The 72089-nt window shown below is 37.7% G+C and overlaps 2 protein-coding genes across 3 annotated transcripts; one reads left to right on the forward strand and one right to left on the reverse strand.

The window, feature by feature from the left end:
- Positions 1-6497: 6497 nt before the first annotated feature.
- On the forward strand, positions 6498-28567 carry LOC143855509 (Thioredoxin superfamily protein). Its single transcript, XM_077365651.1, has 3 exons — positions 6498-6707; positions 9799-9824; positions 28080-28567. Exons 1-3 carry the CDS (start codon positions 6540-6542, stop codon positions 28297-28299), a joined length of 414 nt encoding a protein of 137 aa, XP_077221766.1. The 5' UTR covers positions 6498-6539; the 3' UTR covers positions 28300-28567.
- A 2021-nt stretch (positions 28568-30588) lies between these two features.
- Positions 30589-46749, reverse strand: LOC143855525 (thioredoxin-like 3-2, chloroplastic). 2 transcript variants are annotated; one of them, XM_077365673.1, is made up of 5 exons: positions 46130-46745; positions 38738-38812; positions 38363-38429; positions 31238-31255; positions 30589-30834 (listed from the first exon to the last, which is right to left on the reverse strand). In XM_077365673.1, exons 1-5 carry the CDS (start codon positions 46441-46443, stop codon positions 30736-30738), a joined length of 573 nt encoding a protein of 190 aa, XP_077221788.1. In that variant the 5' UTR covers positions 46444-46745; the 3' UTR covers positions 30589-30735. The 2 variants fall into 2 exon arrangements, with proteins under 2 accessions (XP_077221788.1, XP_077221789.1); XM_077365674.1 differs by having other exon boundaries at positions 30783-30834; positions 31238-31326; positions 46130-46749.
- Between the last annotated feature and the right edge of the window lie 25340 nt (positions 46750-72089).

Raw genomic sequence — 72089 nt, forward strand, 5'->3', positions numbered from 1 at the left:
TTTATATGGTATGGCCGTATGGTCCATTATTTTTCAAAAAGTACTGTACAAGCTGAGCCCAAAAGTAATTCCATACGATGGTCCTATTTACGTACTGGCCTAACAAGTGAACGGTTTGGTTCATCCTATGAAGTGGGCCTTACAATTTGTTCCCTTTTTTTTCTTTTTTTTTGAAAAATACTAGACTATACGGCGCACACACCATATAAAATTTTCGATTGATAATGTTAGATATTTTCAAAATGTTTTTGGGTCAAATACAATATTTGAAAGGAATTTATCAAAGCATTTTTGAAAGAAAAAAGGAAATGAACAACATTCAAGCCCGGTCGACCGTCGATTGGTTCCTTGAAATTTATTTGATTTTCAAAAGGGTGGTTCCGGGTGACCACAATTCATTGGATCACAAAATAAATAAAAGTTTCAGCGTCTTTAGGTGGTCGACCGCCCCAACCCCGATCGACTGCGGCTAAGTGAAAATGTATCCGTTGGGGCAAGAAAATGACAGGTGTTTCACTTCCAAATTTAAATCTCTTCGTGTCTTTTTGCTTCCCAACAGTCATGGATGATTTCAAACTCAAAGGACACTTCATGGATGATCCAAACCGGTTATATTGCAAAGAATTGCGATCAAACAATCATTATTCAAACAAATCTAAAGGGTGCTTTGAAGGGATGCTTTTCATATTAAAAAGACATCAAAAGCTCTATAAAAAGAGCAGAAATCTATCTTTTCAAATAGAAGTGATTGTTGTAGTTTTCGTACTCTCTTTAAAATCCCCTACTCTATTGTCATTCTAGTTAGTTTTGAAAACTAACTAGAAAAACAATAGGGGATTTTAATACCGCTTGTGCAAAGCGTTGTCAAACATTTGTAGGACCTTCCTACAAAGTTTCATTTTATCTTGGAGGCAATTCGCAGATCCCCTTTGCACACAACTGGTGAGGGTGAAATTTGTTTTAAGGAACGATTATGCGCCTTGAAGCAACACTACCAATACAAGTATTCCCACTAACAGATACTGTACTTTCACAATTTTATTGTACTTGATTTATCAACTTCGACAATTTTATTTTTGGGTTTGCAGTAGTGGGTGTCTTATCTTTTAACTTATATTGTTGTTTTTCTTCATTACATTATGATTTTCTGCAAATGGATCCTCACATTTTTCTTCCTTAAATCCATGTTCCTGTTGGTTCTACGATGTGGGTTTTTGCAATCTGACTTCTGTCTACATGATTTTTGAGTTTATGGGTTGTGGGTTTTTGATATCTTCCACTTCCACTTATCACAGTTAGGAAGTACATAGGTGTGATTCTAAAAGGGGAAAGTGTGGTTTTTGTCATTTTAAGAGAAAATTACATTTACACCCCCTCTAGTTTCTGACACATCTACTTCAACCCCTATAGTTTAAAATGTGACAAAGACATCCCCTGAAGTTTCATTTTTACCCCTTCCGTCAATTGGCCGTTGCGTTAACCCGATGGAACCGCAGAAAGTAACCAGGGTTGATATTTTATAGACCAAAAGACCCCCGTATCTGTGTTCTCTTTGTATAAGGCATTTACAGGCTGTTTTTTTTTTTTTTTTTTTTTTTTTTTAAATCTGAAACAGAGCTTCGTTGTGGAAGAGGGAACTTCGAAGTTTTAGGGTTTTGGTCTGGACATACCTCCCACGTGGTTACAGGTATGTTTTGTGATTTTATACTACATCTATATATGGTTGCTGATTAGAGCATAGTATTTCATCATTTCCCCTCGTGCAAACGAAGTAATGTACTGTTAATCACGTCTGTGTGGTGAAATTTGTTACTATTTGAGGTAGAAAAGTTTGTCATTTCATCCAATGATTTTTGCTTGTTGTGAAAACCTAATGTTTCTTAAAAAACCCTAATGTTTGTTGTTTACTTGCCTGGGATTTTTTAGGGTTTTCTTGTGTTTGATTTGTGGGGTTTTTTTTGTATTTGAATTCAGGGGGTTTTCCTGTATTTGATTTATGGTTACTTACTTTTCTTGTCGTATAAGAAAAAAAGTGGCCTTGGTAGAGACCAACCCCAAATGGCCCACCTCTGCTGCCTCTTCTCCCACCTCTACTACCTCTCCCTCTTCCTCCAGTTCCTTCAATATCAACAATAGGCTGCATGTACCATTGAGACAAATAAATGAGAAAGAATAAATAACAACAATTGATTTAACCCAAGACAATAACAATGGCAGAAATAGGTTGAAATGCAAAACTCATTTACCAGGTGTGTGCAAGCCCCATGTACACTGCTATCAGCTCTCTCACTTCTTCCTCCAGGCACAACATGTCCCTACAAGTACCATTCTCAGTTGTTTAATAGAAGAAAATTACTAATATATGGTTATTATATGGAGATGGCTGCAACAACAGCATGCATGCATGGGATACCACTCAAGTCCCATGCTGGTAGAAGATGGCTGGAACAACATGCATGCATGGGATACCACTCAAGTCCCAACTCCTACATCCACAAGTCTTTTGCCCTAAGTTAACAACATATTGCTTCCCATACCTTTAGACCTCATACTCCTCCCCACCAGACCATTCAACATGGCAATCACAGGCTGCAACCTTTGCCTTCTCCAACTTCTCTTGTATTTTGGGGCAGATAGGTCCCCTATAACTCTCCATATCCTATCTCTGCTTCTGGAATCTTCCCATAAGAAGCCTTCTTATGGTTTCTAACATCGTTAGAATGGACTTGTCCCTAGCAGGTAGAATAAAGGCATTGAATATCTCCGACAGGTTGTTCACTAGAAGATTGCATTTTGGCCTAGGGCTAAATGCTGATCTTGACCACAATGTTGGATTAATTTTCTTAAGATATGCATGAGCTTGCTTATCAAGATTCTCCATCTCTGCCATGTGCCTCTGAAATTCAATCAGAGTGCTAGCATATGCTGCTGCCCACATAGTATCCTTCAAAATGTTACCCTTGAACTCCGCCTTAAAGTTGTTATACATATGCCTGACACAAAACCTGTGGTCCGCATGTGGCAAGATATCTTCAAAAGTTTCAACCAATCCCTGCAATAACAAGGTGATAGGTACAATTATAGAATTATAGAATTAAAAGACAACTACATTACCATATAAACACTTAAAACTATAAGTAAATGATGTATACCTTCTGTCTGTCAGAAATGAAGGTCTAACCATGAGTCTCAATTGGACTAATGTCATTGAGGAGTGTTGTCAGAAACCAAGTCCATGAGTCATTCAATTCAGCCTCCACTATTGCATAGGCGGGAACATCTGATCATTTGCATCCTTCCCAACTGTACTTAGAATTTGGCCTCCACATGGACCTTTTAAATGGCAGCCATCCAAGCCTCTAAAAGGCCTACAACCGGCCAAGAATCCTGACCTCATAGCATGGAGACTGATATATAGCCTCTGAAAGGTTGGCAACACATCCAAAGTAGGCCTCTCGACCTTCAACTTCAAACAACTACCTGGGTTTTTAACCCTCGTAAGATCACAATAGTCCCAAATTCTAGCATATTGCTCAACATACCCTCCCTCAGTGCATTCTAAAGCCTTCCTCTTGACCCTATAAATCTTTGACTTAGGTACATCAACCTTGAAATCTCTCTTAATACTCTTCCGTATTGCATGAACATTCCATTTGGGATCATCCTTGATCTTCTCAAGATATTTTGACAACAACCAAGTAGAAGAAACATGGTGGTTGTTATATGATCTAGGGCACTTATGAATGGAATTGAAATTTTTATTTGAAATCCTTCTCCTTGTTGCATATGAGATGCATGTATTCTCCAACCACATTTGCTCTTGCATTCTGCAGTAACTCTGGAAGGCTCATTCTTAACATACATGTAGTCAAACCCATGCTGAATTGCATACTCTTTTAATGCAGCTCTAAACACTTTGTGGGAGCTGAAAATCATCCCCACAGCCAACAGTAGCTTCTCCATATCCACATGCTCATTGAACTTTATCCTGGGTTCTCTTTCATCTAAAGAAGATATTGAACTTCTAAGGTAATACTCATCTTCCTCATCTTCACGTGCATTTGACCTCAGAGGATCATCAGGTATAACCTCCTCTGCACATGCCCCAACCACATCTTCCTCTTCATGTACATCATTTCCCACAAATTCACCTCCTCCAAAAAAATCAGCAGATTCATCGACATAATCGGACTCACTACCTAGTCCACAACTACTCCCACTGTAATTTGACATCCTATAGGCAACAAAATCTTCATCCTCTGAATCAGAGTCTTCAAAATCCTCACCATGTTCATCACTACCATCTGATGGAATGGGGGTGTGCTCTTCATCATCGACAGCTTCACCATGCCTCTCACTACCACCTGTTGGCATGGGGGTCACAACTTGCCCATGCAAACCTCCATCACCTCCGAGGACATGTCCTTCTGATGTCCCTCCCAAGACATCAACTACACCTGCTGGCAATGGGGGAGTGTCAAGATATATCTGAATTGTAGACTTCGCTTTATGAAGGTCTATCATTTCTAGGACATCTCTGTCGGAATCAATCCTTCGAAAACCACAATGCTTACCTCTCCTTGAGACCCTATGATACATAAACAAATGGATAGGAACACCAACTATCTCTCCCACCATGTCCTGCATTTCAAACAATGATAGCAAATCTGGGTCGATGTCATTGATGTGCTTCACAGTTCCCCCTTTATACCCCCTCTTTTTACTGTCAAATTTCCCACCATGATGCACCTCGAAAGTGAGAAACCCATGGGCCATCACTGCCATATGAAAGGTAAAGAACAAAGTTAAAATACACTGAAAGGGACAACATATACGCATTGCATTTGACTCAAAAGTGATAGAAGGGGACCATTTCAAAGCATCATATAATCATTTCAAATCAACATATAATCATTTCCAGTAGGGGGCCACTACATATACTAATTTGCATGGGGACAACCCTAATTTTAAAGCAAAAGCATTGACTTTGCAAAGGGGGAGCACAACATACACTCCCTTACAGTGGGAGAGCACAATATATACCCAATTGCACTGCTAGACCCCTAATAAGAAAGCAAAAAATATTGACTTTGCAAAGGGGAGACAACATTCACTCATTGCGTAGAGGGAGACCCTACTTTCAAAGCATAAATCATAGATTTTCCAGTGGGGGGACCACAACATTTGCACCTCTGCAGTGGCAGACTCTTATTTTATTTTCAATCTAAAATACATGGATTCTCCAGGGGGACCACAACATATGCACCATACTTTCAAACCAAAAAACACTGAATCTCCAGTGGGGGAACCCAACATGTTTAATGTGAACACAAATATGCAACACAGATACCACAACAATCTAAATGGGACCATAGTAACACCATATGCAAGATAGATAGCACAAAAAACCCTAAAAAAGGAGCAAAATGACATCTTTCTCACAAATTGGGACCACAACATAGTGTTTCTCCACAAAAAATTCAACATTTCACAAAAACCAATAAAATACTCATTAACCCTAACTAATATTACAGTTTACATTGAAAGAACACCTAACCCGACAATTTTTCATTAAAAAATCACAGAAACTTTGTTTTCAGTGGGAACTTTGGAATCAAGCCTTCAAAACTTCATAAAATATTTAGAGACAAAAGGGTTTGTAAACTATTTTAACACCTACCAATCATTTTCTACAATATACTAACAACATGACATTAAAAGACAGAAATCCATTTGGAGAAGACGAATGTTTTAGAAACCCTCGAATCGATGGTTCTAAGGTTGAAGATGATGGGAAATCATCGTTCGTCTTCCACACGGTGAAAACCCTAGCTCAGATGAGTAAAAACCCAAAGATAGAAAATCCAACCAGTGGTTTTCTTCTTTCAGTCGAGTTAAAACAGAGGGCAAATGGATCATTTCGCGCACGCTGTTTGCACCGTCCAGTTAAAAAAACTCAACAAAACTACAGTGGATGTCTTTGTCACGCTTTAAACTATAGGGGTTGAAGTGGATGTGTCAGAAACTAGAGGGGATGTAAATGTAATTTTCCCAAAAACATTTTTACTTGGGGGAAAAATCTTCTTTCCACCATTTTGAAGGAAATGATATGATTATAGTTAATTTAGAAGGAGATAATCACAAATTAATATCTAGAGAAAGAGTTCTTTTTGCTTCGTTCTAACGGCTGGATTTCATTTTTATGAAGGGAAATGATATCCCTGCACCCACGCTCGCGCGCACACACACACTAACGGTTTCTGTGAGTACAGTAAGGCACACTCCATGGATGATCCAATTCGTCCATTTGTTGGGCCACAACGCAAATAGGTTTTGCCCCAAATTCATTTTCATAGGATGATCCTAACCCTCCGATTTGAGGCACGGCCTACTTAAGATCCAATGAATGGTTGAGATCATCCAATTATGCGGGCCATCTTACTTTTTTTGTTTTGCTGGTGTAGCTAGGCGGTGACCCACGGTATAAAAACTCCTCATTTCTAGGGAAAAATATTTCTTTGTTTCTCACTCGGCAGAATATGAGCAAGGGAGAAGGAACTGGTTTTCTTAATGGCGACGAGAACGCAAAGGGTTTAGAAGGAACAGGAGTAACTCTGCCCGTCAATCGCCATGGGAATCTTCAGAAAGCTTCGAGTGACCAACAACTAAAGGAGGTTATGCACAACATTAAATCCTCCAAAAATCCTGTAAGTTGGTTCTATCTTCTTTCCTTGAAGCTCTTTTCTTTTCCTTTCTGATTTCTCCTCTCTTGCTTGTTCGGGTTCTCGTGGTAAGATGAGCTTTAGAATATGAAGAACTGGGTTCTTGTTAATTTCTCCTTTAATCCAGATTTAAGTCCATATATAGTGGGAAAACTTCAGAAAAAACGATAGTGGCGAAATGGGAGTTAGTTAGCTAACCAATACGCCAAAAGCTCCAGAGCTGATGGAACACGTTGGGCTAGGCCCTTTAAACCTGTCCCATACTATGTTGGGCCCCACTTGTCTCTTACTGGCCCCACTCAGGACCAATACAATCAAAAGCTACAGAGCTGATGGAATGCGTTAAGCTAGCGTCACGGGCCTTATGTTTTTAGCATTGGAACAACCGGTGTGGCGTCTCAACATATGCGTATGCTAAAGTCAGCCTTTAACTGTGCAAGGCTCTGAAGGCCCTACACACCAACACTCCTTGATGCTTCATGTGTGCACACAATCTCTGAGCTGTTCAACCGGCTACTAGGCCAAGATCTTGATATGCAATTCTAGATACTTTGCTCGCGGCCACCAAATCTTTCATCAAGCTATTGAGCTTGGACTTGCGAGACCAACTCTGAACCCACTCTTGTGATTAGCCAACATCACAAGTACATCGAACATCAAGCCTTGAAGCCCAATGCAAAGTCCATCCAGTACGAGGCATGATGATGCCATGCACCAATCCGCCAAGCACAAAGGCTTGATCATCCAAGAAGCAAGATGCCCCATGGATTAATCCGCAAGGTATGCGCATTGCGAGGGTGACCAAAGCCGCCCCGGCACGAACTCATGGGAAAGCCTAGAGATTGGCCTACTCACAAGATGTACCTCCATAGTTGTCAAACTCTTACGAGTCAACTCTCGAGTCGAGTTGAGTCGCTGGGCTTTCGAGTCGAGTCGCATGGGTGACTCGCCGCTGTTGAAGACTCTTACGAGTCGTCCGGTGACTCTTACGAATCGCTGCGAGTCGAGTTGAAAAAATAAGACTCTTACGAGTCAAAGTCGAGTCGGTGGGCCTGGGCTATCTTGTTTTGATGGTTGAAAACATAGAAGTTGGAACTTAGAACTTAATTATTATTTTTGAATGGTAGGCAATTGCATTTAATGTGAAAAAAAGACCGAGGAGGTCTATACAAATAACGAGAAAGAAAAAGAAAAAGAAAGACAAGAACAAACCTCACTCCAAGAGTCAAGGAAGAACGAAGTCAAATAGCTCAACTCATTCCTTCCCTTGGAGATTTGCCTCTTTCTTCGATGAGATCCAAGACAGGGTGGGGGATGCATCGATTTATTTTCATCATGTTAGGCGGTCAGCTAATGGTGTGGTAGACAGTTTTGCTTGAGATGATGTCACATTGAGCGAGTCTCCTTCTACCACTACCTTATCCAAATCTTCATTCTCAAGATACCTTATTCTTTGGTAGATAGCACACACTTTAGCTTCATTACCATCGACGACTCCAATGGGACCCGCAAAAGCCCATTTCATAGCTCCAAATTCATCCCTCAAAAATCCTCCAATTTCGGTTGGACTAGGGTTCCCCCATGCTAGACCCGTCAAAGTTTAGCTTCAAAAAACCATTTGCGGGAGGCTCCTAGTCTTGGGCAATCTTGGGTTCTTGTTCTAAACCACCACAAATCTCCTTCCAACCAAACCATAAATCATGAGCGGATACAAATCTAAAGCAAGGAAGGGGTTTCACCCATGATTAAGTTCCATCAGAAACTTAATTATTTTTTGTGCATGCAAGTTACAAGAAAATAGTTATTTATATTTTTGGCTTAGTGCTTTATTTATGTGCTATTGGGTTATTTTTTTTACATGCTTAATCTTTTGATATATAATTATATTTTTTCAACTACATTTATGTTCTTGTCAAAAACTCTTACGATTCGAGTTGAGCCGAGTCACGAGTCATAAAATTAAGAAATCGAGTCACGGGTTGACAACTATGCATATCGCGGTGCAGAAGGCAAGTAGTACAGCAAGCCCCTTGCACCGGTCCGTACGCGCAATGCATATGGGAACCCAACACAACATGCATTGTCTTTGGCCGCCGTCCTCGACCAAAGAAACTGGAGCATCCCTATAGAAAACTTGCAGTCCGCACCCAAAGCTCCCTTAGAGCACGTGCACGAGCTGTAGTATGATTTCTTGCCGTGTGCCTCACATGCACAAGCAAGTCCTCTTACAACATATAAGCAAACCACCAAGGTTCTGGACTACACCTGCTAGGCCAATAGGGGGAGGAGTCAGCATGTCATAGGGCCAACTCCTCCTAAGGAGTTTTGCCAACCAACCCCCTTAACCAGGAGTGCCCACCAAAAGTTCTCTTAGTGACTACCCCTGAGGAATTCACTAGATATTGAAGGCCCAAAATACCAACTGCGTCCCTATGACACAGAGCGCTCTGCGAAGACTGGGTTGCCCTCAACTGTTCCCCGTAACACTAGGCCCTTTAAACCTGTCCCATACTAGATTGAGTCCCACTCGTCTCATACTAGGTTGGGTCCCACTCGTCTCATACTAGGTTGGGTCCCACTCAGGACCATAATATTCCACCACGCTTCTACGTCCACCGTCCTACGGCCCACTCTGTGAAGGCTTTCACTCTAGCCTTTTATGTAGCCCTTCCCATAAGTCACCCCTTCCATGACTCGAACACGGGACATGGTGGCTGCTCTGATACCAAATGTTAGGTACCTAACCTATACGCGACAAGCTCCAGAGGTGATGGAATGCATTAGTCAAGGCCCTTTAAACCTGTCCCATAACAGGCTGGGTCCCCACACCCACACCCACATACACACACCCACGCCCCCCACCCCAACCCCAACCCCAACCCCAACTCACGACCGTAGCAATGGGTTCTTCTTCTTTTTTTTTGCTGATTTTGTGTACCAAATTCCTTTTTAGTTTTCTTGGAAAATCGGTTCTTTTTTTTTTTGCCGATGTGCTTTTTATTTTTTCAAGTTACTTGAAACTGTAATTTTCATTTACGATTCATCCTTATCCTGGCTTCTGATAATCTTTTTGCAGGCGGTTATCAACTACGGTGCATCGTGGTATGTCAGTCTGTCACCCAAATCTTGTTCTTATATTCGTATATGTTTGTTTCATGGAAAGGGTAACTCTTTTCTATGTATTTTCAATAATGCATCATATATCAAGCACGTGTATCTTTGTAATGGAGTACATACTTTTATGCTTAATGAATGATAAGGTGATTTTAAAATATTAATATGCCATTTTTGCAGTTGTATGAAATGAGGAAGACTAGTTCCAAAAAAAAAAATGAGATGAGGAAAACTACGTAATTTGCTCAAAGTGTAAGGGAACCTACTAAACAATAATAAGAATTCAGCCTCCAGAAGGAAATTACCAATTTAAGTATGATAGAGTGATGATATGGAGGATTATAAAGATCTGAGATACGTATAAGTGAGAGGGGGCTGCACTGATAAGAGATGGTGGCACTTTATTGTGATTAATTCTTTCAAAAAGACATCCACCTGGTCTGCCCGGATGATGCTCGGTAATTTCAATGAAAAATTAAAAGAATCAAAGCTGTTCTATTGATTCCATTTTATGCTTTTCTGATGATACCTTTGTCCCTGTGATACTTCAGAATCTCAAGATTTTAGGCCTCTCATCTAATACCTTTGAATATTTTCTTGACAATGGATCAACTATAATAAATTCCATTATGGGAATTGGAGTTGAGGGCAATATCCTTAAGGGTCTGTTTGGATGAGTATAATAGAAGTAGAAGGAAAGGAATAAAGATTCCCATTTCTTTACCTTCCTTTCTGTCTTGATTTGAGAGGAAAGTCAAAATGTGCAAGACAGGTTCCATTTCGAAAATGTATAGCTGACAAGGCCTGCCATGTGAATAGTAAATGGCAACAGGACTGCTAGGAAATAGAAAATGTGTCTTTTTGGTGTATCCAAATGGACCCTAAGGCTCTTGCGAGTTGAATTCATTTTAAGAGGTACCTCACTCTGGGTTCTAGTTAGAACCTGGAACTGGTAATCTAAAGAAATATTTATGGGAACTAGTGGTTGAAAGATAAGTTGGTTAGCAACTTGGAAGAAACAATTTTTGTACATCGAAAGCCTATTACTCTCATCGAAGTTGCATTTCATACCTCTTTCCCATTTGTCTTTGTTTTTTTTATCCAAAAGAAGCCATAGATAGGTTGGAAAAGTTTCAAAGGACATCCTTTGGAGGGGAAGGGTGAGGAAAAGAAGTTCATTGTGCGATGTGAGATTGAGTGGTAAATGGGATTTTCCTGGGAAATTGGCTTTGGAAATTTCAGGAAGATCGTGAAGGTCTTTGATGTACAACATCCACAGTTTTCCATGTTGAGTATTGGTGTATTATGTGATCTGTGTTTCCTTCAATAAGTCGGCATTAATTGTAGAAAAAGGACCATTTCTTATGTCACTACAGGTTGTTGAGGACCTTTTTTTTTGTGGGTAAGCTGGGGTTAGGCGGCCCCCTACCAGATATATTAAAAACAGAGAAAAGAAAAACAATGAAGCTCAGGACAAACCCCAAACAAGTGGATCAAAAGAAAGAAATAACCAGAAAAGCGAATACAATGGACTCTCAATGAAGCAAAAAACACACCTAAGGACGACCCCCTCAAAGAAGCAACCAAAACCAGCGATGATAGCTCCCTATTTTCTCCCCAAAGACAGCTTGGAGAGAGAGGGGAGCTTACAAGCTGGGGAAGCTAGGAAGAGGAGGGAGGGGACTTGAGGGAGAGTAAGGAGTAATTTTTCATTTGTTCATTGTCATTAGGCCACTGGCCATTCCAAAAAAAAAAATAAAAAAAAATTGGCATTAGGCCACTGGTGATGCATTTGGTGGATGTGGCTATTTTCCTCCTGTACGTCAAAGAAGTTGTATTTGTGCTTTTCTTTAGATTCGAGTGAGCAGTTTGGCGGTTTGGCCTATTGATTGTGCTCTTGATGGTTATTGAATGCCTTTGTTAGGAGCATCAATAATGGCAATGACAGCAACCGAATTAATTGTGGACTATCCACTTTTACATTTTGTTCATTAGGTTCTCCTGGACCAGGATGTGTTCCTGAATCACACCCCAAAAAAATGCGCCACTTTAGAGATGGGGATTGGGGCTGGGCCCAACGCAATAGAAACACCCCCACCCCCACCCCACAAATTCAAGTGAACGTGAACCTTTGTATCGATTACCTCCACAAAATAATTGGGAACTATGACGAGATTGAAATGAACTTTATTCCTTGTATTCCATAAGTATCGCATGACTGAATAATTGAAGGAGGGACACACACCATGGGGTTAGGCTGTGACTCCGTTGCTGATGCTGCGTATTACATGCTTGTTATATTGTTTTATATAGTTATACGACTAACTGAAATACTTCCTCATATTCCTTATATAATATTTGATTGATGGTGATACACATGACATTTCGCTATGTAATAGCTGGTAGTTGTCAATAGATAATTATTTGGCCTTAATTTGGGTAATTTGATCCTTTTGATATAGCTTTATTTCTTTATCCAATAGGTTTTTTTTGGTGATGTGATAATCAACTTCAATAAGCCTTCTTTGGCAAATCTGGGTTTTTACTTTTTGAACCAACAAAAAAAAAAATGGGCGGCCCATTGCACGAAGCTCCCGCCATTGCGGGGTCTGGGGAGGGCTAGATGTACGCAGCCAACAAAAGAAGAAGCTTTATAAACACAAAGAAAAAATTAAAAACATCCCCTTGGTGAGGCGGTTAGCCATATCATTTTCCAATTCGGAGGACGTGGGTAAAAGAAGGTGAAAGATAAACACATATATGTGTGATTTTGGCAATTACATCAGTCAATCTCTAAGGACTGGGAGATGACTTTCTCACCGTTAAATTACATTCAAGGAGTCCCCTTCAGCTAGTGGCTCACCACCAAGCTTCCTACCAAATAGATATTGACCAATCAGAAGTGCTCGTGTCTCAACTTCGTTCTAATCTGTTCGACTAATTGGACTAAGGAATGCAAGCACAATCTCGATCCTTGAAGATGACCTCCATTCCCTCCATCCCATTGTTACTAATGGCAGCACTATCAAAATTTAGCTTCATATAGCTAATGAGGGGAGGGATCCATCTTGATACCTTCTTGTTCCTTCCCGCTCTCATCACAATCATCTATTCCCATTTCTGATATAGATTTTCAATGGAATGTCCTTCAAACTTTTTTCTTCTTCTGAGAAGTAACAAATTTTATAAAACTATCATCCGAGAAACATAAGCAGGGACAAGATGTCCCACAGATACACATACAGCCACTGAAATCCATGGATGCTGCGGTGCACTATAGCAAAAAGAAAGCACACAGCCACTGAATCCTAGGCCTGCAAAGCCCTCTTACACCGAAAACAAATTGTACTATTCCACTATAGGTTCTGAAAAAATGATTGCCTCCTTTTCCACGTCCTCGTTCACTAGCTTATCTGCATGAGAATTTACCGATTACTTCATGTGACTAAAAACCGGATGATTGAGCGAGCATAAATCGCGAGTCTCCAATTTTACATTGGCTACGTGCCAAGGACCCGGGGCTTTGTTCATCACGCAAACTAAAGCATTCGAGTAATCTCCTTCTATGATAAGGGGGCCAGCCATGGACTTTGGGAACCATCTTAATCCCCACAACAACGTAAGAACTTCTGCTTCATTAGAGCCACATTGCCTAGCTGCTCCAGAAAAAGATTGGATGATTTGACCTTTAGAGCCTCTAAAAAGACCACCAATCCCCGCACGACCCAAATTCCCTTTGGAACACCCATCGAAATTAAACTTCATCCATCCTAATGGGGGAGGAATTTTAAGACTGTTTCATGTCGTTTCGTATTAGTGTATGTTGAATTTAAAACTATGTTTAAAATTATGCATGCATCAGTTAGAGGGGTTCAAAGAAAGTAGTATCATGTTTGCCAGTTGAAATGTTTTTAATGACCTAAAATTGTTCCTTGGGTAGTGGTATAAGAGATTTGATTGGTTTATGGTGGGATATCTCTATATTAGGACTATGATAATTATGTTGATTTTAGAAAGCTTGCTTATGGTACTTTTGTCAATTGGATTTTGTATGTTTGATGATATGCTTATTGTAACAAAAAGTATGTCTAAAATCAACAATTTAAAAGATTAGCATAGTAGAGAATTTGAAATGAATGATTTGGGTGGTGCACAAAAGATTTAGGGCATAGAAATAAAGAGATAGAAAGTTGGGCAGATTGTACTTGTCCTAGAGGAAGTACATTGAAGAGGAAGTACATTGAAAGTCCTTGAGCGATCTAAAATTTAAGATTCTCAAGTTCTGTATGTGAGTGCACTTGGGAACATCATGTATGTTATAGTTTGCACTCGACCGGATATTTCACATGCAATCGCGTGGTTATCAGGTATATCACGAATCCCGTAAAAGAACATTGGCAGATAATACAATGAATATGTTGGTCTGATGTTTGATAGGGATTGCAGCACTACAAGTTGGAAATCACTGAAATGTATGGAAACATATGCAAAAGATGAAATTTTAGGATGAAACTTTGGGAAATGCTAGAATAAGCACAAATACATACGTAGAAACCATCACATAAGCAAGAAATCCATCCATAATGGTTTAATCCCATTAAAAAAATGGTTTAATCACATCGAACACCTAGTGGCGTGCGTTGTCGAACATGTCTGAACAGTAAAGTCAATAAAGAAGTACACTGTAATAAAGAAAGTACAATGACTAGTCTCCCCTCTAAGGACCCCAATTCTATGTCAATACCACATTGAGTTACGAGATATTATTGGTCCCATATCAACCTGACATCACATGCATAAGATACAGTTACTTTGCTATGCAGTTCAATGATGTTGCGTACCAAATATCATTCTCTACATTAGTGAAATGAAATGCAAATGAAAACATCTTTCATTTTTTTTTGTTATTCTGACCATTTTGGTCGAACTTCGAGAATTTGGTTGAAATTTTTGGGAAATAATGACGTGAAAGGAATTCATGTAAATTTTGTTTCGGTGGGGAAGAAAATGGAAACATTTCAGTCATTCTAGGGAAATTTCGAGGATATTTTAAACCATGTATTTTTGTATTGGATATTAAAGTTTTTAAATGTTGGATGTTGGTCCGGACCGACACCAAAAGTAAATTAATTTGGTTTCGTTCCTGATTTCGTTCATTTTTGAAATCTTTTTTTACAAATTTTGGCCGGATTCCGAAAATTTATAAAAAAATGAATTTTGTTAGGTTTTTTTTTTTCATAATTTCGGCCTAAATTTCTGCTGTGTCCAAAACCGACTCCGAAACCAACATTTCAATCCTTGGATATTATCCCATGTATAATCCTATTGTTCTTCGTGATTGCATTTGGGCCCACTTCTTTGAGGGATGCTAAGGTTGTTTTCGTAAGATAAAAATTGCAGGTGTCCGTGTTGGGGGTGAAATTTTGAAAATTTGGTTTAGGGTTGGGGTATTGTTTAAGGTATTGGTTGTACACTTGTGATGTAGCTTTTTTCTTTAAGGTATTGTTTAAGGTCTTTAGAGCTCTTTGATCATTTTCATTTGTGGATGTAAACCATAGTTGTCAGAGTGGAAAGCGAGTGCGAGAAGCGATATGGGAAGCTAAAGCGTGAAGCGAGGGGTTTAGAAAAGAAAAAATGCGGGAAGCAAAAAGCTCTAAAGAAAGTAGAGAGAAAATGTTGGCGAAGTTAAGTGTCTTTGACATTCAACATAAAGCATGTAAGTAAAAAGCCTTATTCGAAGTGAATAAGTACGTAGAAAGAAGACTTCGCAACTAATTAAAATTACAAAATTTAAGAATTTACCATTTCACATATTTTATTCTTGTATATTTAATGTTAATATTGGAAAATAATCCACATAAATTTCATTTCAAACTTAAAATGAGTTTTCGAGTTTTTAGTGCACTCTTTTTTTAAAATGTGCTCCTTCATCATTATCAAAAGGAGAAAATATACATTTAGGAAGAAATAATGACCTAAATAGGAAGCATACTCTTAATTAAGAGGAAATGCATAGGAAGCGTTTGGCAAGCGAGAACTTAGCTTATGAAGCAAGAGAGCGTTGCTAGATGTAGGCAGTATTGTCGAGCCACATAAAATTTTATGTATTCTTTTGGTTGTTTGATTTCTTCGTTTTATTTTACATTCCCGTTGAACCCTAGATCGACGTTTCACAACATGAAACAAGAGGTTTCTTTCCACACAACTGCATCCATCGGAGTTGATACTCTTAAAATCATATCTAATAAGCTCAATCAATCTCCAACAGAACCGGGGTAGTTTTCGCCTTTCATCTGAGAACTCAGTGTCAAACCAAAGTCCCATTCACTATTTAGGTCTATTTCCTATTCAGAACCGCACTCATATTTTAGTTAAGATTATGGATTACATGTTAGGAATTAATCCTAACAGTGGATGTCGCCTGTGCAAGATCAATGGCCTAGATCATTTGTTAGTTAGATGCTTTTGTTAAAAGGCACTAAGTGGAGAGTTGTAAACGGAAAGGTGTAAACATTAAAGATACGTTTGGGGAGAGGGATTAGCGCGATGGGAGTTGCATCCCTTCCCACAAACATCTATAATTGGAACTCTTGGGTCCCTCCTTGTACACAACAATATTGTTTCTGGATCTCTGTAAATCTACGTCAAAGAGAGAAGAAACTGGTCCCCATCACCGTCGGTTGTGGAGTAAGGAGAAGCCCCTCGAGAGGAATCCTTTCCAGGAAGAAGAAGAACGACTTCCATGGCTTCCGGTATGTTGCCTTTACAATTTCAAGTCAATCCATAGAGTTAATTGCGTTTTCTCAATGTTGGACCGCCAAGATCCCTAGCCCGTGTTCTTATTCTATTGAACATTAACTTCGGTCAACTCTCCATCATCTTTCTTTGGTTGAGTGGTATGTACTTCATGGCGCCCGTTTTTCCAATTATAAAGTGCGGCTAAGCGATCCTACTCACATCGGACCCAGTGCCCATGTGGTTTGGCCATTCATCTTCGGCGCGAGAGCGCTCGATTAGTGAGCTATTACGCACTCTTTCAAGGGTGGCTGCTTCTAGATGGATTTATCAGATCCTAGTTCGGGATTGACGGGGCTCTAACCCGCAGCTTCCGCCTTGATAGGGCGGTGCTTTACCGATCGAACTACAATCCCAAGCGGACCAACCTATCCTTTCTGTAGAGGGACTTCTGCGGTGGTTGGAAGAGACACATTTGTTTATGAATTCCAATGTGACAGATAAAATTATATATCTGCGTGGCCCAATCAATAGGTTCATATATTAAATTAAATGGAAAAGGTTTTGTTTTAGTTCGATCCATTACCAATACCTGTCTTTGTTCTGTACTTGTTTTATATTCGGGTCAATCAGTGAAAATAAAATGGAAATATTCCATTTTCAATGAAAATATTATAATAAAATCAAAGAACTAGGTCTCGATTCTTCAGCTAATTCACTGGTTGAGTTCATGACTGTGAAGATGCGGACTATGTGCACCTGGACAGAAAGACCCTATGAAGCATCACTGTTCCCTGGGATTGGCTTTGGGCCTTTCCTGCACAACTTAAGTGGAGGGCGAAGAAGGCCTCCTTGCGGGGGGCTCGACAGTTAAACCAATTCTCATACGAGCTCCCGGCGGTTCATTCATCTGACCATGGACTAGAGCTACTTTTGATTCTGCAATATTTTCTTTCATTTCCATGTAAAGATCACTTCCTTCGGTTTTGAATTAGAGGTGTTAAAAATGATGAATCGACGTCGACTATCCGATTCAGTATCATCAGGATGTAATCTATCCCATTAAATTTACAGTATTTGTATGTGAATGAGTTGAATTACTTATCCCTCAGTCTATTAGTAAACTATCTCTCCAGAGATTGTGAAAGATGTTCCATTAGAAATATTCTTGTTATTGCTTCTCATTCAACGATCTGGGTTTGATGGAAACTATTTGTCTCTTCCTTCGATGGAAGGGAAAAGGAAATTCCATTGCGGAGTTGTATGCAATGCATAAAAGATGCCTGTATGATAACTAGTTTTCAACAGAATAGGAACACGGGCTATGGATCTTGACGGTCCAACATTGAGAAAACGCAATTAACTTTATGGATTGAATTGAAATTGTAAAGGCAACATACCGTAAGCCATGAAAGTTGTTCTTCTTGCTGGAAATGATTCCTCTCAAGGGGCTTGTCCTTGCTCCACAACCGACGGTAATGGGGACCGGTTTCTTCTCTCTTTGACGTGGATTTACAGAGATTCAGAAACAATATTGGTGTGTACAAGGAAGGACCCAAGAGTTCCAATTATAGATGTTTGTGGGAAGGGATGCAGCTCTTCATCGCGCTGATCCCTCTCCCTAAACGTCTCTTTAACCGGTCCCATCACCGTCGGTTGTGAAGCAAGGAGAAGTGTTTTGATAACCTTAAAGTATATTAACCAAAGTAGTAGTTTTGAGCACATTTTGAAAGGCTTTGGATTCAGTACCTTGGTTGTGCTCACTTTACACCTCTTGGTTCTTCTAAAGAGCAACAACATTAAGTAAAGTGGTCAAAAGGGTTTTGGCAAAGGCAACATTTAGTATCCTGCAGATGTATTTGCTCAGTGGTTCAGGCGAGAAACAAGGAGAAGCCCCTTGAGAGGAATCCTTTCCAGCAAGAAGAAGAACAACTTCCATGGCTTCCTGCATGTTGGCTTTACAATTTCAATTCAATCCATAGAGTTAATTGTGTTTTCTCAATGATGGACTGCCAAGATCTGTAGCCTGTGTTCCTATTCTGTTGAATACTAACATGTGATATCAGAGCCACTGTTCAGGCGAGAAAACTGCTAGAAAATCGCAAAATTTGTGAAAAATTGATTGGAATAAGATTTTAGCGGTGTAAAACCATCGTATTTTGATTGCCACCATCAATCCACAAATCCGATCGACGATTCAGTGCTACCTGAACGTTGTTCGTTTTCCCATGGATCCACGCAACAAACGGTTCGTCAATCCAATGTCTGGATTGCGTTTGGTGGGGATTTAAAGATCAAAAAATCACATTTTTGGGATTTTTTAACATCGCCGGAAAAAGGCATGCCTACGGCGACCGGGTGCTCCAACCGGTGGGATTCTAGTGTGGAAGCGTAGTTCGTCGAGAGATGAGTCCAACGGCGCAGACGACGCCTTAATCGGACGTCAAACGAAGCCACAATGATAAATCGAAATTTGGGTGTTTTTTCAGATTTTTCTGGAATTTTCACTATTTTAATGAAGAAGACGATGAATAGTGTCAGGCTTCGTGGGCCGAACCGGACCGCGCGGGCACGATAAGGATCTGTGACTTAAAAAAAAGGGCCCAGTAGACCAGCGCGGCTGACCAGACTTGACCAGAACTGGCCCAGACCGGCCAGTTACACTTTTTGGGCCGGTTCGGCCCATTTTTTGGGCTTTTGGGCTCGGGTAAGACTAGTTCCTAAGGTTTTGGACCGTTTTGGACCCATTTTTGGGGTCGGTTTGGACGTTTGAGCATTATTTAATGAACTTATAGTGTATTGTGAAGTCTTTTGACTTTATTAATTTGATTTTGATTCAATTTTTTGCGGGTTTTGGGCCGGGTTAGATCAATACCCAGGGGTTTTGGACCCTTCTGAACCTATTTTTGGAGTCATTTTTGGCATTTGAGAACTCTTATGATATGTTTTCAGTTTAATTTTCAAGTCTTTTAAATATGAAACTTTATGTTTGACTTGGTTTTTGGTTCCAAACTCCTATTCCACTTACCCAATACTATGGGACACTGAAAAATCACTGTTTTGGTTCTGATTTGGGGTCTGATTTGGCATTTGAGACTCGATTTTTCAAATTACAGTGTATTTTCTTCACTTTTGGGTTTCTAAGATGGCTTTTGAGTTTGCTTTTGCTTTCAAACTCTTGTGAAACTTGACTAAATGTGATGAGGCACTGATTTTAGCATGATTTTGTTTCTGATCAATGGTTCAAACCGTAGTTACCCGGGTGGGAAACGAATTCAGGAAATGAAACGTGAAACGGAAACGGGAAACGCATGAAAAAAAAAAAAAACAGGGGAAACGAGAAACAATAGAAAATCGTGTGAGAAACGTCTTAGGAAATGATGTGTTTTTTCAAAAATGATTTTCGTAAGTTCCACACATGTTTTCTACACATTTCATATGTGTTTTCTACGAGTGTTGCATACGTTTATCACGCGTTTACACATTATTTACATAAGTTTTCCATATGTTTCCCATGCGTTTCAGAAACATTTCTCCAATTTGTTATCATATATTAGAAACGTTTCCGAAACGTGTTTCCCTCATTTTAGGGGAAACGAGTTTCCCAACCGCGAGAAACGCGTTTTAGGGGAAACAGGTTTCCCACCCGCACAAGGAGTTTCCGGCAACTATGGTTTAAACTATATCTGTTGACCCTTTTGGTTTCTAATTTTGAAATTTAGAAACCCTAATGCTATATATATGCATTGTTCTTTGCATATAACTTAGGGGTTTTAACTTATTAGTTTACATCATATATGGAGCCAAACCACTTAACTTGAAAATACATTGATTTTGTCAAATAAACTTGAAACCCTAGGCTTATAGTTATTGTAAATAGTTTGTGTATATTTTCAAAACCCAAGGCATCGACTTATATTGTTTATCAATTCCAATTGGAACATGAAAACTAGTTTATATACACATGTTTATTTGCTTTGTTCATCAATTTAGTTGATATTGGATTTTATCTTCTCATGAGTAGTCACAGTATGAATGAACAAAGAACTCTGATTCTGTCTGGGAAACGGAATCGCTTAGGGTTAATGGTTAAATTAATCGTGTCACATATTGTGGCACCTTCTGAACTATGAAACCACATTCGGTTGCGTTTGTCTGTCCAAGAGCAACACTCAGCCCAACGGATGACTCTTGCTTTGCACAAATAGGCGGTGTGAAGAGGCTAGGACTAGGTAACTAGGTTTGGGGTTGTGCTTCTGCCCAACGGTGATGTGAGCCTCAAGTATAGGGTTATCTGGCCCTAGTTAGTCTCATGGTTGAGAGCCAATTGTGTGTCGTGGCACGGCCCAACGGATGGCCCATGACGACAAGCTGGTGTCTCGCCAGAATCATAATATTGTGATTTCCTGAATTGAAAATCATTTGTGTTGTGCCACGGCCCAACGGACGGCCCACAATGACACGTTTGATGTTTCGTCGGGGTCACATTTTGTGTTTCTGTGATTCTGGGCAATCCAACTAATTTTCCCTAAAGATAGACTAACTAGATTTTATATGGGAACTAATTGTGTATCGTGGCACGGCCCAATGGACGACCCACGGTGACACACCAGGTGTCTCTTTATAATCACGATATTGTGTTTTCTAAAGTAGAAACCAATTGTGTATCGTGGCACGGCCTTCGATGGCACGTCTAGTATGAAATTAGAAGCACACTTATGTATTACCGTGTATCTATACATTCTAATCATTCATTCAGTTGGGTTGATTGAAATCGTGGATTGAGTTAATTAAAGTCCAATGTGGACTAAATATGTGTTATAAGAAGTGAGCATGTTTGGAACTGCAAGTCTGTGTCTGTGATATTAAAGCTGTTGGTATCTTAGTGTCTTTTCTAGATACCGATTATGTTAAATACTTTAGTGGGTCAGAACCTTTGCAAATGACAGAATAGATCCGCAAAGTTCAAGACTACAAAAGGCTAGACTATGCATCATTTAATGACAGGCCCACTAAACCTAAATCCGAAAGATGCTTATGAACAGTGGGAATTCAATATCAGTATGAGTCTAATAGTAATGGAACAACTCCATTTCTGGATGCAATTCGAGATGTTTTTAATACTCGAATGTAGTTAGTAAATATTTTTTAAGATCATCCAAAACACTTGCAAATACCCTTATGAAGTGTTTTGATAACCTTAAAGTAGATTAACTAAAGTAGTAGTTTTGAGCTATGAAGCACGGGTACGGGTACGGGGTGCGGGTACGACACGACACGGGTACGTGGGTACGTGATTTGCCAAAAAAACTGGGTGCGGGTACGTTCGGGTACGCCGAATATAATAATATATTTTAATATTTTATAATATATTTATAAAAATTAAAAAAAATAATTGTAGAGCAATCAAATAACAATAACATCACCAAAATGGAAAATTCTAATATTACTCTTCATTTCATAAGTAATTAAGTTCCATATTTCAGAACATGAGGCATCAATACATCATTCATTAGAAAAAAAAGTCTGTCACCAGTGTGTTGACCAGTTCCTGACAAGATGAATAATTTTTAGAGACCAAATTATGAGATTTTTTTACCGGACTTTTGGGATTTAATAATGTTTGGACACGATAGATTTTATGAATTTTTAAAATTTGAAAAATACCCCACTGTTTGGAAGTTAAGAAAGTTAAAATTTTGACCCGACCATTTTTCTCTGAATTTGTACTAGAACTGGAGAGTTGACTTTTTTTCCTTTTAGATGTGGGTGTTGAAACTATTTTTAATAAATCCAAAAGGGGGGTATTCCGTTATTTACATGTAAATCTTAAGTAAATGGAAAGGAAAGAGAAGTACAGGAAAGTAGAGAGAAGGACATTTACTTAAATGGTTTACATGTACCGAGTACAGGATAGTAGAGAGAAGTACAGGAGAGGAAAGAGAAGCAACAGGAAGAAGCAGGACGTGTCGGGTACGCGTGGTGCGCACCCGACACGCACCCAACCACCAAAACTATATATATATATATATATATATATATATATATATATATATATATATATTTTTTTTTTAAATGGGGTACGTACCCCAGACGTACCCGGGGCGTACCTGGACGTACCCGCACCCCATACGTGTTGGGTGCGGGTGTGGGAGCCCCGGGAGAGTACCCGTGCTTCCTAGGTTTTGAGCACATTTTGAAAGGCTTTGGATTCAGAACCTCTAAAGAGCAACATTAAGTAAAGTGGTCAAAAGGGTTTTGGCAAAGGCAACATTTAGTATCCTGCTGATGTATTTGCTTAGTGGTTTAATTTAGAGAGATCGAACTTGGTATCAAGGGTCATCCGAGTGTGTGATAGATGACACATAAAGTATAGATACCCTATGTTCGTTATGGCTATATAGATAAGGTGAAATCCCTATCTTTTTTTTGTTGTTTCGAAAAATGACATATTTCATTAATATTAAGGTAGCATTCGGGACCAAGGGTCCCAGCCTGCAATACAAAATATTAACTAGGACTGGCATGGGCATACCCAAAACCAGATAGAGAGTACAACAAATAAAAACAACATACAGTCCCCCTACACCTCCTCCTCTTTTTCTGACATTGGCAACCTTTCTTAACGAGTTCAATGCGATTACTTGTATACCTTAGTTTATGTCTTTCTATCCAAGGCCAACCTGAAGTTTTGAGAACCTACAGCCTTCAAGACATTCAAGAGACAATATGGGAAGGCAGAAGTGTCCAGGGGAGGAGTCTAGACTCTAGACAAAAGACTTCTCAAATCAAGACTGATGGATCCAAGAGAAACCATCAGCTTAAACAATAACCCTGTACGGGTTCCCCCAACTGTCAAAAGCAACCACTGAAATTAAAACCATACACAAATCATTGAGCTTCCTACTTCCATCTTCCAGCTTCCTGCAATTAATTTCCTTCCCTCCTACTTCTATCCGCATGTCTAAACAGAGCTTAATTGACCTGAAATTATATACTACCCTTCGATCACAAAATTTCCTTTACTGAGAGTATCTCTGTACTTTTCGAGTGGCCCCCATTAATTTTGCGATTCAGTTATTGGCTCGGCCTCTGTGATTGTCCCTGCTGTCTCATTCACTCCTCTAGATTGTATGGATTGGTACATTTCTCTTGTTTTTTCTAGATTCTCATGGTAGGACAGCCCCAATAAGTCGCCCAGAGCTAGGAACTTATTAAAACCTACCACTTCTGGGTTCTCAGGCACATCCTCATCATTTGGTATCAGGATTCCTTTCCTTTGTCTTGCCTATCCAATTCATCAGATTGCACTAATTGAGTTTGTCCTTCCTCAGGAATACCCAACCCTGAGCCCTGGCTATTTGCATCCGTGGGTCCACATTTAGATTCCAAGTTGGCGATTACCAGCTGCATCCATGAAATCCCTATCTTTGTATATTATGATAGGTACTTCTATAAATGTTGGTGGATAGATTAAGGTATTTCTATTCACATTTTAAATTCTATGTGAGGCTTTATTGTGAGTCAAGGGCTTAGCAAAGGCGAGTGAACCATTATAGCAGGGAATAGAATAAATGTAGATGTTGAATCCATTATTACTTTCCATCGATTTTTAAATACTGGTTTCATATGTACTAGAAACCTTATTTTAGAAAACCGGATTCCTTTAGTTATGAATCAGGATATGAAAGTACAACGGATTCCCTTTAGTACTTCACTTCCCATTTAGTTATGTTGGTTCACTTCTGAGCAATCCTTATGGACTTGGATTGCACTCCTCCCATACTCAGACTTAGCTTGCCTGCATGGGAATGAGAAAATCAGTAATGTTGAGAATAAACAGAATCGAGTGAATAAGAATTTATTCAATCAATGGATTAAATGTTTGGACCACATATCTAAGAATAGATTGGTAATAGCAGATTTCTAAAGTCAATTGATTTTACTGATTTAAGTTATGGTAGGTTACATTGAAGAAAAATGTACAAGGATTAAGGATCTTTTGACTCTGACGGTTGGTGGTGGAAGGTGTTACCCTTTACGTTAAATTTTCTTGCCATAGTTACATGTGTCTCTCTAATCAGAGTTAGAAGGACAATGTCTTTGTTTATGATCTATAAGGTAAGAGTCGATAATCAACTTGACTTAAAAGATCAATACAATGAGGATTAATTATGCGACTCTCTGTTGCCTAAGATTGTGGGTTAAAGCTTTAAAACACCCGTGTATATTGTGATCCAAGTAAGGTTGTGCCCAAGACCCCTTAAGATTTATGGGTCATAAGGAAGCTGAAATTGGGAAACATGCAACTTTGGGTTGTTTATATGAAGCAAAAGTTTATAACCCGCGAATAAAGGGATTGAGCCCCTTGACCACAAGTTGCAATTTCATAGGTTATTTTAAAATATTTAACGGTTTTAGGTTCTATTGTTTGACCCATGGCATGTATATTGTCGGGATTAAATGTGCCAAGATTTCTAAAGGATGGTGACCTCAGTGGGAATGTAGTGCCTGTGGTAAAATCACCTTTGAGGAGAACCAGGTTATAGTACTGGTACTGGTGATCCAAGAGAAGGTGGTACCAATGCTCGTTGGTGCACCAGAAGGCAAATATTAGTTAACAACCCACATTATAAATGTTTTGGTGGTGACGACTACCCAACAATCTTTGGTATGGTCACATTAAGTGAGAAGGTCAACTTTTGCTGATGATTATACGGTCTTTCTGAGTGGGTGAGAAATGACTTGGTAATTTCATTTCTTTCTGTCAAGCCCTAATGAGTAATCAACTACTCAATGGCTCAAAGCCATGAAAGAAGAGTTTCTCTCAGTGAAACAGTGTTGAAGACTTAGAAGTCAAGCCGTTTGACTGTATATGGGTCTTTACGACTAGGAGAGACTTCATAGGTGGAATTGAGAGATATAAAGAAAAATTGATTGCAAAGGCTTCACTCAGAAAGAAACAATAAGAATACTTTCTCTCATGTTTTAAGAAAGATTCTTTTAGAATGGTCATGAAGTTTGTGACTCGTTGTGATCTAGAGTTACAATAAATGAATATAAAAGTGACTTTCTTAAAAGGTGATCCGTTTGAGGTTACCTATAGCTTGAAGGTTGAGGCTAAGGAAAGGGGCACAGTCTGTAAACTTAAAAAGTTTATTTACGGGCTTAAGCAGGCTTCTTGACAATAGTACATAAAGTTTCATCGAGTACTCTCTTTGTGTTGGATTTTAAGGAAATTGTCATAGAAAATATATCTTAAGGTCAGTGGGAGTAATATTATCATCCTTGTGTTATGTGTTGATAATATTAGACCTACTAGTAGTACTTGGCCATGTTCAGTGATATTCATACAAAAGAATTCAGGTGAAGCATCCTACATGATCGGAGTTTAAGTTCACCTAGTTATGACTCGATGATTGTTGAGATCATGGTTTTAAATTTCGGCCGAAACGTTTCCTTTCGGCCGAAATATTTCAGTTTCGTTGGAAAACGAAACGAAATCCACATTGAGTCGGAAAAGTACCAAACTTCGCCGAAACGTTTCGAAAATTTCGGTGAAACGTTTCGGAAATTTTTACAAGATTTCGTCCGAAATTTTGTATTGAACGCTGATGACTGAAACCGAAACCGAGATTTAAAACCTTGGCTGAGATCACAGAAAGCCTATATTGGTAAAGTCCTTTAAGTATTGAACATGGATAAACTACTCCACTGGTAGTGTTCCTATAGTTAAGGGTGATATATTTAGTTAGTTCCAAGGTCCTTGGATCATTTTATCATAGGAGCAGAGAAAGAGGTTCCCTATTAGTTCCGCAATTGGGGTTTCTCTTGAATGTTTAAATCTGCACGTGTCTGGGCATAACCTATATGATGGGCAAAATTAGAAAGTACCAATGTTATTTATGTATGGATCATTGGGAGTTTGCCAAAAGAGGTTGTGCATTGTCTGTAAGGGACTAAAAGTTTTATGCTCACATATATCAAATAACCCTAGTGTGATTGGTTAATCTGATTCCGATTTTTGTGGTTGTTGGAACGTCTAGAGTTCTGCTGTAGTATATTTCGCAGAAAGTCCTAAATCGTGAAAGAATGTCAAATTGAAACTCAGTCACTTACGCCTTGGATACAGAGTTTATTATGTATTTTAAGGCCTTGTGTTATGCCTTGTAGTTGCGGAATTTCATCTCAGAGTTTTATCTTGTTGATAGTCAACAAGTCACTGGAAATGTGTTGTGATAATTCCACTGCGGTTTAACAATTCCAAGAATGACAAATTAAGTAATGGCAAGAACGACAAATTAAGTAATCGGTCAATGTGTTGACATATTGTCGTGAGGAAGTGAGTTCAGAATTAGTGTGTCTGTAGATTACATAAGCACCGCACTTATGTTGGCAGATTCTTTAACTAAGTGCTTGTCACCAAAGCTCTTCATGTAGCGCGCATAAGGTTGGTTGACACTATTGATAGCCTGTGACAATGGGAGTTTGCATTAGGTATTGAGATACACTATTGTGATCACATTATATTTATCTGATTCTGGTATATATTTTGATTATTTTCTACCGCTCGATTTTGTGAACATTATGTAAATGGGTTGTTAGTAAGAGGTAGAATGTCTGTAGACTGTTTTGGACCATGATTACATCTTATGCATGTATGCGTTTACGTTCATGTTGGTAAGTATTACTAATAATATAATCTTGGGGTAGGCTATTGGGTAAAGTTGGTGACCCAATAGTTACATAGTTTATTGTTAGTAGTTTTTACTAAACGGAATGCTATGTTTATTACTTAATTAACTTAAAGATATGATCTTTATATTTAGCTCAAAGATCTTGCTGGCCAAGTGGGAGAATGTTAGGAATTAATCCTAACGGTGGATGTTAAAGAGACGTTTGGAGAGAGGGATCAACTCGATGAGGAGTTGCATCCCTTCCCACAAACATCTATAATTGGAACTCTTGGGTCCCTCCTTGGACACACCAATATTGTTTCTGAATCTCTGTAAATCTACGTCAAAGAGAGAAGAAACCGGTCCCCATCACCGTTGGTTGTGGAGCAAGGAGAAGCCTCTTGAGAGGAATCCTTTCCAGCAAGAAGACGAACAACTTCCATGGCTTCCGGTATATTGCCTTTACAATTTCAATTCAATCCATGGAGTTAATTGCGTTTTCTCAATGTTGGATCGCCAAGATCCGTAGCCCGTGTTCCTATTATGTTGAACACTAGCATTACAATCATCTAACCATATTACTTTATACCAGTTCACCATGATTTTTTCGGCCGCTTTGTATCTGGACCAGCATCAGCTTCCAGTTATCTGCTCTCATTGTTTTCTTTCAAAGCTTTAACAAATTCTGTCATACTGAAAAACATGCTTCTAGCTTAAAAGGCTCTAATATGTCACTTGTATATTTACTTTCAAAATGGTGTTTATGTTCCAAATTTTTGTGAGTGTTCAAATTATGTCAGTGTACATACTCACTGTGGCACACCATCTGCAGGTGTCGTGTTTGCAGCCAAATTCTTCCCACATTTTGCCAGTTAAGTATTGAATTCCCAAAGCTTAGCTTTGTTTATGCAGATATAGATGAATGTCCTGAAACTACTCTCAACATACGATACACTCCTACTTTTCACTTCTTCCGGGATGGTGAAAGGGTCGATGAAATGCTTGGTGCCGGAGAAGAAAGGCTTCATGATCGACTTTGGTTGCACTCTTAAAAAACCTCATACTTCGAAACTTTGGAGAGGAAAATATTCATGGAAAACACCTCTTGTCAAATATGATCACTGAGTATGTATTGTATAAACACTCAACATGGCCGATAAACGTGTACAAGTGATAGGTAAATGATAGATGTATCTCGTCTTGAGAATTTGACTATATATAAGAGTTTGAAATGTATATGACTCCTACATCAAGTGCATCCTTGAAGATTTATGATTTTGGGATGGTTTTGATTATTTATAATTGTTTCTGGTTCCAAAAGTTTGTGTATAGGCCAACAATTGTTCTGGTCTGAAAAGGTTTAACAGATGCTATGGAGAAGATGATAATGACCATTCATCTGCTGTCTCATGTATTGGAAAAGCTGTTGTAAGAACATAGACATGCTGATATATTAATTATTTCTTCAGCATAATTGCCATGAGAATACATAAAAGGTTTAACTGTATTCTCAATAATACTATGTTGGAGTATAACCGTTTTCTGGCCACCTATCTTTAATGGGTTTTGATCTAAATTACTCAATAAATCTTGTACTGCGTACTATATCTTTTTGAAGTTAAATTAATTATTTTTGTATCAACTGCAATGATAAACATATACTTGAGTTTTTATATGGTATGTGGGACTAAAAAAATTGATCGTTAGATTGATCCCGATGTTGATGACCTACTTCCTAGTCAGACTCTAGGTCCGATAAGTTTTTTTTTCTTTTCTTTTTTCTTTTTAAATAGTAGAATTTTATTAATTAGAAAAGGATCCACAACTGAGGAGGTCATGGGAGCAGGGAGAACAAGAAAGATAATGAAAAGGAATGAAAATCAGACAACTGTGATCTGGGGAGAAGAAAATCGAATATCTCAAGCGTTAGACGACCGACACCAGCTCGAGCAAGGTGATCAATCTGTCTCTCCAGCATTAGACGATCGACACCAGCTCGAGCAAGGTGATCAATCTGTCTCTCCGTTTGCCGACGTCCGAGAGTACTGGAATTGAACCGGGTATCCTTCCACTCCATCCAAAATCTTGTCTATCATCTCAGAGAACCTCTAAGGATGAGGGAGCCTCCCGTCTATCTATCTTATTATGTTGAGCGTGGTATTACTCAAATTCTCAACTAGACACCAATCTGATACCCTGAAGAATGGGCTTCACTTCCGCCTTGCTAATCCTTCAATTAAATAAGGCTGTAAATGCCCATATGGTTGACCCAGAGTCGGAGTCATCTCTAAGAAGGCCTTGCCACGTCTGGGTTGCCGAAGCTAGATCCGTCAAAGTTTAACTTCAACTGACCAAGGGGGTTGCTTTACCCATCCGGTCCGGGTTTGTGATGGAGCTTTATGTTTCCAAATTTTAGGGCACATTTGGCTACCATGAATTTTTTTCATGATAAATCCGTGTCTCTAAGTGGAGATGAGGGTGAAGTGGCTAAAAACCAGGAAACAAAATGCAGGATATTAGTGTCTCTGGTGATGAGAAGTGGCAAAAAACCAGAAAACAAACAGTGGATCGGATCTTGAGTGTTTCCTGATTTTTAGCCCCTTATCACCACTTGTAGATGCTAGTTTCCTTTATTATGCTTCCTGATTTCTACCCCCTAACCCCTCTCTCACCAATTGTAAGCATGGTAGCCAAACGTGCCTTTAATGTCACTTTGATTGGATTATTTTATCTGTTACTTTTATGACACCTAGAGCACCAAACTAGAATTTGACTTGCATTTCCAGGTGAAGTTGTGTAGTCCAAATCACTACAACTCTACGTGTTTTGGAGTAACTGGTCCTCACAAGTCTCCAGAAAATTTTGGCAGGGAATATTTTTCATCTTATACTGGGTTTCTGCCGTTTGGAGTTCGAAAAACACTTGTTTATATCTGATTTTCAGTGAATTTGTGCGAAAGTTCTCTCGATGAAATTAAAAAGTTAGATTTGAATTTTTTAACATAATAATATGGTTATGACAAATAATATATTGAAAATTTAAATAGGTTAAGCGAATATAATATTTTTGTTGCTATAGAGAAGCTTATTATTAAGATGGATACAGCTAAAAACATGTGACAATTGTAAAGTGGTGTGATAGTAGTAATTAGCAAAAACATATAAAAGAAATTTAAAAGTTTCACAAAGAATCCTATCCTGAGGTATTCGAATCCGACACCTGTCCGGCAGGAGTACTTTTCCTGTTCAAAAGAATCCATGTACCATGAGAGAGAGAGAGAGAGAGAGAGAGAGAGAGAGAGAGAGAGAGAGTTAAACCACTTCAACTGCAATTCAACCTCATTTCAGCAAAAAGGTAAGGAATTTGATTGCATCAAATTGCATATATTAATTTATTAGATGGCAAAAATTTACATGACCATAAATATGTAACCAATAAAATAACTGCCCCACAGATAGATTTGTGTGTGAGACAGGATTCTGTGTGGATCAAAACTCATTCTCAATCATTTGACGAACATCATTAACTACCAACCATGCCTTGTGGCCTCCAATCACCTCAGCTTCTTTCTTACCATCCCTCCACAACTGTAACATTTAGGCTGCCATCATTAGAGGGAAAAAGAAGGCCATGTTTGGCAACTTTGAAAAAATATTCCATGGATTATTTGTGGGGTCTCTTGTGAGAGATGGGCAGGAGAGGGAGAAACTTGAGAGGATGCAAGTGGAGTATGAAAAGCTACTAAAAATCAGGAAAACAAAATATCTAATTTTAAGTAGGTACTTTTTTCACTATTTTTTAGGGATTTTTGGTGGTCTATCTATTCCTGCCAACTCAAACCTCTCCCTCTCCCTCTCCCTCTCCCTCCTGCTCTGCCACTCTTACATAATTGGGCCCAAGAATATTCCATGGAATAATATTTCATGGTTAGCAAACATGGCTGAATAAATAGCAAAAATCCAGAAAGCAACAAAATGGCATTAGATTTACCTGTATAGTTGGCATTTTCTGCACATGTTTCAATGTTCCAAATTTAAGTACATGAAAAGGCACAACCAAGTGTCAATACATGACAATTCCTGAGATTATATACATAAGAAATTACAGCAATGTCAAATAGGGCTGGATCCTATTTGAGATCTAAAAGACTCTGAATATTATTTGCTAAGGCTCTCTTTCTTTCGATATGAAATGGGCGTAAAACAAATTTTATGCCCATTTTAATTGGAAAAATGGGCATGAAATTTGTTTAACAACCCATTTTAGGAAAAAAGAGAGGGAAAAATCAGATTTATGGTGCCCTGATGTAAAACGAACAATGGATCTTAAGGTACATGTCACATAAATTATGCCCTCATGTTGGATTATCCTACAGATAAAATCGTCTTTCGAAGGAAAGATAAATCATAACGAGAGGATATCTTACAGATGGTACCATATGGATAGTAGAAACATGCCTTAGTGAAACTGTTTTAGTATAGAAAATACAATAATTAGAATAAAGGTTGCAACTTGGGTCGGGTAAAACCTGACTTGCATCAAACCGACCCAAAAATAACTTGGGTCGGATTTAGAAATCATGGGTCTTGGGTTGGGTTGGGTTGGGTTTGGGAAGAAGTGGACTCTAGGGATACTACTAATTGAGTTGAGTAATCGAATTGTATCAATTGCTTACTACTAGATCATTCTACGAAGCATTTTAAAATAAAAATATCTCAATTTCGAAACATCTACTGGAATCCAATAATATATGAATAAGAAACTTTTGATCCAACACTACCATTGTGCTACGCTCCATTGTGTGGCCGACATGGACACCGAGAGAGAAAAAACCTGAAACTCAAAACCCGGCCCGATTCTTGTAGGTTTACTATGACTTCCTTAAATATCCCTTGACTAACATGGAAAACTATTTTCGAATGTATTTATATAATTGTTTTCATTGAGGTGATCAAGTTTGTGATGTGAAAAAGTAACTTCTTAAACTTGTACACTTGACTTAAATTTAGAGATTTTTGGTGTGAAGATTTGATGTTATCTATAATCTTTGAAATTAGTTATTATCCTAATCTAAACATTAAACTCCTGACCTGACCTGACCCAACCCGACCCGAGAAACTATCTTGCGTAGGGTCGGGTGGGTTTGTGAATCTCAGGTTTTCCCATAAAAAACTCGACCTGACACGACCCGAGATAATTTCTTGGACAGGGTAGGGTTATGAAAACCCAACCCACCCGACCCAAGTTGCAACCCTAATTAGTGTTGATGGATGAAGATCAAGAATATCAACTACACTTCTTACATGTTTTTGATTTGCCTGAACCAATCCTTGAAACCTCAACCTATAAGGTTTAAGAAATGTTCCAAGCCATCACATGCAAAGAAGAGAATTGGTACTTCTTCCTTACATGTTCATCTTAGCTATGTTATTTTTCTCTTTAGTAAAACATCAATTAGGTGTCTTGATGTTACCTATCCCCGGCGCACAGGGCTATGCCCCATATCTGCCAAATTTTCAATTGTCTCATATAAGAGCATAGTTTTTAACTCAAGAAATGTTTGGGACAAGTTCAGGATAAACTAAAAAAAAAACATTTATAGCACAAGTATCTACTATATATAGTTACTTTTGTAAATAAAATACAGCATAAAGAGTGGAAGGATGGTTAAGTGCATCTATTTGCTAGATTAGGATGTGTTTTAAACATTCCCAACAATCTCTATTTCAATAATTTTGATTTTCTCACAAGATTTACATATAAAAAATGAAAAAAATGATGAATTGTCAGTCAAATTTGTGTTTAATTTGGAAAATTCACATTTAATTTGATTATGCTAGATTTTTATCTCTGTTTTTTTTTAAGTTTATAATGAAGCAAAAAAATTTAAGAATTTTTCAAGAAACTTCACATTATTCAAAATTTGTGTAACCATGCATAAGAGATCCCCACATGGAATTCGATTTTACTAGGTGACTTCCCTCAAACATCCAAATCCCTATCCGTCCCCTCTCTCATTTCTTACAACAACATGCTCTAGGTGCTTGTTTATGTTACCACTCATGGAATGATTTCCTTTATATTTTCCACTTTGATAATCTGATTCCAACCTTTTGTTCCTCAAAACTTGAAATAGTATCTGCCATTGTGTTATTAGAGAATAGACTCTTTAATGAGAGTGATTTGCTTGCTAGAGCGCAGAGAGTCAGAGACAAGTATGTAACGGGGTATTTGTATGAAGCCTTACATAAGGCCAAGGAAGATATAAGTGAGAAGTTGAAGAATTAGTGCATTCCCATCTAGGGAGTCATTGATGGAAGATAGGATAACCGGATTCAGAGTTCCCTTCACGCAACGAGATACTTTCTTTATATATCTTTGTTTCAATCCTATTTCTCCAGGCATAATGAAATCACCAAAGGCTTGGTGGATTGCATAAGCATATTGGAACCTGATGAAAGTACGCAAGATACTATCATTGGTCAAGTTGAGAACTATCACAAAGCTTCAAGTTACTTTGGCATAGTGATGGCAATCCGAAACTGAAGCAAGTTGGGTCTAGGGAAAGTATTTTGTTTCTTTTATGAAGTTCATTTCATTTCAATTTTTAATAGTTAATGATGCTTTGCTAACTTCCTAACTCATTATTATTTTAGTGTTAAAATTGCATGGTGGATGCAATTTGGTAATGACATCCTAGAATTACAAAGCTTTGCAATTAGAATTCTTAGTCAAACTTGTACTGCAACAAGATGTGAAAGAAACTATAATATTTTCGAACACATCCACTCTGTGAAGAGGAACAAGTTGGAGCACCAGAGATTGGATGACACAGGGTTTGTCCATTACAATTTGAAGTTTCAATAAAGATATGTGGTTTTTAATTAATGTTCTCATTTCTCAACAATAAAATATGTTGAAGTAAAAAATATTAAATAACACCAATTCTAACAGCTTAAGCTTTTGGAGTATTGGTTGTTTAACACGATATTTGAGCTATTGCCTCATGAAAGGTCTTGGGTTCAAAACCCAACAACCCCTTGATAAATATCTACGTGTAAGGCCAACCCAGGGAAAGAGGGGCCACATGTGAGGGGGAGTGTTGAAGTATAAAAGATTAAATAACACAAACTCTAAACAGCTTAAGATTAAGCTCTTGGAGTAATAAGTTGTTTAACAAAATACACCTTAAGTTTAAAGTAAACTCAATAGAAAATATTAAATTTTGAACCAGAGATTTATGGAGGAAGTCATCAACTACCCGCAACCCCATCAATCTAGACAACCTTGTTCTCTTGATGGAATGGATAGTAGAGGATGCTCTTGGTATTTTCGCATTAGAGGTTTTAGGATGGCAACAAGTGGAAGAACCTATGGTTGTTGCTGCTGCCCGCTGCTACCGACGAAGATGTGGACGTCGACACTAATGATGATGTTCATAGGGCTGTTGGTGGTGCTGACGAGGGATGCCATTCAATTTAGTATGATGATCCAGTTTATGGAAACCCTTAGGAGATGACTTGTTATGACTTATATTTGAGACATGAGATAAGATATGTGAGAACTTTGAACACTTCAATATACACTTTTATTTGTAATATTTATAGTTAGCACTTAGAATTTTCTACGAATACATTTTCTTAGTTTCATTGATATATTAAAATATAAAAAATATATTTTTGTTAAATTTAGTTAATATAATGGTTTCTTATATTTTTATAACAATTCTAGATTTTTTATTGTTTCTAATTTTTAACTATTTAAAAAAATCTCTCTTGATTTGTTGTATTGGACTATCTCGGTCTTTATATTAATGAATCTCTTGACCATTAAAAAAAACTAATTAAAAAAATCTCCAGTCATAATGTATTTTCCAAAATGAAATACTAAAATGAATGAAACAATGCAATGTTCAATCCCACTAACCAAAATGAAATGCCAAACGTAACAATATTGACAACTATTTCTAAGGTGTGATGCCCTAAGAAAACGATTGTTGTGATGTCTTTGGTGGTATGACTCCAACAACTCTCAAGGTAATATCTTCACCGTTCTTTCTTCTCAACTTAAAACAAGCGAAAAAGGGGTGGAAGGAGGGGCGACAAGTGTTGAAGAACACAAAAACAGGTTTGAAGGAGGGCGGCTAGGTTTTTTGACTGGTTAGGGTTAGGGTTTGGGACTATTGTGTATGATAGGTATGGTTAGGGTTAGGGTTTCGAGATGAAAAACAGAGAGGAAGGATGTATAGGGTGGGCGAAAATAATGATAGAGGGGGTTAGGGTTGGGTGGCAACAATGGAAAGGGTTAGGGTTTTGGATTTCGAAGTAAGGATTTGGTCAAAGGAAAAACCAAAAGAAAAATAAAGAGAAGAAGGATGATATGGTAGAAAGAATCTCTAACCTTTGGCTCTGATCCCATGTTAACATTCTACATGGTGTAGTAGAGAAAGAGAGAGTGGAAGCGAGAATGAGAGGAGATGGCGTGAATGCGTGAGTCAGAGAAATCGTAATCTCTGACCTCACGACAATGTATTATATATACATAGAGATAGGTTTACATGAAATGACCAAATTGACTCCACTTAAGTGCTGTAATATGCACTCCCGCTCTTAACACTGATAATCAAAACGCAATTGAGTTATCACAAAATCCAATGCTTGATGACAGAATAGAAAACATAGAGATTGATTCCCATTTTTTCAGAGATAGAGTAGGAAGTGATGAGATAACTCCACACTTTGTTCCAGATAAAGACCAAGTACGAGACATCTTCACTAAAAGCCTCACAAATGATCATCATATACAATTGCTGAACAAGATGTACATGGTCAAAGACACAGTTCAGCAGCAGCATGAGGGGGCTTTAGAAAAAACATACATGTTGCACAACTTATATGGTGAGGTATGGCACGTCTAGTATTAGTGGAATTATTTAATTACTTAACTCTTTGTTAAGTACATAAGTTAGTGATTGGAGATTGTAAAAGGCATTAAATAAATACAACAGAAACCCCAATTAACCATTCAAAAAAAAAAAAAAAAAAAAAAACAGAAACCACACCTATGTCTATCATACATCAAATTAGGAGAGCTTTTTCAAAAGCTGTGTCAAAGAATGCCACATGAGACGGAAAAAAGCGAAGATAAATCAGAAAAACTGAAAAATAATAAAAATTACGGAGAAATGAAAAAGTGGCACGTAGACCCATAAGTTACTTGGATCAAACACAAAAATGTAGATCTAGCTCAATGAAAGAAAAAGGGACAGCAAATCTGGAAAACTAATAAAATGGAAGAGAAACGAATAAGTGGCACAGAGAACCATAAGCTACAGAGATTAAAAACAAAGATATGTAGATTTAGATCAATAAAAGCTACATCAACTTATAGCAAACGAAAATGAACACAAAAACGTGAAGAAAAAGCAAAAATGTAAAGAAAAAACAAATAGATGCATTAAACTCATGGATCTAGCCGCAGAACATGTAAAAGCATAATCATACAAAGAAAGAAAAGGCATACATTAGAATATGGAAAATAGAAAGAATCTGAAAATGAGAAAATATTAAGGTATAACCACAAAATGTTATCTAGCAAAAGAAAAACATATTCAATGGATCATGCATATTTTGGTGATTTAAAACTAATTATTAAAGAAACGAGAAAAACTTTGTCATTTACATCAAAGAGAGAATACATCCAATCTGTCAATACACCTTTGATCTGTTGATTTGCACTTTCATTCATATTTTAGTGCTTGATACAAGCAAAGATTAGTGGGATAGGGTCATTATGACATTTAATCCCAAATAGAATGGTAAAATAAAATAAATAATATTGAAAAAATGAAAACAAAGAGTTCAATATGTGTTTTATGTAATCCAAACAACTCATGGTCTCGACAAAGATACGCGGTTCAGTATAAGTTATTGTAAAGTCCAATACAGACCATAAGACGGATGCAGTTACATGTCTAATGATATACTAGATACAGACTAATACACTTGCAATTTCTTCCAGGTGCCAAGAAATGGGGTCTGAATTGTATCAGATCCTCTAATTTCGACACATCAGATGATATTTTGAATTGGGCATACCAAAAGGACATTTAGTCATCACAATCTCATCAAAAGGTATTCATCTATATTTCTATGTGAACTAAAATTTTATTTTTGGAAAATGGGAGGATCTTAGGAAGTTTTCTATTTCAAGATGTGTGGTTGTAGTTTGTTATACAGTAACTATATTTCTCATGTTGCATCAATTTATTCATTGAAAGTTGCCAGAAGCCTTCCACCAAGCATGCATTTGTATAGCTAGATGATTTTTCTTTCCAGAGAGTAACCACAATAGCCAGATTTGTACAATCTCCAACTCGTCTTTTTTTCAAATTCATTTGCTTGGTTGGTTCATTGTAGCACTTCTGCTATGAAGATCTCAATAGCAGTTTACATTTGAAAATATGCAGTTTATAGGAATATCTGGAGAATTAATTGTTTTGAAAATCCATTCAACCACCTATCAAGTTGTCGTATTGTGATGTCCAACAATAATTTGGCCCAGTAGTCATTCTACATACTTGAATATGGCCCAGTTGTCATTCTACATACTTGTCTACATAAGAGCTATAAATGTTAAGATTTCACAATACAAGGACACTATAATGCCGTACATTTGGTCATGCTAACCTCGAGCAATCACATGATTTGGCTGTCTAATTTCGAAGACGATAGTGATGGTAGAAGGTACTTAATATAAAACTTGTTTGCAGCATTTTCTACTTTTCTATCTTCTAATTATATTACGTTATGAATTTCAATTGCAAGTTTGATAGGAAAAAAATACAGACGCACTTACTTTCCCATGGCTAGACGCTACTTGTTCATTGGTAACTTTTCATTCTTTTTGTTTTTGAACCCCATTCAACAATATGCACACACCAAGCAGAGTAATATGATATTATTTTTCAAAAATGCAAAGTCCAATGTACAGTTCATGAAATATGTGAAAGATATGACAAGGCAAAGCCATGGTTTCATACTTCCATTTCATGTTACAAGCCTAATAAAAGCAAGAAAGACACAACTAAGACCTGAGCTAATATGAAAGACTTACAGTGATTCCTGCACGACTTACAAGCCTTTGGGGGACTCTGTTGACATCAATAGAGTAGAAACGGATTCTACATCAAGAAGTAACAAGAAATATTCTCAAAAAGTTCACCCACCAACCAAACACAAAGTTATAATCATAACAAAAGCACCAAATCTTCCAACCAAAGTGCATAGAAACAGTACATTGAGAGGAGATTTTTATCACTCTTACTGAATACATCACTGGAAAGTCATGGGTAAAATGAGTAAAAATCTAAGTTTTGGTCCTCTGTGGCAGGTGCAGGTCACCCATATTTTGAAGTGTCAATGTTACAGAGGCTTTAACAAACGAGTTGTCTAAGGTCAAATCATAAAAACTCAGTAGAGTTATTCTAACCTCGGATAGTAATCCACCGCCAATTTTTCCAATTTGGGTTTCAAGTATATACATTTTCTGCACCATCCTGCCATCCTACATGTCCAGAGAAGCCTCATAAGAACCAACTCAAACCTCATTCAAAACCCTTTTTTTTTAAATGGCCTCATTCAAAAGCTATTAAATGAATGTTTTCAAATTCAAACATTCAATGCAAAAAAAAAAAAAAAAACTTATCTAAAGTTATAACTGAGTACTAAACTAGCATAACAAGAAAATAGAAAGAAAAGAAGAACGAATTGAAGCTAAAGACAATATGAAAACAAGTAGATGTTTGTCAAAGCTTCTGGCAAGTAAACAAGGTCTAATTGAAAAATCAAGATTTAGCCCCGTTGGCAAAGTTGCCTTGTTTCCCACCACCACAGTTTCCTAATTTGATTAGGACTGTGGGTTGTAGTGGGAAGGAAAAACGTGAAAGGAAACTTTGTTTAAGGTTTTGGAAAACTTTGAAATATAAAAAGGTTCCTAAATCACATGACGAGTGCAGAAGGTGCGAGAGCAAAGTGAGAAAAAGAAAGGGAGAGAGTTTTCTCTTGGGTTTTCACCGGGTTTTTCTCGTGAGCTATATAAAAAGGTTCCTAAATCACATGACGAGTGCAGTAGGTGCGAGAGCAAGGTGAGAAAAAGAAAGGGAGAGAGAGTTTTCTCTTGGGTTTTCTCCGGGTTTTTCTCGTGGGTTTTTTTCTCTCGGGTTATCCTTGTGTACGACTTTGGTTGAGAGGGCAAGGAAAGAGTTGCAATTTGCGGGTTCGCACGTTAATCCCATTGTAATTCTTGTGATTCTATTTTTGTCAAAGTGGAAAATGGTGGTCTTTGTTAAAGTATAAGATTATATAAGATTAAATAAAGCCATCTCCAACAGCTTAAGCTTTTGGACGTAGGCATCCGGGCTGAACCACATAAACTGTTGAATTTTAACGTGTATTTTTTGGATGATTAATTTTGTTTAGCTTCATTTATTTTATTTTATTTTGAAAGATGTAGTGAGGGCAAATATGTAATTTGTGTTCAAGGGCATGTTGGTCATTTTGCCTAGCTTGCACAAGTGTGAGCCACACATGTTTGCTCCATCCTTTCCCACTACCCACCATTTCAAATTTAAAATCTACTTGGAACTCTAAACCCACCACCACTTCCCTAAACATAAAAGTCTCCACTTTCCCATGCCCACTACCACTTACCTTAGCCATTTACTTTCTATTTCCCATTGACTAGACCTATCTTCATTTACTCCATTTTGTAAAGATTCTTCACTAGTTAGCAAGAACTCCATTGAAGCTCTCTTATGTAGACCTCCATTGAAGCTCCTTGTGTACAAGTTTGAGATTGAAGCAAAGGCCAACTTGCCCCATATTTTCTCTATGTTTTGAAGCTTTCTTCTTGAAGATGTTTTATCTTAATTGTTCTTATCATGTATATTGTTCTTCTATCATATATTGAAGTACATATTTTCATTATTATTATTCCTTTTTTTTTTTTTTTTGTGGATCTTGGACTAGTGTAAACTTCAGTTGCACTATTTGAGAAGCGAATATTCCGATGTTGTGAAATCTGTCTTTCTCTTTATGGTATCAGAGCATTATTAACATCAAGTTGAAACAATTTCCAACCATGAAAAGCGGCTAATGAAAGTACAACTCGAATGAAAGTCATCTTTGCAACGGGACTAAAGGTTTCCTCATAATCCTCTCCACCTTTTAAGAGAATCCTCTATCAGCCAACCTTGCTTTGAATATATCAACACTCCCATACACTTTCAGCTTCATTTTGGGGTTCACATCTTTGGGCTCAGGAACAAGATCCCAAGTCTCATTTTTCAAAGTGCCTTTATCTCTTCATCCATGGCATCCTTCCATTATTTGATTCCCTTTGCTTCATCAAAGCAGGAAGGATCATCCTCATCAATCGGACCGGAAAAGAAACAAGAACGATTGCTTACCATGTTTTCATCCCGATACTGAGCCAGCTTGACAATCTTTTTTTTTATCTTCTAAGATGTGATGCACTACACTCCCCCGATTATTTTCTTCAATTTGCTTCTCTTGTTCATGACAAGTAACATCACTCCCCCTATCACCTTGTTCCTCCACCTGCAAAGAAGAAGACTCGGATGCCATTGAAGCATTTGGTGTGACCGGCTAATTCATTGTTGCTTGAGGTTCAAATTCAACAAAGTTATGCTCACCTACACCCACACCATTAGTGGAAATACAACTCAAACCGTAGTAGGAAGATACTTCATCAAACACAACATCTCTTGAAACAATGGATTTATGAGTTGTAGGATCCATGCACTTCCAACATTTCTTCCTTTCATCACCCAATGAAAATACACTACTTTGCCTTAGCATCCAACTTGGTTCTCTTTTCATCCGGCACATGCACATAGCAAATTGAACCAAATACCTTGAAGTGCTTGACATTAGGCTTCACCCCAAACATCAACTTATAAGCATGGTTTAAAATTTCGGTTTCGGTAACCGTTTTAGACCCCACCGAAAACCGAAATTTCGGCGAAATCCGAAATTTGGTAATTTGGTTCGAAATTCCGGACCGAAATTCCAAAATTTCAGACCGAAATTTTGTCACACTTTTTTTTTAATAAATAATGGCATTTAATCGAAATTTCGGACCGAAATTTGGTAAATGGCGAAAAATGAAATTTCAGAATATTTCGATTTCGGTCCCCACCGAATTTTGAAATTTCGGATTTCGGTCGAAATTTAAAACCATACTTATAAGGAGACTTCATATTAATCGGACTAAGAGGCACCCGACTAATCACACAAGTTGCGCATGCCACACCTTCCGCCCATAAGGCTTGAGTAAATTCTTTGCATACAAAATACAACCAACTTTTGCAAGTTTCCACAAGATGCCTAATCTTTCTCTCCGCCACTCTATTTTGTTGAAGCGTATAAGAATAAGTGAGATCTCTTTGTATACCATGCACACGACAAAACATGAAAAATTCATCGGAAGTAAACTCCCCACCCTTGTTAGTTCTAAACTGCTTGATCCTTTTATGAAGTACACTTCAACGGTCTTCTTGAACTCTATAAATTTAGAGAGAGTATCAGATTTTTCCTTTATAAAATATACCATGTGAATTTAGCAAAATCATCAACAAATAACACCATATAGAGGAAGTCGGAAAATAAAGGTATCCTACAAAGTCCCATTACATCATTATGGATAAGCTTTAATGGGACATTACACCTTGAAAAAGACTTATCAAATGGAAGATGATGTACCTTACCATATTGACAACCCTCACACACCTTTCAATTACCAAATGAATTCAAATTTGGTAGTCCATTTATTAGATTTTTAATCACTATAACCTTCAACTTATCCATGCTACTGTATAATCCAATCTAGCATGCCAAATTGAAGTGCCATCATTTGTACTCATTTTATCAACATATAAAGTTGAAGCAGATAAAACAAATAAATCTTTTACCCTCTCACCGGTATAGACAACATCCGCCTTCAAGCTTAAAATATTCCGAAGATATTTCAACTCCTTAGGCCCGAACAAAACATAGTGGCCCGCATCCACCGCATTTGTCACCGAGAAAAGATTCTTCTTCATTCTGGGAACATGAAACACACTCTGACACTCGTAGGTGTAATAGGATCTTCATTTGTTCCACCAATTGTAATGACCCCTTCTTTCTCTACCACATGTATGGTGTTGCCCGTCGTGAAGATAGTATCATTGCCTTCGTATTTTCGGAACTTTTAAAAGTTAGATTCGACACCGGTAAGATGATGCCCACAACCAGAATCAACAATCCAATCATCCTCAAAATTTATGGATGCCAAGGCACCCACCGTATTAGTTTCCGCCAGAAAACATCTTCCCTAAGGGTGCGTTCCAATGAGGGTAAATAGGGGGTAAAACATTCGTTTACCCCTAACCAAGATGTATGGTTGTTCCAATAAGGCAGTATTAAAAAACATATGCAATAAGTGACTTCCGCATGGTCATTTGTTTACCTTTTTTGGGGGTAAGTCACATACTTCTTAAAAGGTAGTAAATAGAATCGGTTGTAAGTCGGCACAAAAGTGGGAGACGGAACGCAGGACCCAACTAAATAAAGTCAGGAGATCAAATCTTCTAATGCTCTCTCTCTCTCTGTCTCATGTTGTGAGAAAAGCTATTTGATTATTAAACAGCAGTACAGCACGTTGAAGAAACCCATGGTGGGCCCCACTATTTTGTACCTCATTTGGGAAGTTGCATATTCGCCCTTTTTTTACTTGGGACTTGGGAGTTGGGACTACACTTGATGGGGCTGTCCTGAGTGAAAAAGGTAGGGGGATAAATAGTTTCCCACACAATATATCGGCCAAATGTGATAAAATTGGTGTTTAAAAGATAATAAGAGTAGTGGCCGATACAGTAAATATTCCTATGAAAATGATTATTTTGCCTATCTAAAGATTATATGGACTGCATATTTCGTTCATTTGGTGATGTCCATCATAGATAAACTGTGATACAAATAACACTCAACTGAATAGTGTAAATTGAATAAACATTTACACCGTACCATATGTGGTCAGTGAACACGGGAAGTTAAATACCTCCTTAGTTTACCCTACATATTGGAACAACATATATTATTTCAAAGGTAAACCAATGCAAGGTAAGTTGATTACTTTGAAATAGTTTACCCCGAAATAGGTTACTCTATTATATTTACCCTCATCGGAACAGACCCTAATCTTCTTCATTTTTCGGATCTTCAACTTTTTGCTACATTGCTATCCTTCAATTTCACATGGCAATTCTTTTTTATGTGCCCAAGTTTGCCACATCGGTAGCACATAAAACCCTTTCGATTTCCATCACCCACACTGAATGATCGTCCTTCATCTCTCCCTTTACTTGGAACATTCTTCTTTTCTTTATATTTGTTAAAGGGCTTCTTGTTGCTTGAAAATAATGCTTCTCCTTCACTCCGGATATTGAACAACCCGCCATTTGTTCTTGTGAAGATAGAAGATTCTCAAACTCCACCAAAGATGGTTGCTGACCCCATCCTTGAAGTGATGTAACATAAGGAATATACTCTCTTTTCAACCCACGAATGTTGTGCCGCTTCATTCGTGTCGCCGAAATAGGCTCTTCCAAATTCAATATAGGAATATCCGAACAAAGATTCCTGATCTTTAAAAAGAATTGAGAAATAGAGAGATTACCTTGTGTGGTATTTGCCAAATCATTTTCTAACATTTGTAGACGAGCCATATGCTTCTTGTTGAGTAATCCATCGAGGGTAATCCAAATCTCACTCGCCGATTTACATCCAATGTTGTGCTCAAACAAATCATGCGAAATAGACCTCTTCAAAAGAAACTCGGCCTTCGCATTCACCATCCTCCGCGCGTTCAACACATCGGCATTATCTTGTGTATCTTCCAGAGCTATAATGGCATTTACCACAAACAACCTCCCATAAATCTTCTCCCACTAGGTAAGACTCCATGCAAGTTCTCCATATCTTGTAGTTTGAATGATTTAGTGACTCAATGCCGAGTCCACTAACTCTTCCATTCATATCCATCTTAAAGGCACCGATTTAACTTCTTCATCAAGGAAATCATGACAAGCACCAACTACCACCCTTGTCGTTCTGATAACGTAAAGAGAAAGATGGATTTCACAACATTGGAATATTCGCTTATCAAATAGTGCAACCGAAGTTTACACTAGCCCAAGATCCACAATGAAAAGAGAAGAAGAACGATAACTAAAAGATGTACTTCAATATATGATAGAAGAACAACATACAAGATAAGAACAATCAAAAGAAAAAAAACTTCAAGAAAAAAGCTTCAAAATATAGAGAAAATATGGGGTAACTTGGCCTTTGCTTCAATCTCAAACTTGCACCCAATAAGCTTCAATGGAGGTCTACACAAGGGTTCAATAGAGTTCTTACTAGCTAGTGGAGAATCTATATAATATGGATTAAATGAAGATAGGTCTAGTCAATGGGAAATAAAAAGTAAATGGCTTAGGTAAGTGGTAGTGGGTATGGAATAGTGGGAGATTTTAATGCTTAGGGAAGTGGTGGTGGGTTTAGAGTTCCAAGTGGAGTTTGAATTTAAAATGGTGCGTAGTGGGAAAAGATGGAGCAAAGCAAACATGTGTGGCTCACACATGTGCAAGCTAACAACCAACATGCCCTTGAACACAAATTAAATATTTGCCCTCACTACATCTCTCAAAATAAAATAAACTAAGCCAAAACAAAATTAAACATCCAAAAAATACACTTTAAAATTCAACACTTCCCTTTAAAGTGATTTTTTGGAAACTAGTCCATGCTTACTCCTATGTCTCAAACGGTCCTTTGAAAAGTGATTTGGTAAAAATGTCGGTTATGCTCTCTTTGCTCCTCACTTCTACTACACCAATTGTGCCATCTAGTACATTTTCACGAATGTAATGATGCTCGATCTCTATATGCTTTGTTCTCGCATGATAAACCGGATTTGTGGCAAGTTTGAGTGCACTTCAGTTGTCACCAAGAATAGTAGTCGCCTTGTGAATAGGTAAATGAATATCTTCAATCAATCGCCACAATCAAACACATTCTTGAGAAGCAAAAGCAGCGGCCTTATATTATGCTTCCATTGTTGAAAGAGATGCCGTGTTTTTTGCTACACCAAGAAACACTCGCCGATCCACACAAAAATACATAACCGGAAGTAGATCTCCGATCATCCTTCCATAATCGGCATCGGTAAATCCATTCAACACAAAATCAACTCCTCTCTTACAAAACAATCCCAAGTCAAGAATAGAATTTACATCAAAATTCTCTTTGCCGCTTCCAAGTGTGGTTTCCGTGGTGCTTGCATATAACGACTACCAAGCCCAACGGAAAAAGAAATATCCAGTCTTGTGAAATAAACCTATAAACCTGGGTGTGCATCTTGTGATTTGTTTATTTACACTTTTTCCGTTTATTTGTACATGGATCGGATTTGCCTGGCAGATTTTCTCAACAGACACATTAGTTGAATTGGTTGAACATAAACTGGACTGCATGTCTTTTTCATTCCAGAGTAGGAGTAGAACTAGCAACCAAAACTACAAGATTTTCCAAAAGGACCAGTAAGTCCTAACGGATTCTATCCTTGCTCTTATAAACATTGCCAAAGAACTCAAAACAAGAACAGAAAACCCAAATAAAAACAGCCAACATGGCTCAAAACGGGCCCCTTGCCTGTAATTCCAACAATTCTGTAGCCAAATTAAAAAGCTAACAAAAGGGTGTTATGAATTCATTAAAATTGAACAAAAAAGAAAACATTCAAAGCCCAGAAAATTACCAGACAAAAATTACCGCTTCCTCGAGCTGCTGAGCCTCAGCAATGATCCGATCGAACTGTCCTTCACTAACGATTGGCTCCAGCTCGATCGATACGGGTGTGTCAATATCATCGTCTAAGCTCGAATCGGGTGTCTTCGTAATATTCGCTCGGATTCTGTCGAGACAAATCAGATGATTTCTAACCGAATAAGTGGTCTTGATTTCTGAGATAGAGATATGACTGCACTGGCGAAAAAACCCAGATGAAAAATCAGATGGTTTTCTCCATTTCAGAGGGTGGAAGCTTGGAGAAATCCGAAGAGCGTTGGCCATAAAATTCGTGGGAGCGAAAATACCGAAATGGATTTTCCGTTTTGAGCTACGAGGGACCCAACTAGTGTACCAAAACCACTTACGGACACTGTCCTTGCCCACCACTACCCTACGTGCAAGTTTGTTGTGTCCTCCAGGTCTTAGGGCCCCGTTTGGATTGCAAGAAAAACAGTTCTGATGGAAAAAATTTCTTGGGCGACGATAAATTTGCACCTATGTAGGATAATTCGCACCACTTTAATGTGAATTGGCGTAAAAAAAAGCCTTAAAGTCCGCCCACATAATGGGGTCCTTTTGTTTTTCGTTTCCATGGTTTAGAGAGAAATGGTATAAGTAGCTGAATGTTAAAGGCTTTGGCCATCAACCGTGAGGTCCGAGGTTTGATCCCAGTTTACCTAATACACGGAGAGAGAGATATGATATGATTATGGTTAGTTTAGAGAGGTTCCGGGATAGGTTCACATTATGTATAAAAAGGTAGTAAATTTTAGAAACATTTTTCCTTTCCAAACTTTTCCACAAAATTCTTGCAATCCAAACAGGGCATAAATTACAAGGGATGCAAGTAAGTCGCTCGATGGCATGAAATTCGAGATGGACTATGCTCTTGTAGAGATTCACCAGAATTCCCTGTTTGGTTTGCAAGAAAAACAATTCTAACAGAAAATGTTTTCTAAGGAAGTTTTTTCCTTTTTATAATTTAGAGGAAAATGATATGGTTATGTGAAATATAAATGTGACAACCCAAGAGGGGGTGAATTGGTCAATTAATGATTTGAGCTTAATTAAATGGGTTATTAAAATTAATTTACTAATTAAGCACTTATTAATCTAACCCTTGTTCAAATATTCAAGATAATGAAATTTAGGGTTTAGATTTTACTTTATTCCTATTTGCCCTAACCCTTGTTCAATAAATAACAAACATAAAAACAAGTAAAGGGTAGAGTTTACCAATCACCACAATGTGAAAGAGAAGAAGGAGAAGAGAAGAAACTACATGAAACACATGATTTATAGTGGTTCGGTCTATCACAAGACTTACTCCATTCTTCCAAGTTTAGCTCCTTGAGATCTTCACTAAAACAATGAGATTCTTCAAAGGGGGAATCTCGAAGTCGTACACCCAACTCCTCCGATCTTCAAAGGGAACAAACCCTTTCTGCACGAAGCCTTGGTGAGGGGACACACCCTCTTACAACGTCTTCACCTTTGTTACCGGGCCGAAGAGGAGACCCTCAAATACAATGAAGAAAATAAATGAAAAACTTTCAATGCCTCTTGATAGGCGGATTACAAAGTTGTAGCTCACAAAACTCTCCAAAGATAGAAAATGTAAGAAGCCTAGTGGAGATCCTCTTAATAAAATGTGCAAATGCAAGTTCAAAGAGGTTTTGCTTTTGATAGAAGGTTTTAGTTCAAAGAAAATGGGATTTGATTTTTCTAATATGTTCAAAAGCTTGTAGAGATAGGTTTTAATGATGTATATATAGTGTATTTGAAAATATGACCGTTTGGGGTAAAGCTGTAAATAACTGGCTTGAAAAAGTCAAGCTGAAAGCACCCTACGGCTAGTTTGCTCGACCGTGGCGGTCGACCGACCCATCGCGATCGCCCGCCCCTATCGGGCACCATTTTTTATTTTCAAATTTCTTACCGTCACGGTCGATCGGCCCCATTGCGGTCGCCCGGCGAGGGCTACCTGTTTGCTAAAAAATTTTGGCTCAAAAACCTATCTCGATCGACCGACCCATGGCGGTCGCCCGCCCAAACCCATGGCAGAATGGTTCTGTTTGAAACAGACACATATCTGCGGTGCCTGTCTTGCCCCGGTCGACCGGCCCGATAAATTTCGAGATGTCCTAGAATTCCAGGTATCATCCCGCGATCGCCCGACCTAGACCGGTTGACCAGCCCTGTATAAAATTCCATTTTTACTTTAAGAGATCAGGGGCTTTTGGGCCATGGTCTTTGGGCTTAAGTCTTAGGTTTTCAAACACATTTTTGAGTGTGTGTGTATGGTTTTCAAAGATGTAAAATATTAAGTATGAAAACCATTTGAAAACCTTTTGAAAGTGCATTTAAACATAAAATTAAAAGGACTCTAAATACAATCTAAAAGATATAAACCTTGAGTCTTCTTGGAATGTATAGGCTCCTTTGCACTTTCTTGGACTTCTTCAGCTTGTGAGTGAACTTCTTGACTTTGTTTAGCTCTTGTGACTTCTCCTCCAATCTTCAATGCACGTTGAGGTACATGAGCTGTCACCATGGCATGTTCAACTCCAAGCTCCTTCTTCACATTTGCTTAGGAACTTGTGGGATCTTCATGTTGAGCTTCTTGACTTGAGCATCTTTAAATGAGGATGTCTCCAATGTATGTGCAAGCTCTTGGTTCTTTTGCTCCTTGATCCACAAGCCATGTGTTGTGAAGAGTTGTGTAATGACGATTATGACATGAAATCCTGTAAACAACACAACACCTCAAAGCAACAAATCAGTCCATATATACCAATCAATTTGTTTTGCTAGCATCAAAACAAGAATGTAAGGTGAATGATTAAACCCATGGGAACCCTTGGGCTTACATTCTCCCCCTTTTTGATGATGGCAAAAAAATTGATTAGGGAGGTAGGAGATATTAAACAAGTAGATGAATAAGCATTAAATACTATAAACCATGAAGCAATGCTCCCCCTCATTATATGCACAAGTACAAAATGATAATATAAAGCATGTGGTGCATATACAATGTGGACTACCTAATTAATTCCCAAAACTTTCCCCCTTTTGGCAACAACAAAAAGGTAGGGATATGCAAGTGAAAGCGAAAGTGGGGTGTCAAGATGAATGATAGCTTATATAAGCTATATATATGATATATGATATAACATTTATGCTCATGGAATGCTTAGCAAAATAGAAAACAAAGTAGAGTGCATGATAAGCCTATTTTTTTATTTTTTTATTTTTGATTTAAAGATTTTCAACTTTAGCACAAGTATGGGGGCAATAAACCATGTGAGTACATCACAATGGTCTATATAAACATGAAATTGTAACCATTTGGCTCTCCTCCTATGTATTTGTCAGAGACCCTAGGTGAAACCTATGATATAGGGCATGACATGACATAATGGTTTGAAAAGGTGAATGATTTAACCACTTGGGTTTCATTGGCAACTTTTGATGCAGATAAGTCTCTACCTGAGCAAAGATATGCTCAAGTCTTAGACATAACTTTGAAGTTCACAAGTTGCTCCATATAGGGGTTTTCTGGACAGTAAGCAAACAAGTCTCTCCTAGAGCATGGATATGCTTTGAACCGTGATATAACTTTTAGAGATCACTTGTTGCTTGCCCTTAGAGATTTACATATATGAAAATGTAAGCCCCCCTGACTATGTGCATCCAAATTTGAATACCAAGCACATAGGCCCTTGATTTGAAATCACCTTAACCATTCAAAATTTTGCTCCATTCAAATGATAGTCACAAATTGAATATGAATGGATGATTATTAGACATGAAATATGATAATGAAAAGAGTATAGTCTAATAAACACATGGATAAAAGAATCAAACCAATAAGGTATATATCCATGGCAACCAAAGACCATGCATATATAGATGAAACTATAATGCTCCATATACATGATCAAATGATGGAAGATTGATACCACACTTCAATTAATGTTTCTTAAATGATATAAGTGGTATTTGGAAATCTCTCGAGAGAAAGCAAAATTGAACTTTGCATTCTTCTATCAGGAACTCTTCTACTGATAAATGTTTAGAAGAGCTTAGATCAATGCTTGACCCTTTCTTCCATGTAAGGGCAGCATCTCTAAAAATTCTTTCCAGATTGAGAGATTGGGTACTTGTTTTAACTCTTCTCCTTCATCAAAAGGTCATCCTTGAGAGGATGAACTTGAAGTGCACATGCCACCCTTTAGGTATGAATCTTCAATTTTCTTAGTCTCTGTTCATCTTTCACAGTGGAAGAATGTAGAGTTGGACAGAGAAAAATTGAGTACATTTACCATCTTATTACATTTGGCATGATGGAAGGAGGCAAGTACCTTAGACAAGTTGCGAATGAGTGATTATTTGAAATCAATCAACTTGAGTCCTCCGAAGCAAAAATCTTGGAAAAGATGATGGGACATGACAACCTTAAATAATCAATTCTCTCTCCCAAGAGTTTGTCAGTGGCCTTTGATAAAACCTATGAGGCAAGGCATGACAATACACAATGGCTATAGATATGTCTATAAATGTATAGCCATTTGATCTTATCGTGATGAAAGATGTTCTTCAAAACTCATGATAAGAGACACACCTCATAGGCAATGAGATAAATAGCTCAAGCACTATCCTATGAAGGAGAGTTCTTGAGAGTTTTAAGACTCTAGAACAGGATACTTATTATTGGAAATGATGAAACTATAAGAGTACATCCAAGATAAGTATATAGCCTAAGAAGATATGGCACTGAGGCACAGGCTAAGGGATTTTGTCATAAAAGAGAGATGATCTCAAAATGTAGGTATAGGACAAATCCCAAACACCACACATATGAAGCAATAAAGCTCCATATGGGTGAACTCATCACATGTAGTGTGATATCCATTCCACCTACGTATGATAAGATGAAAATGACTGATATTTTCATGAATTGCTCCCCCCTTTGTTAGAGACTCATACATGGTATGAATCCAAAGGGTTGTCCTAACACAAAAGCACCAAGGGATTTTGGGGTGAGTGATTGACAAACAACCCTTGGGCTACTAATGCATGATTGTTATAGGTAGTCATATGATGTTAAAAGAGATGACAACCTAGCAATCAATGCTCCCCCTAAATATGTGCATATAATATAAATATATATATATATATATATATATATATATATATATATATATATATATATGAGGAAAATGATTGTGAGCTTGAGCGTTGGAACCTTATGGTGCGCTTGAGCTCTCAAACCCATGTGGCCCACATTGTTAGGATGATCCAAAGCATTCATTTGAAAGGCCCTTACATAGATAGGGTGTGTACAAAAAATCAGCTCCATATGATCATCCTAACCCATCCATTTGTGAAGGTCAAAATGGACAGACCACAAATCTGCCCATTTTTGCCCTCCACTTTTGGAGGGGTTAGGATGATTCAATGGAGCTAATTTTTGGTACACACCCTATCTATGATAAGGCCTTGCAAATGAATGGTTTGGATCCTCACAGAAATTGTGGGACCCATGTGATTGGTGCACTCAAGCGCACCATTTGATTCCAGCGCTCAAGCGCACCAACACATTCCTCTCTCTATATATATTATATATATATATATATATATATATATATATATATATGTGTGTGTGTGTGTGTGTGTGTGTGTGTGTGTGTGTATGTATAGCACACAAGGCACATATGGCTTATCATGGTTAAGATATTGGCTAGAAGCCAAAGAAATTAGATGTTTTAATTAAAGAGATGAGTGTACACTCTCCAACTTACTAGGTAAGAGGACTAAGAGTTCCAATTGAGTGATTTTTAACTTTGGGTTTACTATCTTTACCATGTAGCTAATACCACACAAGAGGAACTAACTATAGATTATATTTATATATATATGTCTATTTAGCACAAATCTATAGGACTCAGACAAAGGACAAGTAGACTATAAAGTATTATGTCCGAGACAGACATCCATGGCTCATGCAAGTAATAATATATCACTTATGGGTAAATATGAGCAAGATATGACATTTTAAGCCTCAATGGATAGTCTATGGAGATTGGACACAAGTAACATGACACATAAGGTTCATGGTCCAAACATCTATATTTTACATCCACAGACCATTTATACAAAGATAAGGCTAGCACTAAGTGCATAGGCCTATAGAAAACCAACATGTGTGAGATACCAGTGTTCCCATCACAATGTATTGCATGTCAACCACCATCACGAGTAAATGCCCAAAAATGATACTAGATTCCTATGAGATTTTTAATTTTACTCAAATGAGTATCATATATTAAATCTAGACTCATTTTCAACTTTCCTAAATAATATACTCTTATATGAACTTAGGGAATGATCCAAGGATTTTGAAAATAACAAGTGATAATCACCTTGGACACATGCATTCTAAAATGAACTACCATGACTAGATAGTTTACTCTTACTCATTAGAGGTTATTCATTTTGAGCATTTTTAGAACACATCAAGATTTCTTATGTATTTAATGATAATTATTAAGCACACAAGAATGGGTTTGAAGGACAACTAGGTGCAAAGTAATAGACATGATTATTCACCTAGGGCACAAGAGATGTCTAGGAAAGGATTTGAGTGGATTTCCTTGGATATGGCTTTAAACTTCTTTAATCTAGCTAGAAATGATATTCAAACCAAGTTAAATATAATAAGATCTAGCAAGTGCTAAAATTGTCCTAGATAGAGTTCAAATATGGAGGAAATTGACTTGATAGATCAAGTTGAACTCAAAGGCAATGGAGTGGTTGATTTTCATGGAAGCACACACATGGTTTTCATTTTGAGAGTTTCTATTGTGGATTTTCTTTGTGGATGAATACTAAGTGCAAGAGGATATGAGACAAAGTGTGTGCACTTAGACTAAAAATTCTAGAATGATATTCAATAAAGTACACATATATAGTCTACAACTAGTATAGCATTGTTTTGGCTTATAGACTATAGCATGGATATGATGTGATCATTAAAGCCCAATTTGTAAAGATACATTCTATAAAAAAAATGAATAATGGTATGTATCTAAGCTAAAAAATGAGATGATATAACATTAAAGCACATGTAAACTAGATGCAAGGAGAGTAATATTGAAGTAAGGTATCTAGAGAGAATTTCATAAGATATGGCAATTAAAGCACAACCCATTATAGTCAAATATTTAGTAATAGCTTGAATGGGGAATTTTGGAACCCAAATCACTTTGGTTCCCACCCAGTTTGTTTGCGGGAGTGTATCTTTTCTAACCCAAACAAACTTGTTTGACTTCACAAATCTAAGCTTACACCTAGATTTGTGATGTCCTAATCTACCACAATAAGTACATGAGAAATGATTGGTAGATGAGGAACATGAAGAACCAAGAGAATGAACATGATGACAAACATATTTGTCTTTCTCTTCTTGCAATCTTTGGTTCTTTATGGAGAGTTCTTCATTTACTAATTTTGTCCCATTTACTTGATTTTCAAGGCAATTTATTTGTTGAGATAAATTAGCTTTTAGGTTTTCTTCATTTTCACAAACAAGTATATATTTTTCATTTAATTCCTTGTTTGTGATTGAAAGGCTTTCATTTTCTTTTCCAATGATATTGCATTGTTTAATTAAGTCATCATTTTTATTTATCAAAATTTTACTCAAATGACTTAATTTGTTATTTCTTTTCAAACTTTCATTAACTTTCGATTTCAAATTTTCAATTTGTTTTTCCAACCCGAAAATTGAATGTTCGAAAGAATTTTCTTTTGCAAAAGATTTTTGTGTAGTCTCTTTTTGTTCAACAACAATATTTTTATCATTTGAAGAGAGACTATCATTTTTCTCATAAATTTTTTAAAGATTAGTCCAAATATCTTTTGCATTTGTATATGATGAAATTTTCTCAAAAGGATTGGGACATAGTCCTCAGCATATTATAATAATAGCTTTTGAATTTAGTGAAAATAATTTTGTATCATTTTTTGTACATTTTCTTGGAATAGAAAATCCCCTTTCAATGACATCTAAGATGTCATAGTCTATGGATTTGAGATAGGCATACATTTTTATTTTCCAAACCATATAATTTGTTCCATCAAAGAATGGAAGAATAAGGGCGGATTGGCCTAACTTAAAGTCCATTTGGATTGTCACAGATCTTTTCTCTTGTAGATTTTAGCTTTAAAAACCTTTTTAAGAGCCTTAGCTCTGATACCAAATGAAATATAAGTGTGACAACTCAAGAGGGGGGGGGTGAATTGGTCAATTAATGATTTTGGGCTTAATTAAATGAGTTATTAAAATTAATTTACTAACTAAGCACTTATTAATCTAACCCTTATTCAAATATTCAAGATAGTGAAATTTAGGGTTTAGATTTTGCTTCAAGCCTATTTGCCCTAACTCTTGTTCAATAAATAATAAACATAAAAACAAGTAAAGGGTAGAGTTTACCAATCACCACAAGGTGCAAGAGAAGGAGAAGAGAAGCAACTACAAGGACCACACGATTTATAGTGGTCCGGTCTATCACAAGACTTACTCCACTCTTCCAAGTTTACCTTCTTGGGATCTTCACTAAAACAATGAGATTCTTCAAAGGGGGAATCTCGAAGCCGTACACCCAACTCCTCCGATCTTCAAAGGGAACAAACCCTTTCTGCACGAAGCCTTGGTGATGGGACACACCCTCTTACAACGTCTTCACCTTTCTTAACGGGTCGAAGAGTAGACCCTCACAATGTCTTCACGTTTGTTACCGGGACGAAGAGGAGACTCTCAAATATAATGAATAAAATAAATGAAAAACTCTCAATGCCTCTTGAGAGGCGGATTATAAAGTTGTAGCTCACAAAACTCTACAAAGATAGAAAATGTAAGAAGCCTAGTGGAGATCCTCTTGATAAAATGTGAAAATACAAGTTTAAAGATGTTTTGCTTTTAATAGAAGGTTTTTGCTCAAAGATAATGGGATTTGATTTTTCTAAAATGTTCAAAAGCTTGTAGAGATAGGTTTTAATGATGTATATATAATGTTTTTGAAAATATGACCGTTTGGGGTAAAACTGTAAATAACTGGCTTGAAAAAGTCAAGCTGAAAATGCCCCAACGGCTAGTTTGCTCGACCGCGGCAGTCTAGCGAGCCATCGTGGTCGCCCGCCCCTATCGGGCGCCCTTTTTTATTTTCAAATTTCTTACAGTCGCGGTCGATCGGTCCCATGGCGGTCGCCCGGTGAGGCAATTTGTTTGCTCAAAAATTTTGGCTCAAAAACCTATCTCGGTGCTGACCCACGACGGTTGCTGCCCAAACCCATGACAGAATGGTTCTGTTTGAAATAGATACGTATCCACGGTTGCCCGGCTTGCCCCGGTCGACCGGCCTGATAAATTTCGAGATGACCTGGAATTCCTTGTATCATCCTGCGATCGCCCAGCTTAGACTGGTCGACCGACCCTGTATAAAATTTTATTTTTACTTTAAGAGATCATGGGCTTTTAGGCCATGGTCTTTGGGCTTAAGTCCTAGGTTTTCAAACACATTTTTGGGTGTGTGTGTGGTTTTCAAAGATGTAAAAAATTAAATATGAAAACCAGTTGAAAATATTTTGAAAGTGCATTTAAACATAAAATCAAGAGGACTCCAAATACAATCTAAAAGATGTAAACCTTGAGTCTTCTTGGAATGTATAGGCTCCTTTGCACTTTCTTGGACTTCTTCAGCTTGTAAGTGAACTTCTTGACTTTGTTTGGCTCTTGTGACTTCTCCTCCAATCTTCAATGCACCTTGAGGTACATGAGGTGTCACCATGGCATGTTCAACTCCAAGCTCCTTCTTCTTGACACTTGATTAGGAACTTGTGGGATCTTCATGTTGAGCTTCTTGACTTGAGCATCTTCAAATGAGGATGTCTCCATTGTATGTGCAAGCTCTTGGTTCTTTTGCTCCTTGATCCACAAGCCATGTGTTGTGAAGAGTTGTGTAATAGCGATTATGACATGAAATCCTGTAAACAGCACAACACCTCAAAGTAACACATCAGTCCATAAATGCTAATCAATTTATTTTGCTAGCATCAAAACAAGAAGGTAAGGTGAATGATTAAACCCATGGGAACCATTGGGCTTACATTATGGTTAATTTAGATGAATATCATAAAAAAAATTTGAAGGCCCGTTTAAATAAAATTTGAAGGCCCGTCTAAATAAAAATTGAATAGGGTTGGTTCAAGTTATCTTTTTTCAAGTGTTAAAAAAGTAGGAACTTTTTCAAATACTTTTCCTTTCCAAACTTTTCTAGAAAATTCCTGCAAACCAAACATGGCCTAGCAAATGGATTTATAAGAGGAAGTTTCACGGCATAGACACAAAGGGTAGTACAATAAGTAGTCAACAAGGAGGAGACAAGTATTGGATTTGCCTAGAATTACTCGGAGAATAGTGATTAGTGTTTGGTTGTGCGGCATAGACTCGAAGGGTAGGGGAATAAGTAGGGGGTGTCACTACCGTGATAGAGAGAGCACTGTCACGCCCCCAAACCGAATTCCAGTCTAGGCACATAACAACGCCACATATTCATCAACCACGAATATGTAAAGCATTCATACTAGAACCGTGCAATAAGCACAACCACTAAAATAATAACCAATTAATTAATTAACTATCAGAGTAATCAATGTGGAAACTAAATCTCTTTGTCCAACAGACTATATCAATTAAACCAAATGAAATAACTCGATGTTCATTCCTATTAAAGCTACTGCCTCAATTAAACAGAATAACCGCAAATAATAAACTCCTAAATTGTCGTCCTTGCTCACTCTCAAGCCCGTGAAATCAAGCATCCTACTGTCTATCACCTGTAACATAGAATGCATGGAATGAGCTAATGCGCAGTGAAATAGATATGTCTACACTAATAATATGATATCAATCAATAAAACAACACAACTAGCAATCTATGCAATAATTGTAACTTGCATAGCAATCTGGCTAGCAAAACTGTATAACCGGCATAAACATGCGTTAACTATAACCGTGCCAGATGCCTAGTATAATGAGACTAGTACTGCTAGACTACGTAGTCAACGGAACCTGCCTACTAACTCGTAGGAAGTCGAATTCCAACGACCTCGTACGGGATTACACCTCCGAAAATACTGTGTAGGGTGGAGCTCTCGAAAATACTATGAGGAGCCACAACTGCGACTTGATCCGTGACCTTCCTTCGACCGCCTAGAAAAAGTCTCGTACACTAGTAATCATGAAAACCACTTCGTCTTAAGGACATTAAATGTTGCATCTTTACTCAAATAACACCATATCCTGATGCAAACTGTGACTAATAAGAGTCTATCTGGCACATACGTGCATATGGTAGATCCGAAATAGGAGTCATACCATACTGTGAATATTGACCCTTGTGTATACTAACACAATCAATATTAATCAAGACATGTATAAACTTTGCATAATGAATCATATTTGATATTAAAATAACTGTGGTAGAACAAGTCAACTCACCTGTGATATTGGTTTGAATCGTTTCCCACGAACAAGATCTTTAAATCACTGTGTAGTATCACCTACAATTCATATTAAACGTTGATTAACACTTTGGATTAATATCTATGTATTACAAAATAAATCTGTGCCCTCAAAACTGCCCGAAAAAATATTCCAAAAATTCGGCATTAATAGTGTGTTCGGGCGTCCGAGACTTGCGATTTAGGTTTTCCCAATTCGCGCAAGAACACTTGTTTCCTTTGATTTTCTACCCGAAAACCCTCTTTTCTCCTTCCTTTAAGCACATTAAAATATCTAATAAATTCCCTTTTGATTTCTTCAATCGATTAGGGCATCAAACGCGGAAAGGCACGAAGATCTTTGGGGGGAACCAATTTTCCTCAACCCTGATCAATGATTCTTCACTCGAAGAATACAAGATTTCCACCTCGAATCTATGGTTGTCGTTTCAAATCCAACAAACCCTAGATTAAACTTTTAATCTTCTCCTCAAGAGATCTTGGATCTCAGTGGAGAATAGAATTAATTATAAAATTAAGTTCTACATATCTTTGTTGGTGATTTCCTCAAGAATTCCTTACGCTCTTCTTCCTCCAAGACTCCCACACGTTCTCTTTCTCTCTTCTAGGGTTAAAATTCTGAAATATATGGCTTGAGTGTGTTTTTATAGACTCTTGCTAAGAGTCCTAAAGTTGCAGGCTTTTAGAAGCCCTAATTACTCCAATTAGGAAACTAGCTAATTTCTCTATTTATTTATTTTTTCTTAATTAAATAAAACAAATATTTCGGGACAAACATACCCCCTTCCAAAAACGTGTGAGTTTTGGGGTATCTCATTTTCCCCTCCTTCCAAAAGTTTCGTCCGCGAAATTTACTAACTTAAATGCGTACCTGCGAATAGATGTGGGTACTTTTCTCGCATTTCTTCCTCCAACTCCCAGGTTGCCTCTCTTTCTGAATGATTGCTCCATTTGACCATGATGTAGGGAATTGTTCGACGCCTTAGAACTTGATCCTTCTGATCTAGTATCTTTTCTGCTCTTTCGTCATAGGTCAAATCTTCCCTAAGCTGGAGTGGGGCTTGAGGAATAACATGACTCGAGTCTGGGACATACTTCCGAAGCATTGAAATATGGAATACATTGTGAACACCCGCCAATGCTGGTGGTTAGGCGAGCCGGTATGCTACTGTCCCAATCTTCTCAACAACATCATATGGTCCCACAAATCTGGGACTCAACTTTCCTCGGATCCTAAACCTCATCACTCCCTTGGTAGTAGAGACCTTAAAAAACACATGGTCACCGGGCTGAAATTCCAGATCTCGTCTCCCGGTATCAGCATAGCTCTTTTGTCAGCTCTTTGCTCTCTTAAGCCTTTCTCTGATTAAACGTACTTTCTTTTCTGCTTGCTGTACCAGTTCTGGACCCAAGATCGCTCTTTCACCTACGTCATCTGTAAGCCCAATGGTTCCCACCTTGGCAATTCCCATCTTATTTTGATGATTCCAATACACAAGTGATTTAAGATCACTAATGTGTTTGATTGTCTAAGTTGTAGATCATAATGGTGTTAAGACAAGATTGCTTGGATTGAGGCCAAGAAGCTCTCATTGGACCACATTCGGAAGGCCAAAGACATCGAAGATCCAAGACGCAATGAAGACTTGAAGAATCTATTGAAGATCGAAGTCTATTAGAATGTATAAGATCCAATCTTAGTATTAGATTTTAAGAGGCATAAATTAAGTAAATAAACACACCCCTAAATGTTTATGTGATTGTCCTTGTGGTGTTCTAACACTTTGGAACCCTCATAACAATCCCAACTTGGTGTAAAGTTGGAAGCCCTAAAACAGAATTGAAAATCTGCTAAAAATAGGCTTCTCGGAACTCCGAGAAATCCTCGGAGCTCCGAGAAATCCTCGGAGCTCCGAGATTTGGTCCAGTAGAAAATTTCCAACTTCTGTTTGTATTCCTGGAACTCCGAGAGAAATTCTCAGAACTCCGAGACCACTATAACGGGAAGAAATTGTTGGGTGTGATAAATAGCCAAATGGATTTACTTCTAAAATATGAATACCATTAATAAAACCACAAGCAAAGAGATGAAGAAAATGATTAAGCAAAAATATAACCTGCTGGAGGGAGAGGGGTACAGAAATCTCTACCGTTCCGTTGAAGGAGACGAGGATTTAAGGTATCAAGTCGCCGACTATCCCGAAGGACAAGGAAGAGACTTGCTAACTTGTACCCCAAAGGCGTGAATAGAGAAATGGATCCCTCTCAAGAAATGTGTTGGCTTTCTTTTCCAACTCATATCTTCAACCAGCCATCAATGGTAGGTATTTATAGGGAGAATTTGACTCTTTACATTCATGATGCATTTACTCTCCAAGCTGGCCATCCTTGGAGTTAGCAATATATAATGAACGTAAAGGCCATCAAGAGTCCCCAAAACACCACTTACACGTGCATGAATTTTCAATGTTTAAGTCTCTTTTAACCAACATGTAAATATAATAAAGTGCATGTAATGGCATCTAAAGTAACCATTGATGTGCATAAGTGCAAGTACATGCACATAATCAAGCACATAAATGGTGAGACTTAAATTATTGAAAATATCTAAATACATTTCATTGTACGTAAATTGGGTGAAGGGCATACAATGAACTGTCTAGATTAATTTATGTACATATAAGCTCAGTTACTTCCATTTTGATCAATTAGGGGGTCCCATGAGACTGATCAGACATAGATTATTAATACGATCTCGATTGTTGCATAGAGTGTCTCTTGATTGCATAAGATTGCATGTCATCACCATGTCAGGAATTAATTGACCACGTCACGGATGTAATGGTACTTTCGTTTGATATGTTTGGTCTTCCCATAACTCTTGTCATGTTTTGTTATCTTTATAGCAGCCTCATTATCACAATATAAAATGATAGGTTGTCCTTCAAATCTAGAGAGAGGTATCTCTTGAAGAAAACTCATTAGCCATTCAGCTTCCATGCCAGTTAAGCCAAGTGCGACATATTCAGCTTCCATAGAGCTGTGGGAGATGCATGTTTGCTTTTTATTACACCATGAGATGGCAGCCCCGCCATATAAGAAGATCCAACCACTAGTGGAGGAACTATCATCCACATTACCACCCCAATCAGCATCTGAATAACCTTCTAATAGAAGTGATGACTTACCAAAAGTCAGCCCAAGATCTTTGGTTCCTTTGAGGTACCTCAAGCTCTTAATCACAGCCTTCCAATGTTCCATTTCAGGGTTACTTGAGAATTGACTTACCAAGCAAACGGCATAGGCGATGTCCGACCTAGTACAAGTCATAAGATACATGAGACTACCAACAGCATTGGAGTAAGGAATATTCTTCATGGCGAGCATTTCATCTTCAAGTGAAGGAGACATGTCCTTAGAGAGTTTAAGACCATGTTCCAATGGAACTTTAGAATGAGATTTGTCTTCAATTTGAAACCTTTTAAGAATCTTTTCCACAAAGTGTTCTTGGGACAGCTTGATAGTTTTATTTTGCCTATCCCGTATGATTTGTATTCCCAATAGAAAGTTAGCTTCACCAAGATCCTTTATTTCAAAGGTTCCTTTTAACCAATCTTTGACTTTAGCTAGTAGCATAGTGCATCCACTAACCAAGAGAAGGTCATCAACATAAAGTGATAGTATAAGTGTTTGACCCCCGCTAATCAAGAAGTATATGCATTGGTCAGACCCAATAGCTTGAAAACCAAAGCTTCTTAATTTTTCATCAAACTTTATAAACCACATTCGAGGTGCTTGTTTCAGCCCATAAAGAGATTTTTGAAGTTTGCACACAAGTTTTTCTTTCCCTTTTTCAATGAAGCCTTCTGGTTGCTTCATATAAATCTCTTCATCAAGATCACCATTAACAAAGGCACATTTGATGTCCATTTGATGAAGTTCGAGGTCAAGGTTTGCTGCAATAGAAACTAGTATGCGAATTGACTTAATCTTTGCCACAGGAGCAAATGTTTCGAAGTAGTCAATCCCCTCTTTTTGGTTGAATCCCTTTACAACCAATCTTGCCTTAAAACGTTCAACGGTTCCATCTGCCTTTAACTTCTTTTTAAGGATCCATTTTGAATCCAAAGGTTTCATACCTTGCGGTAAATCAACCAAAGTCCAAGTGTTGTTATGAAGTATAGATTCCATTTCATAATTAATTGCCTTTATCCACATATCCTTTTCTGGACTCTCCAAAGCTTCCTTGAAGTTCTTAGGTTCAATGTTTTCGCCAAGAATACCAATATAGAAATCCGATGCACTCCGAATCCTAGTACTTCTCCTTAGGGAGGGAATTTCCAAAGGAGGTGAGGAAGAGGAAGGAATTGAGTCTTGTATTTCACTGAACGTAAATTCATCGACTCTCTTTCTTTTAGCAAGATGACCAGGAATAGATTCAAGAAACTTAGCATCTCTGCTAATAATCAAAGAATTAGTGAGAGGATCGAGAAAACGATAAGATTTTGATCCGGGCTCGTATCCGATAAAAATCAATTTTTTAGTTTTAGGATCAAATTTATTTCGGTGTTGTGTAGAAATCACATGAGCTACACTACCCCAAACACGAAGATGATCTAAATTTGGCTTTCTATTTTTCCAAAGTTCATAAGGTGTCTTTAAAGAACCTTTAAAAGGCAACCGATTTTGAACATAGCAAGCGGATAGAAGTGCTTCACCCCAAAGGTTATGAGACAAACCCGAATCCAAAAGCATACATCGAACGGCTTCTTGGAGAGTTTGATTTTTCCTCTCAGCAAGACCATTTTGTTGAGGAGTATATGGAGTTGTCATTTGATGAACAATGCCATAAGATTTCTCAAATGCATCCCAATCATTAGACATGTACTCCCCTCCTCGATCCGTTCTAATAGATTTTATGCGCTTTCCCAATTGATTTTCTACCAAATTCTTAAATTCTATAAATTTAGAAAAGGCTTCTGATTTGTGTTTTAAAAGATAAATATTACAATATCGAGAAAAATCATCGATGAATGTGATGAAGTACTCATAGCCCCCACAAGTAGAAGGTGTTATCCTTCCACAAATATCCGAGTGAATTAGGACAAGAGTCTCCACACTTCTTTCACCTTTACCAAAGGGCTGTTTTGTAAGCTTGCTAGAAATACAACATTCACAAGTATTTTGGTCTTTGAAAGATTCAATTCTAATTATACCATTAGAGGCTAAACTCTTAACTTTATGAAAGTTAGAGTGACAAAGCCTTCGATGCCATAATTCGAGAGAAAGAGGTGACAAAGAGGAGTAAACCAAAATTTCATTTTTATTGATAAGAACATTCAATTTATACATATTGTTAATTCTAACACCATTCCCTACAAATTTGTCTGAGTGTAAAATCACAACCCTTCCCCCTTTAAATCGAAATTCGAACCCGGATTTTTCTAGTTGAGCAACTGAACTGATATTCTTTGAAAAAGAAGGGACAAATAAAACATCTTTTAGTGCAAGATGTTGGCCAGATGAGAGAAGTAATTTTAGATTTCCTTTTCCTGGAGCAATACAATAGGAACCTTCACCCATGAAAAGAGGAGTCCCATTGGAGGAAGCATAGGATTTGAGTAGTGCCTTATTCTTAGTCACATGACATGTGGCGCCAGAATCAAGCCACCATTCCTCATCTTTTGTTCCATCGATCTGAATCATGTGGATTTGATTTGTGCTACCATACTTAATTTTATCTCCTTCTAATTTCCTACAATCCTTAATAACATGCCCAGGTTTCTCACAATAGAAACAGTTACGCACCTTTTTGGAGTCTCTTGATTGATTGAAAGTTTTAGATTCTTTCACATCAGATGAAGAAGAATTCCCTTTCTTAAACTTCTTCTTGAAGTGGCTCTTTCTAGACTTGGAATTCATGAAGAGCTTGGGCCCATCAACACCTTTCTTCTTATCAAGAGCGGAGGAGACGGCATGCACTTGTTGTTGGAAGATGTAGCAACTCCAATGAGATCTCTTGAGTTCTCTTCAATTTTCAAGTAGTTTTCAAAACTTTCCAACGATTCAAAGGTGATGTGAGAAAGTCGTACCTTAGCTTCATTCCAAGAGTTAGGCAAGCTTCGAATCATGGTAGATATTTGAGATTGCAAAGATGGTGCCTCTCCAACAATCTTTAATTGTGATAAGTGAATCTCTAGTTCTTCCAAATTCTCAGAGATAGATTTATTTTCATCCATTTGAAATGAATTGAATTTGGAATAGAGAGTGGGTATTGGAACATTTAAGGTTTCAGAATACCTCTTGTCTAGTAGTTCCCATAACTCTTTTGCGGAGTTGATATCTTCGAACACTTGAAATAACCTCTTAGAGAGGTTATTGAGAATCATTTCACTTGCAATGAAATTGGCCTTGTTGTACTTGTCTAAGGATTCCTGTTGATTCTTACGGTCATCATCAGAAGCAGTGACATCTATCAATGGGGGTTCCTTATCAACAACATATGCAATATCAAGGGTATGAAAAATAAACAATAGCTTCCGTCGCCACAACTTAAAGTCAATGCGGTCATCATCAGAAGCAGTGACATCTATCACTGAGGGTTCCTTATCAACAACATATGCAATATCAAGGGTATGAAAAATAAACAATAGCTTATGTCGCCACAACTTAAAGTCAATGCCTTCAAGTTTTCGATTTGTACATTATCCTTGACAATACGTTCCATACGGCTATCCATGAGAAAACAATGAACTTGATACCTTAAAATTGTTGGGTGTGATAAATAGCCAAATGGATTTCCTTCTAAAATATGAATACCATTAATAAAACCACAAGCAAAGAGATGAAGAAAATGATTAAGCAAAAATATAACCTGCTGGAGGGAGAGGGGTACAGAAATCTCTACCGTTCCTTTGAAGGAGACGAGGATTTAAGGTATCAAGTCGCCGACTATCCCGAAGGACAAGGAAGAGACTTGCTAACTTGTACCCCAAAGACGTGAATAGAGAAATGGATCCCTCTCAAGAAATGTGTTGGCTTCCTTTTCCAACTCATATCTTCAACCAGCCATCAATGGTAGGTATTTATAGGGAGAATTTGACTCTTTACATTCATGATGCATTTACTCTCCAAGCTGGCCATCTTTGGAGTTAGCAATATACAACGAACGTAAAGGCCATCAAGAGTCCCCAAAACACCACTTACACGTGCATGAATTTTCAATGTTTAAGTCTCTTTTAACCAACATGTAAATATAATAAAGTGCATGTAATGGCATCTAAATTAACTATTGATGTGCATAAGTGCAAGTACATGCACATAATCAAGCACATAAATGGTGAGACTTAAATTATTGAAAATATCTAAATACATTTCATTGTACGTAAATTGGGTGAAGGGCATACAATGAACGGTCTAGATTAATTCATGTACATATAAGCTCAATTACTTCCATTTTGATCAATTAGGGGGTCCCATGAGACTGATCAGACATAGATTATTAATACGATCTCGATTGTTGCATAGGGTGTCCCTTGATTGCATAAGATCGCATGTCATCACCATGTCAGGAATTAATTGATATCATGGTAGGTCGTGTCCTTTTATTTTATAACACAATGTGCAATGTGTTAGGCCCCATAGACATTGCCTCTGTCCGAGAGTCCAGTTCCATTTCCAATGGAGACTATGGGTGGTGGCCAACCATTAAGACAAAGGTGCATTAACCCCGTCATCCTAACTCTCGTTCGGTGATTCATTTTGGGATACATACTTGGTGAGATTGTCCCATTATAGAATCATTAAGGGATAAACCCATCCTCCTATACACAAAGTCTTTAGTTTACGGAGTAATATGCCACCTAGGCAAAGGGAAAGTGCGGCCATGCAGAGTCAATATCCAACAGAAATTTGACCGTTGGGAACTTTGCCAGATTTACGACAATGCCCCTCAAACGGTCATATTGGGTTTTCCTATATATATGGGTATTCTAATCTTCCCAATTATCAATCCTAACACTCAAAAACTTCATTTGAACATCCAAAGAGTGATTAAAGCTTGTTTATGCCTCTCATCCTCTTGAATTAGATTTGGATCATTAGGCTCAAATTTGTACATCTTCTACAATTTGTAAACCCTTGTGAGGGATTGTTTTTTGTTCTTTCTTATTCAAAAACTTGTATTGGGCGAGTGTTCGGAGAAGCGGAGCCCACTCTTCGTGGTGAAGATTACCACAAAGGTTAAAGGCGATCGGAATTGTAATCGGGATTGATCTTCGCCGAAGTTAAGAAGATAATATATGAAGCCATCAACCGGTTTGGTTGGTGGAGTGGAGTAGGCCTCGCGTTTGGAGGACCGAACCACTTTAAATCTCGGGTGCACTCTCTCTTAATCTCTTGCTTTACATTTGCATTGCACCTTTAGATTTAACTTGTGTGCTCCCTTGGAATTTCACTTGGTATCAGAGCCTTGGCTCTTAAAAGATTTTCTTTTCTTAAAAATCTTTGGTAAATTGTTTCTTAAATTTTAACAAGGGAAAGATCATAAGATCTTTGGCAACTTTCTATTTGTGAAATAGCAAATATAAATGGAACCAGACTTCCGGAAGGCCATTCCACAACTAGACATCCTTTCTTTAATGGGTCAAACTATGGACATTGGAAAACAAGGATGCGCATCTATCTTCTTTCAATAGATGTGGAACTTTGGCATATTGTTGAAAATGGATACATTTTGCCTTCCAAGCCATTTGAAGAATGGAATGTTGAAGATAAAAGGTATGCAAATTTAAATTACAAAGCTATAAACTCTTTGTTTTGCGCCTTATCTACGGAGGAGTTTAATAGAGTAGCTCTTTTTTATTCTGCCAAGCTTATTTGGGATACACTTGCCGTTATCCATGACGGAACATCACAAGTTAAGGATTCCAAAATAAACTTGTTAAAGAGCAAATATGAAATGTTTAGAATGGGTCAAAATGAAAGTATTTTCGAAATGTATACCCGATTTTCTAAAATTTCTAATGAATTCGCTAATCTTGGTAAATCTTATCCTACTGATGAGCTTGTGAGTAAGTTGCTCAGGTCACTTCCTCCTTATTGGGACCCAAAAGTCACAGCCATCCAAGAATCAAAAGATCTCAAGACGCTAACTGTGGAGGAGCTTGTAGGATCTCTAATCACTCATGAGATGCTCCTCACTAGCCGTCAAGAAGAAAAGAAGCCTAAAGAGAAAGAAAGACAAAGTCGATCTCTAGCTCTAAAGGCCTCCAAGACGGACTCATCATCAAGTGATGCGGATAGCGATGAGGAAGAAGCGTTAAGGAAATTTAAAAGCTTATGGAGAAAGCAACATAAAAAGGATACAAAGAAGAAGAAAGAAGAAAGTGAAATAAAAGGAGGAATAAGATGTTACAATTGCAAGAAGACGGGACACAAAAGATCGTATTGTCCACTTCTCAAGTCATCTTCCTCTAAGTACAAGAGAAAGAAGGATTGGAAGAAGAACAAAGCTCTTGCAGCTGGTTGGGATGCTACTAGCACCTCAGGAAAGAGCTCAAATGAAGGGGAAGATAATAAAGATGATCTTTGCCTCATGGCACTCTCCCATGAAGTTGAGGTAAACTCTAACTCCTCTTGTAATTCATCAAGTAGTGATAGTGGAAATATATCTTATGATGAATTGTGCAATACCTTGCATTCTCAAATTTCAAAAAATAAAGTTCTTAAAAAATCTATTTCAAAATTAGAAAATGAACTTGATACTTTGAAAAATGAGTCTTCTTCCTCCATATCTCAAGCTAAAGTAAAAATTGAAAATTTTAAACTTGAGATTGAAACCCTTAAGGGTTGTTTGGATGAGAAAACTTGCCAAATCCAAAATGTGGCAAGCTCTTCCAAATCTTATGAAGATGAAACTAATGATTTTCTAAATCAAATAACCCATCTTCATAATAAAAATGAAAGGTTAAGATTATGTCTCTATGGATTCCTAAATGGTGACAAAATTATAGACATAATCTTGAAGAAGACTAGTCATAGACCTAATCATGCATTTTATGATAGGACTAGTCTATCTAACCCTCATGTTAGATGCCATTATTGTGGAATTAATGGTCATTACCAATTCCAATGTGCATCTAAGATTAGGGATTGTGGTGGAACAAAAAAATCTTGGGTTCCCAAAGCCCCCATATGATTCTCTTCATATGTGCTTAGATTAGGGGCTTGATCTTAAAATTGAATATCTTTTCATGGTTATTTAAATATCCCCTCTTGTATTGAATTTGTTTTCCAAATAGGGGAGTTCTTTGTTTGTCTTTTTCCTTGAAAAAGGAGGAGCTTAAAAATTAAAATTTTTATCCCTTTGATTTTCTTTTACCCCATCTTTTTTATAGATGCCAAAGAGGAAGAGAAATCTAGTGTAAGGAAATATATGCATGCTTTTATTGGAAAATCTCTTGTGCTTGTCATCATCAAAAATAAAAAAGGGGGAGATTGTAAGCCCAATGGTTCACACCTTGGCAATTCCCATCTTATTTTGATGATTCCAATACACAAGTGATTTAAGATCACTAATGTGTTTGATTGTATAAGTTGTAGATCATAATGGTGTTAAGACAAGATTGCTTGGATTGAGGCCAAGAAGCTCTCATTGGACCACATTCGGAAGGCCAAAGACATCGAAGATCCAAGACGCAATGAAGACTTGAAGAATCTATTGAAGATCGAAGTCTATTAGAATGTATAAGATCCAATCTTAGTATTAGATTTTAAGAGGCATAAATTAAGTAAATAAACACACCCCTAAATGTTTATGTGATTGTCCTTGTGGTGTTCCAACACTTTGGAACCCTCATAACAATCCCAACTTGGTGTAAAGTTGGAAGCCCCAAAACAGAATTGAAAATCTGCTGAAAATAGGCTTCTCGGAACTCCGAGAAATCCTCGTAGCTCCGAGATTTGGTCAAGTAGAAATTTTCCAACTTCTGTTTGTATTCCCGGAACTCCGAGAGAAATTCTCGGAACTCCGAGAGAAATTCTCGGAACTCCGAGAGAAATTCTCGGAACTCCGAGAGAAATTCTCGGAACTCCGAGACCACTATAACGGGAAGAAATTTGACCTTTGGGAACTTTGCCAGATTTACGACAATGCCCCTCAAACGGTCATATTGGATTTTCCTATATATATGGGTATTCTAATCTTTCCAATTATCAATCCTAACACTCAAAAACTTCATATGAACATCCAAAAAGTGATTAAAGCTTGTTTATGCCTCTCATCCTCTTGAATTAGGATTTGGATCATTAGGCTCAAATTTGTACATCTTCTACAATTTGTAAACCCTTGTGAGGGATTATTTTTGTTCTTTCTTTCTTATTCAAGAAACTTGTATTGGGCGAGTGTTCGGAGAAGCGGAGCCCACTCTCTGTGGTGAAGATTGCCACCAAGGTTAAAGGCGATTGGAATTGTAATCGGCATTGATAGCATTGATCTTCGCCGAAGTTAAGAAGATCCATCAACGGGTTTGGTTGGTGGAGTGGAGTAGGCCTCGCGTTTGGAGGACCGAACCACTTGAAATCTCAGGTGCACTCTCTCTTAATCTCTTACTTTACATTTGCATTGCACCTTTAGATTTAACTTGTGTGCTTGAATTTCATCTTGATCTCTTATCTTCAAAATTGGGTTTGAGTGTTTCAAAAGATTAAAACTTGTTAGCAACCTAATTTTTTCACTCCTCATTAGTTGCCAAGTCGGGACCACCCTTGGAATTTCATCATCCAAGCATATGGGAGACCTACATTTCCTTTCGTACAACGCTTCATATGGTTCCATGTTAGCCCAAGGGTTCAACAAGTACTCCTAGTAATATGTTTTGATGATTAACAAACCCAATTTGTCATAAAAGGGTTTTATGTACTAATGATCTTTTATGTCTAAGTGAATGAGTTCAAAGCATTAGTATCTTTAAGCTTGGACATCAAGGATCAATTCATTCAAGCTCAAAGTGAAAATCAAAGACATGAAGAAGGCATCAACAACTCAAAAGCAAATCAATGCATCATCAACGCAAGACTAGGACATTCAAAGGCAATATTGAATTCAAGCCCAACAAGGATGAATATCAACTCAAGGGCCAAAGTTATGCTCTTGCATCAATGGAGTTGATAGAAGACAAGTCAAAGCTTTTTCAAAGTGCCAACAAGATTGAAGACCAAGCTATATTTAGATTGTATTTGGTCAATCATGAATTGTCTAGGTTAAAGGCACAAAAGACAGTCAAAACTAACCTAAATTGAACCTAAATGGACAAGTGAATGATCATGATGGTGTCCTCCCATGTGTGGACCCATATGACATTCCATTCATCAAAATAGAAGTGAAGTCTGAAGGCCCAAATCAAATCAGCAATTAAAACTGGAAAATCTGCTGAAAATAGCCTTCTCGGCTCAGAATTCAGAGAAAATTCTCTGAACTCCGAAAAGCTTCTGTTCAAAAATAAAAAAGAGGCAATGGTCATCTCGGAATTCCGAGACAACTGTTGGGGAGTCTAAAAAGGCCATATCTTTGACTCCACTATATATATATATATATATATATATATATATATATAGGGGATACTCTTAATGATTTGGACCTTAGGGAACACTCTTAATGATTAACCTAGCCTTCCTTGAGCATTTATAAGGGTATTTACTATATTTCAACAAAAAAATCACTCTCCCCTTCTCTCATGTGCCTTGACCTTTGATAGTTTTGAGAGACCATAGGAATATTACTTGTTTATCTTTTCTTGAGTGAGAGTGAGTGTTCTTTACATGTAATCAGCCCACTAAGAGGCAAGTGTGCTACATCATTTCTTCTCTTCATTATACTTGGCAACAAAGGGCGCCGTAGTTAAGACCTTTGGAGCTTTGAAGCTCGGATTGTACTTGGCGGAAGGAACACGTATTTAAGTTCATTGGAAGAAGATTCTAGTGGAATCCTCAAGGAGACAAACTTGGGAAGAGTGCAGTAGGTCTTGGATTTAAGACTGAACCACTATAAAAATCTTGAGTCAAGCCTCTTGTCTCTTCTTCTCCTCTCTTGTGGTAAGCACCTCATCTCTTGTATTTGAATCTTATTCTTAATCTTTTTAATTAAACTAAAACTAGTGCAAGCAAAGTTTTTTGAAATCCTTAAATTTTTAAAGACACCCAATTCACCCCCCTCTTGGGTTGCTAAGTGGAATTTCATGCCATCTGAATACTGGCCTAATAACTGTTGTTGTACGAAAACTCAATCAAAGGTAATTGTTTGTCCCAATTACCCTTGAAATCAATTGCACACGCCCTCAACATATCCTCGAGGGTCTGAATAGTTCTTTTTGATTGTCCATCTGTCTACGGATGTTATGCTGTACTGAAATCCAACCTGGTACCCAAAGCTCTATGTAAGCTTTGCCAAAACTGTGACACCGATTTAGGATCTCTGTCCGACACAATTGACACTGAAACTCCGTGTAACTTCACAATTTCGTCGACATACCATTCTGCCATATGCTCTAGAGCAGTAACTCCCACTCCATATGGTAAGAAATGGGCCGACTTTGTCAATCTATCGACAATCACCAAAATTACGTCATTCTTCTGTAGCGTCCAAGGTAGCCCTATCACGAAGTCCATCGTGATATGCTCCTATTTCCACTCGGTAATAGGGAGCGGCCTTTGGTGTTCAGCTTTCACCTGTTGGCATACTAGGCACTGTGCCACAGACTGTGCTACCACACGCTTCATGTTATTCCACCAGAAATTCTCTTTCAAATATCTGTACATCTTGGTACCTCCTAGATGAATCGAATATCCTGAATTGTGAGCTTCATTCAAAATCTCTCTCTTTAAATCTCCATTGTTCGGCACACATAACCTGTTGCCAAACCTTAATGATCCGTCCGCATTGACTCTGAAATCTGTCTGTGCTCCAGACTCTATTACTGCTCTCGTCTTTTGAAGTTGCTCATTGTAGACACCCCCATTTTGCTACGCTTTAGAAAGCAAAAATGTTTAATTGGTCTGTTGAATCCAAAGTCAGTATTCTGCATTAGGGCAAGCATTCTCGCATTTTAGGGTAAATTTTGTCTCATTTCAGATGTTTTAGTATTGATTCGCAATTCCGAAGGTCTCTAATGGGTTCCATTAGTCTCCGGAAGATGAGAATTCAAGTTTCTAAGCAAATAAGAAAACCTGCTAAAATTAGAATTTCTCAGGGTTTTCCTTAATTTTATCAACTTTTGCACCTCAGGGAAATTTTGGTCATTTTCAGTGTGTCTCATTTGATCCCCAGAGTGTGTCTAAGAAAT

This window comes from Tasmannia lanceolata, unplaced genomic scaffold (assembly GCF_043159265.1).
Source record: "Tasmannia lanceolata isolate RefF3 unplaced genomic scaffold, GAP_Taslan_0.1 ptg000021l, whole genome shotgun sequence".
In the NCBI taxonomy this organism is placed as follows: Eukaryota; Viridiplantae; Streptophyta; class Magnoliopsida; order Canellales; family Winteraceae; genus Tasmannia; species Tasmannia lanceolata.

Coding starts and splice junctions, on each gene's coding strand:
- LOC143855509 (XM_077365651.1), top strand. CDS start 6,540: ATGAGCAAGGGAGAAGGAACTGGTTTTCTTAATGGCGACGAGAACGCA. Junction 6,708..9,798: donor TTAAATCCTCCAAAAATCCT/GTAAGTTGGTTC, acceptor ATCTTTTTGCAG/GCGGTTATCAACTACGGTGC. Junction 9,825..28,079: donor ATCAACTACGGTGCATCGTG/GTATGTCAGTCT, acceptor CACCATCTGCAG/GTGTCGTGTTTGCAGCCAAA.
- LOC143855525 (XM_077365673.1), bottom strand. CDS start 46,443: ATGGCCAACGCTCTTCGGATTTCTCCAAGCTTCCACCCTCTGAAATGG. Junction 38,813..46,129: donor GAAGCGGTAATTTTTGTCTG/GTAATTTTCTGG, acceptor CTGGACATGTAG/GATGGCAGGATGGTGCAGAA. Junction 38,430..38,737: donor GCGGTGGATTACTATCCGAG/GTTAGAATAACT, acceptor TTCTTGATGTAG/AATCCGTTTCTACTCTATTG.